Raw genomic sequence first — 72,089 nt, 5'->3', positions numbered from 1 at the left:
TTTTTTTTCTTTTATTTTTGTTCGTGAGCCTAAATAGAAGTTTTCATGTATTATCTCTTCCAATAAAGTATGTTCCCACTTGTGTAAATTTTCTTGTTATATATCTTTTGCTAGAATCTATATTGTGGTAGATAGTAATTACAAGTCGACCCTCCCTATAACACTGTTGATTTTTTCCGTTTTATATGAATTCCATGTTGTACGAGTCACTTAGATTTTACAAATAAGTGAGCCGTTCACAGCCTAGCACACGTATTTGTAAAATCTAAGTGACTCGTACAACATGGAATTCATATAAAGCGAAATAATCAACAGTGTTATAGGGGGTCGACTTGTAATGTACACGTTGTAGGCAAAACGAAATTTTACGCCCTTTCGACGTCATTTACGTTGTAAAAATAAAGGAGTGGCAATTAATTGATGTAAGTGTTCACTAGTCTAAACGAATAATGTCTTGCTGCAGGATTGTATGACGTGTTTTGAATCATACATACTTTAATTTTAAACAAGGAAACTTACCGGGAAATATTTAAACATAAATTTCTTAGTATTGAGTGAGAATAGTCGAATTTTAACAATGTGTTCTAGTTCTTGTATTAATTAAAATAATAAATTACAAAGGTAATTATTTATACGAATGCCAAAGTTTAGTATCAACGATTCGTCTATCATAATTAAATTAATTTTACATTGTTTTGGGATTGTGATAACAATAACCGATCGATTACATTATCCGTGATTACAATAACCGAACTCCACTGTATATCACAAAACCGGGCTGGTACTCGTTTAACGATAAAAAGGTACACGAGCAATAGTGTGGTGCGAGGATCCAACGTTATAGGAGAACATACCATAGTTACATTACAGTACGTTTATAGGATGATAACCGAATTGCCGATCAGTTAAGGTGTCAGACCATCGCCCTTGGGAACCAGGAAACGATTGCGGACAAGTTGAAAAACACCAAGAATTTTCTGGGTGATCCTTTAGGAATCTCGGATATGTCGAATCCCATTCCTCATCACTCGGCCACCCCATTGTGGAGTTGGCCGAACTCACTGGGCTTGATAAACAGCCCCTCTTAGCACTCGGGGAGGAAAGAGAGCAAATTACAGTAGACCCACATTATGGCTTCCAAATAGAATTTTGTGTTCACCAGTGGTCGANAAAAAATTGATTTTTTTTATCTAAATTTTAAATTATTTCTTTTATTCATAAATTCTTTTTAATGTTAGCACCCACATGCAAGATTTAAAAGACGTCACACGAGATGTCCATTACGAAAATTATAGGGCACAATACATAACAAAGATATCTCAGCAGGCAGCTCGAGAGAGAAAGTGAGTTAAAAAAGTGATGGTGAAAAATAAATATTTTTTTATTACTTTTAATACTAAATGTATTCTAATTTTTTTAAGCAAACTTAGGAGGGATTCCGGACCGAATTTTGATACAATTTCCGAAGCAGATCGACTACTTCAACAAAAGGAAGAGGAGGTATGAAAATTCTTCTTTAAAATTAGTAAAAACAATTGCCAAAAATGGGGCATGCAAGTTTCTTTTTTCGGTAAGAAGTATCTATCAATAGAGAGAGAGAGCAAGCAATAAAGTTAAAGTCACTCTCTTCAACTGTGAAAAAGGCTTTTGTTCTAATTGTTTTTTAAAAAAAGAATCTCTAGAGTTGAATGTCTGTCAGTCATTTCGAGTAAAATACAGCTCGAAGTACTCGTACTTTTGATTAAATTTGATCCTTCTAATAAGAGCCAATCTCGGCTCTTATCATAAATAAGTAGAAGAGAATGTTATTTTTAATAATTTTAGTGAGAATTTCTGTAAAAAAAATAATTTAAATTCCTTTTTTTTTTTTAGATTCGTCGAATGCAAGATATGTTGCAACAGATGCAACAGAAGCTGAGGGCAGCAGGAAAAGAACCTTTATCCGAATCCAAAATGGATGGAGATAAAAAAGATAGTGACAGTGTGGTTAATTTATAAATTTATAAAAGATTTCTACTATTAAAATTAAATTTTTTTATTATTATTACTATTATTATTATTACTCAGTACTTAATGGGCTGAAGAAACAAATAATAGAATGCCCTCATTTATAACATTCTATGTTAAAGTTGAAGATATTTTTGAGTTTTTGATATTAAAAAAAAAAAAGAAGAAAAAATCAAAAATTTGAAGCATTTTTATATTAAAAATTGATATAAATTAATTTATAATTTGTTAGTTATAAAAGAAAACAATGTTTTTTTTTTCATCTTTGTGTGTGTGTCTGTATGTGTGTGTATGTATTAGATATAATCACTGTTATAAAAATGATAAAAGGGAGCTTAATATATTCCATTCATTACAATTTTTCTTAAATTTTCCAGTACAAATTTCTATAAAAATATTGTCGAGTGTTGTTATAACGATGTTAGAATATACAGGGAATGTTATTTTAATTGTTTTTTTTTTTTTCTTTTATTTTTGTTCGTGAGCCTAAATAGAAGTTTTCATGTATTATCTCTTCCAATAAAGTATGTTCCCACTTGTGTAAATTTTCTTGTTATATATCTTTTGCTAGAATCTATATTGTGGTAGATAGTAATTACAAGTCGACCCTCCCTATAACACTGTTGATTTTTTCCGTTTTATATGAATTCCATGTTGTACGAGTCACTTAGATTTTACAAATAAGTGAGCCGTTCACAGCCTAGCACACGTATTTGTAAAATCTAAGTGACTCGTACAACATGGAATTCATATAAAGCGAAATAATCAACAGTGTTATAGGGGGTCGACTTGTAATGTACACGTTGTAGGCAAAACGAAATTTTACGCCCTTTCGACGTCATTTACGTTGTAAAAATAAAGGAGTGGCAATTAATTGATGTAAGTGTTCACTAGTCTAAACGAATAATGTCTTGCTGCAGGATTGTATGACGTGTTTTGAATCATACATACTTTAATTTTAAACAAGGAAACTTACCGGGAAATATTTAAACATAAATTTCTTAGTATTGAGTGAGAATAGTCGAATTTTAACAATGTGTTCTAGTTCTTGTATTAATTAAAATAATAAATTACAAAGGTAATTATTTATACGAATGCCAAAGTTTAGTATCAACGATTCGTCTATCATAATTAAATTAATTTTACATTGTTTTGGGATTGTGATAACAATAACCGATCGATTACATTATCCGTGATTACAATAACCGAACTCCACTGTATATCACAAAACCGGGCTGGTACTCGTTTAACGATAAAAAGGTACACGAGCAATAGTGTGGTGCGAGGATCCAACGTTATAGGAGAACATACCATAGTTACATTACAGTACGTTTATAGGATGATAACCGAATTGCCGATCAGTTAAGGTGTCAGACCATCGCCCTTGGGAACCAGGAAACGATTGCGGACAAGTTGAAAAACACCAAGAATTTTCTGGGTGATCCTTTAGGAATCTCGGATATGTCGAATCCCATTCCTCATCACTCGGCCACCCCATTGTGGAGTTGGCCGAACTCACTGGGCTTGATAAACAGCCCCTCTTAGCACTCGGGGAGGAAAGAGAGCAAATTACAGTAGACCCACATTATGGCTTCCAAATAGAATTTTGTGTTCACCAGTGGTCGAATGGATAAACCACTGATTACTGATCTTAGGTTCGTACTTTACAAACGGACTGGTAGCAAGGAGTTTTCCGGGTTTTCTTCACTAAACACAGCCAGTTTCCAATAGTAAGTCCTCCCGGGAGACACACTCCCTTGGCAGATCACCCAGTTTTGGTGTAAACAAATCGGTTACAATGTCCAGCGAACGAAATGACGTCATTCTCGTTTAACTCATTCGATTTTATGAACGCACCCACGCCATGTTTCGAGGCGATCCACCACATTGGAAAAGGAAGTTTGAAGGGCTGATTTAACAATACTTTTCAATGGTAAAGTAGCGCTATGTTTTATTCAATTGTAATTATTAATTTTTCATTGCGAATATGAGCATAAATATACTTTTTTCATCGAAATACATCAATATGAGAAAGATAAGAGAAACATAATTTATATACAGTACTTGCGACTAAACACTAATGACCATTTAAAAAAAAAGTAAATAAATATGCATAGATCTTATTTTAAAAATGATAATGTTGCAGTATAGTATAATCCCTATTACTACTTTATTTCTTCTCCAATATGGCGGTATCTTTAATTTAAATTTGAGGATCCAAATCTACGTGACTTCTCCTATTTTCTCTTTCTTCCTCATAGAAAATATCATTCAATTTTCTGATAATTTTCAGTGGAAAATCCAAAACATAGCGATTTTTTAAAGTTGAAAACGTTCTTGATAAGGTAAAAAAATTGATTTTTTTTATCTAAATTTTAAATTATTTCTTTTATTCATAAATTCTTTTTAATGTTAGCACCCACATGCAAGATTTAAAAGACGTCACACGAGATGTCCATTACGAAAATTATAGGGCACAATACATAACAAAGATATCTCAGCAGGCAGCTCGAGAGAGAAAGTGAGTTAAAAAAGTGATGGTGAAAAATAAATATTTTTTTATTACTTTTAATACTAAATGTATTCTAATTTTTTTAAGCAAACTTAGGAGGGATTCCGGACCGAATTTTGATACAATTTCCGAAGCAGATCGACTACTTCAACAAAAGGAAGAGGAGGTATGAAAATTCTTCTTTAAAATTAGTAAAAACAATTGCCAAAAATGGGGCATGCAAGTTTCTTTTTTCGGTAAGAAGTATCTATCAATAGAGAGAGAGAGCAAGCAATAAAGTTAAAGTCACTCTCTTCAACTGTGAAAAAGGCTTTTGTTCTAATTGTTTTTTAAAAAAAGAATCTCTAGAGTTGAATGTCTGTCAGTCATTTCGAGTAAAATACAGCTCGAAGTACTCGTACTTTTGATTAAATTTGATCCTTCTAATAAGAGCCAATCTCGGCTCTTATCATAAATAAGTAGAAGAGAATGTTATTTTTAATAATTTTAGTGAGAATTTCTGTAAAAAAAATAATTTAAATTCCTTTTTTTTTTTTTTTAGATTCGTCGAATGCAAGATATGTTGCAACAGATGCAACAGAAGCTGAGGGCAGCAGGAAAAGAACCTTTATCCGAATCCAAAATGGATGGAGATAAAAAAGATAGTGACAGTGTGGTTAATTTATAAATTTATAAAAGATTTCTACTATTAAAATTAAATTTTTTTATTATTATTACTATTATTATTATTACTCANCTTGACCAAAAGAAAAATGGACGTCAAAGAGGCTTATTTACTGTCTTGTTTTTCTTTTCTTTTTTTTTTTAAGCTTTTAAAATTCCATTTAATAAATTATAAATACGTATTAAATGAATAATTTGATAGTTAAATTGGAGCGAAAAATATATATATATAGACCTATATATAATAAAAGTCCGTCCCGAAGATTAAAAAGTAGAAAAGAAATGGAAGCTATCAATGGAATTGCGATCGATCTGAGTTTATAGTTCGTAGTGGCGATCGATTGTGTATGACTCAATCCCCATCATCCGGGCTCTTCACGTCGTTACAGTGGTGTACTGTTGGGTGGTTTAATTCTAAGGGTATCTTGCACTATAACGTAAAGTCGAGCATGTGCTGCTACCGATAACGATTCAACATGCACGGACAAGTGAGTAAAAATGTTTATTTATATCCGAATTTAATTATTTTCCTTCGTATATCCGCCATAGTCTATCATAAGACGGGGTTCTTGCCCTCTGGACAGTACGCGTTGATCGATACGCTTCATCAAAGATACGATTATATGACTTTACTCATTATTTAAGAAAAAAAATAAGAGAAAAGGGCGAGAATTAACCGTTGCATCTTGTATAATATTCAAATAATCGAACGAAATTTAACTCGCGACTTCCTCAAATATTGATTTTTTCCTGGCAAAACAACAATGCCGATGCAGTAAGTATGCCAACTGAATCAATTTGCTTGGCAATTTTTCTTACGTAGGTTATAAATATTGATTTTATTTTAACGTACGTCATTTTATTTGCTTTAAAATAAATAAATAATAATAAAAAAAAGCTGCATTGAAAGGTAAAGATGCCACTTTATATGCCACACACACACAAAAAAAAAAAAAAAAAATCCCTGTGTTTTAAATACATGCGACAATATGCAGATTTATGATTACGTGCATTCATCGAATGACGCAATGATCTAAACGTCACACAATATTAAAACATAATGGACTTCCGTAAGCGGGTATGATCATAACTGCGATACTTTAAATGATCGGTTACCGGGAAGGCAATGGTGCATCACGTGATATACGGTTTGTTCAATTGAAGTTGTGGGGAGAGGGTATGTGTATAGTCATTTTCATGATAGCAGTAGTGTTTTTGCTCCACCCAGCTTTCCATAAATAGACTAAAAAAGATCTTGAATGAGCGAGCTGCGAAGCTTTCGCGTTAGTTCATGAGTGAGATTAGCATGAAATTAGACAATGAAAGAAAAAGATTTAAACGTCACGTGAGTAACCTTTTACATTTTTTATAATTCTTAATATATTCTGTTTAATTTATTTACTGGAAAACATTCATTTTAAACCCCGTAATTACTATATAAGTATTGTTTGAGTCACGATTTAAGTTCTTACGTATACGAGGAGATAAAAAAAACGCGAAATATTTGAAATTCTTCATAAAAAAAACTAAACCTTTATGTTGTCTTTACTCTCCACCTGGATAATATTAAAGCAACATCCGTCAACCCCCACTAGAGACTGGGTTCATCTATCAAAACAACCCTTAAGTGGCAGGGTACCCCATAATCTAAATTAAGATTAAGTCGATAAAAACACAAGCTTAAACCACTTCAGATAAGATTATTTTCTATCGTAAATTATAATTTCTTTAATCTCTATTTAATAGAAAAAATATGTATATATTTAAATACAGTCGACCACCTTATAACACTTTTGATTATTCCGTATTATATGAATTCCATGTTGTACGAGTCACTTAGATTTTACAGTCGACCCCCCTTATAATCAACAGTGTTTATAAGGGGGGTCGACTGTACCCAATTTATCTATCTATATATATTTTTTAAACAGGGAGAAATCGGTTTCGCCACTCTTCCAGACCAAGTTCATCGAAAATCCGTCAAGAAAGGATTTGACTTTACTTTGATGGTTGTAGGTAAGTTTAATTATTATTTTTGACACTGTAACATTAAGCGTTAACGTATAAACAATTCCGAAAATTATCTCCTAAATGCTTAAATTCTTTATTTAAATGTTTAAAGTACGTTCATTGTTTCTACATCGTGTAATATTACAACTCTCTCTCTCTACTCAGATTCCAACTACCAGGATATGCAACTTTTTTTTTTTTTATTATTCTATAGTCAACAAGTGGCGACAAGTACTTTTAAATTTAAAACACTCCTAGCTAATCACTTCTTCTTTTTAAATATACAAATATTTCTTTTGTTTTTTTAATATAATTCCATCATTTTTTCTCATCCTCAGGTGAATCTGGACTGGGTAAATCAACTCTTATTAACAGCCTGTTCTTAACAGATATATATAAAGATAGAGTTGTTCCTAATGTGGAAGGTGAGTTAAAAACAAGTGTTTTTCTATGTTTTTTTTTTTTCTATACATTTAATAACAATCTATATAAAGTATATTTTTTTCTGTGTCTTGTTTTCTTTTTCTCTCTCTTTTGGGAAAGGTCAAATTGCATGTTTGTTTTTTAAAAAGTTCTGTTATGATTTAATGATGTATTCATTATAAAAAAAAGAAACATTAGCTATGAATGTAATCTTAAAACACTTTACTTTTATTATGAATAGTTGTAATTCCACTTACATTAATAAAGCTTTCCAGAACGTTGTTTATGTAAAACGTTTCTTTTTTTTTTTTTCTATTCAGAAAGGGTTGACAAGACAGTCGATATTCAAAAAACTACAATAGAAATCGAAGAGAAAGGTGTTCGATTGCGTTTGACAGTTGTAGACACTCCCGGATTTGGAGATTCTGTCAATTGTGAAGACAAGTAAGTAGCGAGTTTCTTTTTAGTTTCTTCACTACATAAGAGTTTCTTCATATATTTTTTAATGTATTTTAGCTATAAAACAATCGAAAAATATATAGACGAACAATTTAATCAGTTTTTTAAAGACGAGAGTGGCTTGAATAGGAAGAACATCGTGGATAATAGAGTTCATTGTTGTCTTTATTTTGTCCCTCCATTCGGGCACGGGTGGGTGATTTCTTTTCTTTTTTTTTTTTTTTTTTTTCTTAGCTCGATAGTGCGGTTAACCTCATTTGTATTAAATAATACGTTTAATATTTCTTCCAGTTTAAGACCCATCGATATAGAATTTATGAAACGTCTCCATCAAAAAGTCAATATCGTTCCGATAGTAGCTAAAGCAGATTCTTTAACAGCCGTAGAAATAAGAAGATTGAAGGATCGAGTAAGTAAAATATTTAAATTTTTTTTAATGTTTTTAATAAATTAAACGATATATCTTTTTTTTAGATTCTGAGAGAACTCGACGAACATCAAGTAAAAATCTATCAGTTACCCGAATGTGATAGCGATGAAGATGAGGAATTCAAGCAACAAGATCGAGAACTTAAGGTATTTTCCATTAAATTATGTTAATACAGGAGGTTGCGGCCGAAGTTTTCATCTCTCAAACGTTGAACGTCGAACGTCGAGCGGCGCTCGACGTTCGACGTTCACGTTTGAGAGATGAAAACTTCGGCCGCAACCTCCTGTATTTTTTACTTCTTTTAGTGATTAATACAGCAAGATGTTTCGCAACTCGAACATTCCAGTAACATTCTAAAAAGTAAATTAATGCACTTTTGTGACATTAATATCGTAATTACTATAGTACGTTAATTATATGTTATCTGATATGGATCATGCCTGACTGCTTCTAATCAGAAAGTATCCGTTGAATCTTTCAAACTCTCGAAGATAGTTTATATTTAGTCGGACAGGCATGAAATCTTTATTCGTTAAAAATCTCGTGGGCCAATCTTTTTTATTTTGGAATTTATGAATTAGTGATTCAATGGTTAATCCTTAACGTGGGTTTGCCATGTTTTTTTTGCATTTTTTTAAAGAAAAAAAACACTTGTTTTTTGCGTTCTGTTTAGTTGCAAGATGTTCACATTCGAATAGAATATTTTAAATAGGTATTAAATTATTTAAATTTAAAGAAAAGTATCTTTAAATACGGCAAAAATATCGTGCACAATAGTCGTAGGGGGTGTATCTGTTTGTTACTGCCTCTATCGAAATGAAATATTACAGTAGAAAAACTGCTATAAATGAAACTTTCTTATGTGGGAAAAACAGAAGTTTTGTCAATGACTTATTCTCTTTTGAAAGATTTACTACATAGGGGAGACGAAGCTTCTGTTTGTAACTTTCTTTACTGTTCTACAAAACGCCATTAGATGTATCTTTTCCTTTCTTTTCACTGTTCAATTTCGTGATTATTTCGGAATTTTTTACATTTAGTTTCTTTNGACCGGCACACGTATTTGTAAAATCTAAGTGACTCGTACAACATGGAATTCATATAAAATGGAATAATCAACAGTGTTTATAAGGGGGGTCGACTGTACCCAATTTATCTATCTATATATATTTTTTAAACAGGGAGAAATCGGTTTCGCCACTCTTCCAGACCAAGTTCATCGAAAATCCGTCAAGAAAGGATTTGACTTTACTTTGATGGTTGTAGGTAAGTTTAATTATTATTTTTGACACTGTAACATTAAGCGTTAACGTATAAACAATTCCGAAAATTATCTCCTAAATGCTTAAATTCTTTATTTAAATGTTTAAAGTACGTTCATTGTTTCTACATCGTGTAATATTACAACTCTCTCTCTCTACTCAGATTCCAACTACCAGGATATGCAACTTTTTTTTTTTTTATTATTCTATAGTCAACAAGTGGCGACAAGTACTTTTAAATTTAAAACACTCCTAGCTAATCACTTCTTCTTTTTAAATATACAAATATTTCTTTTGTTTTTTTAATATAATTCCATCATTTTTTCTCATCCTCAGGTGAATCTGGACTGGGTAAATCAACTCTTATTAACAGCCTGTTCTTAACAGATATATATAAAGATAGAGTTGTTCCTAATGTGGAAGGTGAGTTAAAAACAAGTGTTTTTCTATGTTTTTTTTTTTTCTATACATTTAATAACAATCTATATAAAGTATATTTTTTTCTGTGTCTTGTTTTCTTTTTCTCTCTCTTTTGGGAAAGGTCAAATTGCATGTTTGTTTTTTAAAAAGTTCTGTTATGATTTAATGATGTATTCATTATAAAAAAAAGAAACATTAGCTATGAATGTAATCTTAAAACACTTTACTTTTATTATGAATAGTTGTAATTCCACTTACATTAATAAAGCTTTCCAGAACGTTGTTTATGTAAAACGTTTCTTTTTTTTTTTTTCTATTCAGAAAGGGTTGACAAGACAGTCGATATTCAAAAAACTACAATAGAAATCGAAGAGAAAGGTGTTCGATTGCGTTTGACAGTTGTAGACACTCCCGGATTTGGAGATTCTGTCAATTGTGAAGACAAGTAAGTAGCGAGTTTCTTTTTAGTTTCTTCACTACATAAGAGTTTCTTCATATATTTTTTAATGTATTTTAGCTATAAAACAATCGAAAAATATATAGACGAACAATTTAATCAGTTTTTTAAAGACGAGAGTGGCTTGAATAGGAAGAACATCGTGGATAATAGAGTTCATTGTTGTCTTTATTTTGTCCCTCCATTCGGGCACGGGTGGGTGATTTCTTTTCTTTTTTTTTTTTTTTTTTTTCTTAGCTCGATAGTGCGGTTAACCTCATTTGTATTAAATAATACGTTTAATATTTCTTCCAGTTTAAGACCCATCGATATAGAATTTATGAAACGTCTCCATCAAAAAGTCAATATCGTTCCGATAGTAGCTAAAGCAGATTCTTTAACAGCCGTAGAAATAAGAAGATTGAAGGATCGAGTAAGTAAAATATTTAAATTTTTTTTAATGTTTTTAATAAATTAAACGATATATCTTTTTTTTAGATTCTGAGAGAACTCGACGAACATCAAGTAAAAATCTATCAGTTACCCGAATGTGATAGCGATGAAGATGAGGAATTCAAGCAACAAGATCGAGAACTTAAGGTATTTTCCATTAAATTATGTTAATACAGGAGGTTGCGGCCGAAGTTTTCATCTCTCAAACGTTGAACGTCGAACGTCGAGCGGCGCTCGACGTTCGACGTTCACGTTTGAGAGATGAAAACTTCGGCCGCAACCTCCTGTATTTTTTACTTCTTTTAGTGATTTAATACAGCAAGATGTTTCGCAACTCGAACATTCCAGTAACATTCTAAAAAGTAAATTAATGCACTTTTGTGACATTAATATCGTAATTACTATAGTACGTTAATTATATGTTATCTGATATGGATCATGCCTGACTGCTTCTAATCAGAAAGTATCCGTTGAATCTTTCAAACTCTCGAAGATAGTTTATATTTAGTCGGACAGGCATGAAATCTTTATTCGTTAAAAATCTCGTGGGCCAATCTTTTTTATTTTGGAATTTATGAATTAGTGATTCAATGGTTAATCCTTAACGTGGGTTTGCCATGTTTTTTTTGCATTTTTTTAAAGAAAAAAAACACTTGTTTTTTGCGTTCTGTTTAGTTGCAAGATGTTCACATTCGAATAGAATATTTTAAATAGGTATTAAATTATTTAAATTTAAAGAAAAGTATCCTTAAATAAAGCAAAAATATCGTGCACAATAGTCGTAGGGGGTGTATCTGTTTGTTACTGCCTCTATCGAAATGAAATATTACAGTAGAAAAACTGCTATAAATGAAACTTTCTTATGTGGGAAAAACAGAAGTTTTGTCAATGACTTATTCTCTTTTGAAAGATTTACTACATAGGGGAGACGAAGCTTCTGTTTGTAACTTTCTTTACTGTTCTACAAAACGCCATTAGATGTATCTTTTCCTTTCTTTTCACTGTTCAATTTCGTGATTATTTCGGAATTTTTTACATTTAGTTTCTTTTTTTTTCTTTCTTTCAGGAAAGCATTCCATTTGCAGTAATTGGGAGTAATACAGTAGTGGAAGCTAATGGAAAAAGAACACGTGGTCGACTTTATCCTTGGGGAATTGTGGAAGGTATTAACTTCGATCTTTTCATCACTGTTTAAAGTATATGTAAAATGATAAATAAGTAAACACGTGTAAGAGTTATAGAAGGGGTGGAAAAAAACGTTGACAATGTTTATTTCTTTAACAAACTTTAGCTGTTAAAGTTATGAAAATGTTTAAATATCTCCTAAAAGAAAAACAAATGTGTTATGAGTTAATATAATTGATTTCGACCTTGAGTTTGTTATGCAAAGGATAAACCTTGAAGAGCAATTTTAATAAATCTATTTATTTAAATATTTAACAAGTTTAATATAACATTTAAAAAAAAAAACAACTTCCTTAACATGTCAACAATAAAAATCCAAAAGATTGACTGACGACCTTGAAGTAGATATCTCCCATTCATTTTGCCTTAAATTCCCTCCCCCAATATGGCAAGAGTGAAATTTAATATATTTAAAAAGAAAAACTCCCAAGAGTGTGGAATTTTTTCTAAAATTTTCGGGTTCCAACCGGAAAATTAACGTCTTGCACATGTAAGGAATATACTATTAAGAGTTATTGCTATCTTTGTCTGACTCGACACTACAGTAGATAAGGTACTGTATTGCTGATGAGAGGTTCCTTTTTTGGGAACGATACGGTGAAAATTTCTATAAGTTTTGTATAAGAATGTTGTACAAACTTTAAATTTTAAACTTAATGTTGAAATTTATCTCAATTTTATCGAATAAAAATAGTTATTTTCATAATTTTTAACACTTGAAAACTTTTTAAATGGAATCATTAATACAGTCGACCCCCCTATAACACTGTTGATTATTCCGTTTTATATGAATTCCATGTTGTACGAGTCATTTAATTTTACAAACATGTGTGACGGGCTGTGAATGGCTCATTTATTTGTAAAATCTAAGTGACTCATACAACATGGAATTCATATAAAACGGAATTATCAATAGTGTTATAGGGGGTTGACTGTATTTTTTTCACGTTTTAAATAAAATTTAGAATATTATTTATATCAAATTAAACCATAAATTTTTAGATTTGGTATAGAAAATATCATTCAATTTTCTGATAATTTTCAGTGGAAAATCCAAAACATAGCGATTTTTTAAAGTTGAAAACGTTCTTGATAAGGTAAAAAAATTGATTTTTTTTTATCTAAATTTTAAATTATTTCTTTTATTCATAAATTCTTTTTAATGTTAGCACCCACATGCAAGATTTAAAAGACGTCACACGAGATGTCCATTACGAAAATTATAGGGCACAATACATAACAAAGATATCTCAGCAGGCAGCTCGAGAGAGAAAGTGAGTTAAAAAAGTGATGGTGAAAAATAAATATTTTTTTATTACTTTTAATACTAAATGTATTCTAATTTTTTTAAGCAAACTTAGGAGGGATTCCGGACCGAATTTTGATACAATTTCCGAAGCAGATCGACTACTTCAACAAAAGGAAGAGGAGGTATGAAAATTCTTCTTTAAAATTAGTAAAAACAATTGCCAAAAATGGGGCATGCAAGTTTCTTTTTTCGGTAAGAAGTATCTATCAATAGAGAGAGAGAGCAAGCAATAAAGTTAAAGTCACTCTCTTCAACTGTGAAAAAGGCTTTTGTTCTAATTGTTTTTTAAAAAAAGAATCTCTAGAGTTGAATGTCTGTCAGTCATTTCGAGTAAAATACAGCTCGAAGTACTCGTACTTTTGATTAAATTTGATCCTTCTAATAAGAGCCAATCTCGGCTCTTATCATAAATAAGTAGAAGAGAATGTTATTTTTAATAATTTTAGTGAGAATTTCTGTAAAAAAAATAATTTAAATTCCTTTTTTTTTTTTAGATTCGTCGAATGCAAGATATGTTGCAACAGATGCAACAGAAGCTGAGGGCAGCAGGAAAAGAACCTTTATCCGAATCCAAAATGGATGGAGATAAAAAAGATAGTGACAGTGTGGTTAATTTATAAATTTATAAAAGATTTCTACTATTAAAATTAAATTTTTTTATTATTATTACTATTATTATTATTACTCAGTACTTAATGGGCTGAAGAAACAAATAATAGAATGCCCTCATTTATAACATTCTATGTTATAGTTGAAGATATTTTTGAGTTTTTGATATTAAAAAAAAAAAGAAGAAAAAATCAAAAATTTGAAGCATTTTTATATTAAAAATTGATATAAATTAATTTATAATTTGTTAGTTATAAAAGAAAACAATGTTTTTTTTTTCATCTTTGTGTGTGTGTCTGTATGTGTGTGTATGTATTAGATATAATCACTGTTATAAAAATGATAAAAGGGAGCTTAATATATTCCATTCATTACAATTTTTCTTAAATTTTCCAGTACAAATTTCTATAAAAATATTGTCGAGTGTTGTTATAACGATGTTAGAATATACAGGGAATGTTATTTTAATTGTTTTTTTTTTTTTCTTTTATTTTTGTTCGTGAGCCTAAATAGAAGTTTTCATGTATTATCTCTTCCAATAAAGTATGTTCCCACTTGTGTAAATTTTCTTGTTATATATCTTTTGCTAGAATCTATATTGTGGTAGATAGTAATTACAAGTCGACCCTCCCTATAACACTGTTGATTTTTTCCGTTTTATATGAATTCCATGTTGTACGAGTCACTTAGATTTTACAAATAAGTGAGCCGTTCACAGCCTAGCACACGTATTTGTAAAATCTAAGTGACTCGTACAACATGGAATTCATATAAAGCGAAATAATCAACAGTGTTATAGGGGGTCGACTTGTAATGTACACGTTGTAGGCAAAACGAAATTTTACGCCCTTTCGACGTCATTTACGTTGTAAAAATAAAGGAGTGGCAATTAATTGATGTAAGTGTTCACTAGTCTAAACGAATAATGTCTTGCTGCAGGATTGTATGACGTGTTTTGAATCATACATACTTTAATTTTAAACAAGGAAACTTACCGGGAAATATTTAAACATAAATTTCTTAGTATTGAGTGAGAATAGTCGAATTTTAACAATGTGTTCTAGTTCTTGTATTAATTAAAATAATAAATTACAAAGGTAATTATTTATACGAATGCCAAAGTTTAGTATCAACGATTCGTCTATCATAATTAAATTAATTTTACATTGTTTTGGGATTGTGATAACAATAACCGATCGATTACATTATCCGTGATTACAATAACCGAACTCCACTGTATATCACAAAACCGGGCTGGTACTCGTTTAACGATAAAAAGGTACACGAGCAATAGTGTGGTGCGAGGATCCAACGTTATAGGAGAACATACCATAGTTACATTACAGTACGTTTATAGGATGATAACCGAATTGCCGATCAGTTAAGGTGTCAGACCATCGCCCTTGGGAACCAGGAAACGATTGCGGACAAGTTGAAAAACACCAAGAATTTTCTGGGTGATCCTTTAGGAATCTCGGATATGTCGAATCCCATTCCTCATCACTCGGCCACCCCATTGTGGAGTTGGCCGAACTCACTGGGCTTGATAAACAGCCCCTCTTAGCACTCGGGGAGGAAAGAGAGCAAATTACAGTAGACCCACATTATGGCTTCCAAATAGAATTTTGTGTTCACCAGTGGTCGAATGGATAAACCACTGATTACTGATCTTAGGTTCGTACTTTACAAACGGACTGGTAGCAAGGAGTTTTCCGGGTTTTCTTCACTAAACACAGCCAGTTTCCAATAGTAAGTCCTCCCGGGAGACACACTCCCTTGGCAGATCACCCAGTTTTGGTGTAAACAAATCGGTTACAATGTCCAGCGAACGAAATGACGTCATTCTCGTTTAACTCATTCGATTTTATGAACGCACGCACGCCATGTTTCGAGGCGATCCACCACATTGGAAAAGGAAGTTTGAAGGGCTGATTTAACAATACTTTTCAATGGTAAAGTAGCGCTATGTTTTATTCAATTGTAATTATTAATTTTTCATTGCGAATATGAGCATAAATATACTTTTTTCATCGAAATACATCAATATGAGAAAGATAAGAGAAACATAATTTATATACAGTACTTGCGACTAAACACTAATGACCATTTAAAAAAAAAGTAAATAAATATGCATAGATCTTATTTTAAAAATGATAATGTTGCAGTATAGTATAATCCCTATTACTACTTTATTTCTTCTCCAATATGGCGGTATCTTTAATTTAAATTTGAGGATCCAAATCTACGTGACTTCTCCTATTTTCTCTTTCTTCCTCTCCAGTTATTTAGTAATTGTTTCGTTCCTTCAATATTACAGGCCGTAAGGCTTTATCCATGTTTATACGTAACTTATCTTCTGTTAGACAGACTATAGTATATATTTTTAACGTCGCGCCATCTTTTTTCCGATCCTTTAACTATTGTCGAATTATAAACATTTTCACGAAAATAATCGAAAACGGCTACAAATACTACAAACGTTCTTCGTAGCGAAGAACATATAAAAACGAATTTAATAAAAATAAAAATGCGTGTCGCCCATTGCCAATTAACATCTGTGACCTGAATGGACCTTCTGGTGCAAAATTTTTTGTTCAAGATTAGCGCTTGAAAGTTGCATGCTCTATCTCCTTTATTATTGATAATATAAAGCAGAGATTATTAATTACAGTCGATCCCCCTATAACACTGTTGAATATTCCGTTTAATATGAATTTCATGTTGTACGAGTCACTTAGATTTTACAAATACGTGTGCCGGGCTGTGAACGGCTCACGTATTTGTAAAATCTAAGTGAATCGTACAACATGGAATTCATATTAAACGGAATATTCAACAGTGTTATAGGGGGATCGACTGTATTATTATTAATATCTGCCTTGTGTATCCGCAGAATATGAACCTGCATTTCTTCATATTGAAGGACATTTTGAGACATTCGCCATCTTGGTCACTTGAAACGTGGCCACTCGATCCCTCGTCACGATACGAACTAGATCGATTCTTGACTACATCGGGGCCGCGCCGAACAGTTTTGGCACCCGAGGAAAACCTCATACCTCGCGCCTCTGAATTAGAAAAAAAAAAAAGTTTTTACGGGTTCATTTTGGCGACTGGGCACATGCCCACTTTCGCTCCCGTTAGTTACGTCTCTGAATATATTAATGTCATCGTCCTTTATTCTGAAAGCTGTCGGGCATACTGAACTTCGTGATCCGTGCCCCGAGTGACTGGGTCGAACTGGTCTTAAATGGGCGCGTTCAGAATTGCATTAAAATCAAAATCCAAAATGGCCGTTAGACCAGGTTAGCTCTCATATGATCTATTTATCGAATAATTTATATACTTCTGCAGTTTAAGAGGTCGTTTGTTTTTCATCATATGTCTTCATTACGAGATTGTTGCCATAATGAATAAAAATAAGCAATAATTTTTAACTTGAATAAGAATATGCATATGTTTATATTTTACTAGATGAATAAAAAAGGAGGAACTACAACTACAGAGATTTGAAAACAAAATACTAGGGAAAATCTTCGGACCTGTGGAAGATTATGATGATAATGGTATCATGGTCAATGGAGAACCAATATGGAGGAGAAGAACAAACCAGAAACTGAAGACAACCTATGACAAGCCCATGATTACACAGGTGATTAAGGCCGGAAGATTACAGTGGCTAGGCCATGTCGTAAGGCTTTCTATAATGGCAACAGTTTCAAGAGGGCTTCACTATGAGGAAGCCGTCCCAGAAAAAGTTGGATAGATCTTCAAGACCTCGGATTGAAGATTGGCAGAAGCAGGCTATAGACCGAACGATGGAGAAGGATCGTGACTGCGGCTAAAGGCCTCCAAGGCCTATAATGCCAGACGAAGAAGGAGAAGAGGAATAAAAAAAACTAAAAAAAAAAAACATTTGGCCTAAAGGCCATCATATCAGATGAGGTGTATAAGATCAGCCTAAACATACCTCACCGAAAATAATATGCAGAAAAACTTCAGACTATACAAATTTTACAGACAATCTGTAGACATTTTGCATAAGTTATCTGAAGCAGATATTTTAGTATGCATTTCTGGAATTTGTTTAACTATCTGCAGGTAACGTCTATAATGAAATTGAGCTGTAAAAAACTTTTATATTTTTAATTACTATAAAATGGCAAAAGCTTAATTTGGACGGTAGGTGTGTATTTGGGTTGGGAAACATCCGTACACTCTTCGTGTTCTCATTTAGCTCATTTTTCACATCTTATCCATTTTTCTGCTTGAAAATAATTTGTTGCAGTAGTCTATAAACACTCATTTTAAATGCTGAAGAGTGACATGAACAGGGGTGATATGAGCGTGCTCATATCACCCCTGTTCATGTCACTCTTCTGCACACGTGGGCTATTATGAGCGTGCTCATATTAGCCCACGCATATTTCTGTCAATTAGCGTAGATAAACTTTAGCTGTGAACGTCGACAATCATCTTTAATCTAAAAGAACATTCTTTTCCAAAAATATCATACTGCAGCTAATCTAAAGCACAGTTCAAGTTTACAAATATAATTAGCAAACCACATTTTTACGTAGCCTATCTCGACAGATTTCTACAGATTATCTCTGCAAACTTTTTCTTCTGATAAATGTATGCGACTACATTGTTAAAAACGACACAGTGGAAGAGTCTTATACATGGCACTTCTCATTCACACTGTTGTTACGAAATTCCAAACGTATGCTCATATTAACCCGGTCTACCTAATTCTTTTTGCATATCCTGAAATGTCTCCATTTTAGGTAACGTTCACACTGCCGATGACGTTCACACTAGTCGGAAGAATTAACATTTTACTATGTCTATCCATTTTTAAAACAGCGAAATACGTTCTAAAAGCGCAAAAAACCCACGGAATAATACTAACAAGTAAGCTTAATGTAAATTGAGCATAGGCCTACTCTAACACTGGAACTACTGTAATGAACAATGTAAACGTTTTGGAGACAAACGAATACAACTAAAGACACGCCGCCATTATGGATCAGGATCTATGAACACAGTCTTAGATTTAGTTGCATTTGAATTGCGAAATATCTTTCTTACGTGTTGAACAGAGATACTTTAGTGGAATTTTATATAACGGATTAAATTTTTAATTTTATTTTCTCTATCTTCAAACCTAGAAAGATGACGATTTGCAACGATTTTATTTTTGTATGTAATGGCTGACACCTTGACCGCTCGGCCATCCGACTAATCTGGAAACTCTGGTAGACGATCCTTCGCCAATTGTTCCAGAAGATTTTGATGAAGCGATTGTCGAAGAGTCCTACACTAAAGAAGATAAAGATGAAGACGAACCACAATCACGAAGACAATGTCTTTCTGCAGATGAAGGCTGAGGTCTGGACAGTTGCTGTCTTTTCCTGGTTTTCGTTAATTTATTGACAATGCCATTCCAGGAGATTATTCAGGATGTTTCTTGATGATGCTCTTTTGAACACTTGTTCACGAAACAAACAGATACCAATAGACAGAGCAGGGAATCTGCGGTGGCATTTCAATCATGCGACTTGGAAACTTGTGACCGCCGATGACCCGAAAGCATTTTTTGGCATTGTACTTTATGCGACAATCTCACCTAAACAAAAACTTTAAGATTATTGGAGTATGAGTGTAAGGATCGTGTAGCAGTGGAGAACATGCTGGCCAAGTTTCAGACTTTCTATTTTCCTGGAAAGGAAGTGACAGTAGACGAAGCTATCTGCCAGTTTCGTGGCAAAGTTTACTTCCGATTGTACATCAAAGGGAAGCAAATGGATATTTACTGAATCCGGAAGTTTACACAGGAGCCAAGGATAGTGATAGAGGCTACAATTCTGAAGTAAGCATGGTCAAGCGTTTTTGTGAACCCTACAAAGACCATGGATACGCCGTATTAAAGGAAGGGTTTGTGCAATTTATGGTTGTGAATAGTTCTATTAATAAACACAAATCGCCAAAAATTCGTCAGCCACTCTAATCATTTTAATACACTATAAAGTTACATTTCATTAGTTAGTGATAATAATAATAATAGCACTCCTGAAAGTAAAACAAAGAAAGGAGCTCCACATGGCAAAGAAATTGCATTTGAAATAACTGCATGCCTAAGACTTCTGCAGAAGATCACAGGTTAGAGGTTGATTCGCATGGAAGGGACCGAAAGAAAACAAAATACAGTCGACCCCCCTATAACACTTAATTCCGTTTTATACGAATTCCATGTTGTACGAGTCACTTAGATTTTACAAATACGTGTGCCGGGCTGTGAACGGCTCACGTATTTGTAAAATCTAAGTGACTCGTACAACACGGAATTCGTATAAAACGGAATTATCAACAGTGTTATAGGGGGGTCGACTGTAATGACATTTTGGAGGTGGGCATAAAATACATCCCATTTAATTCAATGGAAACATTTTGGGTAAAGAAAACAAGATATAAATGTCCTAAATTTTGTAGTATTGTGTAAAATAAAAATACATCTGTATTAATTATTGGAATTTCATCTATTTAATCTCTTACAAGTAAAAGGAAATACTTTACACAATTAAACACCACTTGACAATAAGACTTGACAATCAACAAACAAATATGAACATTTACAATTTATAAGAGGTTAATACATATAAATCACACGCCATTTTGTCGATAACAAAGCACGAATGAATAAATAGTACTTAATAAAGCATGAATGTATGAAGCTTTTATTTAATAACAATGCATTAATAAGTGATTTTCAGTTAATAGAAGACTCGAACGGGTGTATAGTTTAGTGTAGTATTGTAATATAAAATATTCTATTACATTTTGTAATTGTGAAAAAAAAAGATTAACATAAAAATTTACATAATTAATTTCTAGTGTGTATATTACACTTTACGAGACGTAAACAAATCATCGCGACTGGAAATAAATTAAAAGGATGATGACCGGTTTGTTTAGCAAAGTCACGTGACCGTTACAAAACACTACGTATTGTTTTATAATAGTAGCGTTCGGTATAGATACATATATAATAAAAATTACAATTAAATAACGAAAATAATAATAATAATAATAATAAAAAGGTATAATTTTCATATTCCGAGAAAGGCCAACATCATTGATAAAATTAACGAATGACGTCCGGTTGATTATTATTTTCTTACGTCACACGAGAAATCCTTTCCCTTTCGTTCATTTACCAGTTGTTGACCTTGTGCGCATTGAGTATTGCGCATTGTGGTTCCATGATGGCGTTAGCTGGGTGTTACTTTACCCTGGTCATGTCGCGAGTGAAATGTCGTCGTTTCGTCGTTTGAGTAATGGCCGGCACCAACAACGTAGATAATGACGAGAAGGGTTTGTGGTTAGAATTCTGTGAGAAACAAGCAAAAGCAGCTGCCGTAGAATTTACACAAAATTATCGTATATTTATAAACGATCATCCGAATTGTAATAAAAACAATCAAGAAATATGTAAACAATTTACCGAACATTTCCTCGAATGTTTCGAAAATGAATTAAAGAAGAAACATGGATCAACAAACGGAGGAGAAATCGGAGGAGGAGGAGGAGCGGGAGGAGGAGGATCAGGAGGAGGAGGAGGAGAAGGAGTCAAAATTAGAACGAGAAATCAAGATACTTCGCAAGAAAATTTACGTTCTTTACTGACAAATAACGAAGATTACAGCGATCTCTCAGATTTAGAAAACGATTCGCCGAAAACTCATCATCGCCCTTTCTTCAGGCGTCTTTCTTTCAAAGGATTGAAGAGAGGAAAAGGTTTATTTCATAAACAACATTCTGATGAAGTGGAATTATCTCATTCTCATCATCATCATCATCATGCCGAGAGAAGGACGAGAAGTGAAAAGACCAAATTAGCTAAAATTGTTGTAGAATGTATTAAAGAAGGAGTTGTTAATTACCTGACTGGTGATAATTTGGACGGAAAACAGAAATGGGAAAAATGCCGCCTAACATTAGTTAAAACCGTCGCCGGATACATGCTCGAATTCTATTCTCCTCCTAAAGTGAGTACATTTTTGTTATTTTGTTAATAGGAAACTACCGAAATACAGTCGACTCCCCCTATAACACTGTTGATTTTTCCGTTTCGTATGAATTCCATGTTGTACGAGTCACTTAGACTATACAAATACATGAGCCGTTCAAAGCCCGGCACACGTATTTGTAAAATCTAAGTGACTCGTACAACATGGAATTCATATAAAATGGAAAAATCAACAGTGTTATAGGGGGGTCGACTTGTAATTATTTCTATTTATATTCTTTAAATTACAAATTATAAATAAAAAAGAAAAATTTTAAAACTAGTCGTGTTACTCTTAACTACTTAATATACTGTTTTGTATTTCTGGTTTGAAATGATTATTTCCAGTATTAGTCGTGGTCCCGGTGTCGACTCGATTGGTAATTATCAATACGTTTTCTCTCTCTATTAAAGTTTTATTTAAGAACGAACGAAAAATGCTTTTATGCCGACGGTATTCGTTTATTAAAGACGGTTGTATTTTGTACCGTTCCGTCGGATTATGTCGAGAATACTTCCAATATTCATACCGTGTGCATATATTTTTAAAACAATTCTATTCAAATTTATATTTAGTTCGTTAAGGTATTGATTCCAAAATAGTTTTTTAAATTTGTTTGTTCTAGTCCGTTGTGATTGTTACATTTAAATTATAAAATAACATGCTATTATTAGTTAAAAAAAAAAATTTTTGAAATTGTTTACAAATCTGACAATGGTTTTTTTTTTAATATGATAGAGAAGTTGCGGCTGATGTTTTCAACACAAAAACGTGTACGGCGGATGTTCGGTGCCGCCTTCCTGTGAGCCTAGAAGTTAGACAATGGCGTTTGGAACGTCAGTGGAATCATGCTCGATGTTCCAAACACCATTGTCAAACTTCTAGGCTCACAGGAAGACGGCGCGGAACGTTCGACGTACACATTTTTTGCATTGAAAACGTCGACCGCAACCTCTTGATGTCTACTTCCTTTACATTGTGAAATAATTATTACTCTTCATTTTCATACTTTGGACATTTTTTCTATAATTTATATACTCCATTTTTTTATGTTACTCTACAAAATCACTCTTATATAATAGAAAGGAATTAATCAAACGGGCCCTGTGGTTATCCTCGATTGTAATGGATGGCATCGTGGGCCTTTGTTCAACCGACGTTCAAAGTACGGTGTATGTAGTCGCATTCATAAAGTACTTTTTGGATATTCGCAAAAATGGATGGAAATAAGTTTTATATTAAAAGTATTGTATTCACTGAAATATTGAAAAAGTAATGTGAAAGTTTTATAAACTGTTTTAAAAACAAACCTGAATTATAAATAAATTTATTTCTGAAATTTTGAAAATAAGTCAGAAATATTTATACCTTTCACAACTGAATTTTGTAAAAATTGAGGAAGAAGAGATGAATAGCATTTAAGAAAATATTTAGAGATTTAATTCGGTACGAATGCATTCAAAAATTTTAATGACTGATGTCGAACTAATTGGTAAGTCGTATCGATTGATCAAACCAAATACCGTATTTAATAGGTTCCGGCTGAAAACAAGTCTGGATTGTTTTCCAAATGTTCTTTCAAATCCTGACAAGCTGCCGAGAGACTGCCTTTCTGATTGGCGATCAACAAGCACAGAACAAACTTTGCGGAAACTCTTCTCATGCTGAGTTATTGTGACAAAATTCAATGGTTCGATGGTGATCTTTGTTGATGAGATCACAAATTTTCTCAACATTTTTGTCAGCTTGAGCGTTGGATGAGTGCCCAGATCTAGGTTGATCTTCAAGAGACATTTTTCCTTTTTGAAAGCGGGAAAACCACTCGTAAACCTTTGTCTTACTCGTGGCATCTTGTTCGTAACCACGTTGAATCATTTCAACCATTTCCGTTCTACTTTTTCCTAACAGGAAACAAAATTTCACAGCAGTGTGTTGCTCCTTAAAATCTGACATCATGTTTTTGACAAAAACGAAAAACAGCTCTCTCAAACAAATATCGCTATGGGCCAACAAGTCTTGGCATGCTGACGCCGCTTCGCATACTGATTCCAGAGGGTTCCGTCTACTGACATCTAGTGTGGATACATGTATCACAAATCTCCCACCCTCCACAAAATTATTCCCATTATTTTTGGAATCTCCCATGTATATTTATAACTTTATCCACTCAGTAGTCTAACACCATATTACTATATCACTATAGATTTTAATTAAATTTTAGTCAAATTTTACTTGTAAAAATGAAAAAAGTATGTGAATCTGAAAATTTGAAATATGAATGAAAATGTGTATTACACTCGATGTTTCACTATATTGTACCTGTCAATCTTAGATTATAGATGTAGCTGACTTGATAGCTAGAAACTGATTTTTGGAATGCAAAGTCAGAGAAATAATAAAAAAAATTTGTAGAAAAATGCTTAAAAGTGTCAACAAAACTTGGCACTTTTGAGCATTTATTCAATATTTGTTATCTTTATCACAATAATAGGTTTATAATATTGGCTTTTTCTAGTAGAGTACTCAAACAAAAAATCCCCAAAAATACTATACTTTTTTGGGATTGTTTTATTTTTTTTATTTTCTGCCCTGTGGTCACTAAGAGGATATTTTTTCAGGCCCATTGTGGTTCGTCCAAGCTCACAATCAGGCAGTCGCGTTGTGAGGAAGAAGACCTAACACATCCAGGATAGATCAATCCTGAAAAATATTAAAGGATTTTGGACATGTCTCGATTTCCCAGAGATTTCCCAGAGCAATAGGTTGACCATTTTGCCATCCAGTTGTCATAAACACTTGGTATACTATTGTAAACACAACAATGTTGTTGAGAAAGAACTCAATTTTGCAAGACTTTCAGATTGGCTTTCTGATACCAAAGGATGTATCTATCACATTTTGAGACAAAATGTTGTACATTGCACTAGAATCAGGGACACCCAAATTGCTTACAGACACACTCCAACCACACGTAAGCTTTTACATAATGAAGCAAGACCTATCAACAGACAGGGCATCTGAGGTTTACATGATCCCACTGCAGGATGACAGATTCCAGATGAATTTGATCTATATTGGTTTTACTAAAAGATCCCTGAAACAACAGCTAACAGAGCACAAATACGATATAGATACAAGAAACGATCCACCGCCTTATTCATATATATTTATGATGTAATATTCATGCAAAGTTACATCAGGTGACTATTGTAAGACATGCTATACACACCAATCAAATAAAGGAATTGGAAGTTCTGCCATTCTTTACATCACGTGAAGTATTCCATTCCAGAAGTTTAAACCTGACGCAGTTCTTAGAAGATTGAAAATGTTCATTACATGAATTATACCTTTGTGCTAGACTGATTCAAGGTTTGAATGTGTTTTATGTTTAATTTTCGTCCACTTGTATAGAAGATTTAACTTTGTTTCATAATTTAACTAGAAATGTAAAACTTCCATTGTTCTTAAATGCATACAAGAATTTGCATATGTCTACAGTGTTGGACTCAGATAAAATGTTAATGTTGGACAATTTCTAAAGGGGAAAAACCACCATACAAGCAAACTTGAGAATTTTTAATATTAGTCATAAATCCATGTTTGTGAAGAAAATGGCAAAGAATTTCTGCTTTGGCTGATGTCTGCTTCCTAAGACAGATTCTTTATCTAAAGACAAAGGGTTGACAACTATTCTACACAAATAAAACAAGTTGTATGGTTACATAATACATAAATTGTATATTGACTGCATTTTTCATAGTTTTAATATTTTAAACAAATGGGCAGTATTGTAAGAAAACGTCCTTGCAATCAGCGGCATTTACCATATTCTACAATGAAAAATCTATGGCAGACGTTGATTGCTCAACAAAACTTTTTTAATAAACTTGTAATTTTTTCTTTTATTTGAAATTTTAAAGTATCTTAATTTTTATTGTAAGTTTCTTTATGTAACTCGATTATTTTAATTGAAAATCAAAAAATTTAATACTAAATTAATCATTTATTTCTAGTAAGATATAATGATTCATAAAATCGTTATCAAATTGCATACATTTAGAGTAAACATTTGTATCACAATCTTGATTTTTGATCTATATTTACATTTTAAATTAAAAATATCAAAAAATTGTGAAAATTATAATAAAGTAAATAATTATATTTATAAAATACTGATAAAATTTCGATTTTTATTAGTCATGTTTAATTATACAGTAAACTAAGCTTGAAATTATAAATTAATTGCGCGACATTGCTGGATTCGTTGGGCCGTAACTTGGCTATTTAAATAAATAAACATTGAGTAATTTAGATTAAAAAGTGGCGATTAAGTTGTCGGTCTGTATTAAATTTAATAATTAGAATTAATCGATTTAGAATATTCTGAAAGAAAAGATCGATCTAAAGCACGACTCAATTCGCAACTTCTGCTTATCGTATAGATGCTTTACCAATTACATTATTCAGACCTTTGATATTTGGATATGTCTTTTGGATGGACGGTTATCTTAAATTATTTATATGGTTATGTTTTCTAGTTTAATTTGTCTGGAAGATCAGAGGGAGGTTTGCCTGATGAAAGCTTTTGAAAAGGTCAAAAAATGTTTGATATTTAAACAATTGGTAGTTTTAAGGTATTTTGGTATATTGTATTTATACTACCAGTTTGTATGGGTTTTGTTTCGTAAATTATGACAAATATTTGTAGTTTCTGAATAAAGATTAAAATAAATATATTCAGTTAGTGTCTTGGATAATGAAGATTACTTCCAAGAATACATTCTACCACTAATTATGTTCTACCAGTAATATACAGTATATTGATATCACAGATTTTACAAATTTAGAACATGATTGTGTAAGAAATTTTGAGAAGTCATTTGTTTTTTTTTTCATAAAATACTAATTACTTAATGAAATAATAGGTTATCCATTAAGCAAAGTAAATGAAGAATATTTTTAAACATACAGTATTGTTTATATCAACAAATGATTTATATTTTTTTTATAATTATAAACAAACATATACAAGAATTATTCTGAAAGTTTTGCAATAGAAGAAAACCATCCATGATGAATTAGTGTTTATTTTTTTATTAATAAACTTCATGTGACACATTGATTGATGAAATCTGTTTATCCATAATCTCCCTTAATCTAAGTGAGACATGCTCTTTTTCTAATAGTAACTAGTGATGTAACGAATATTCGGTTACTATTCGGTATTCGGCCTATTTTTCACTATTCAGCCGAATACCGAATATTTAATCACTATTCGGCTGAATACCTAAAGACAGGAGTAATAAATAACAAAAACACAGTAAATTAATCATTTTGGTATTTAGATTTATTGTTATCGAGTTAGTGTTGTTTGTTTATATTTATTTATAACTTGTAACATGCACAAAATAAAAAAGAAAATAATATTAGTCACATGTATTCACAATTTATAATTACAAAGATCAGCACACGTACACGTCTATCGTTGGAGAATCCTTGCACATCTGAGGGTCTGACCCTATCTATCCTTCTTTTTAAGTGCTCGTCTTTGCTCTTCCCTTTCTCTTTCCTCTATCGCTCTAATCTACATATGCCTGTGCATACATCATAATATGCAATCACGGTACTTTCGATTCGTCACTTTTCCGTCGTAGATTTCCCATTTTACAATTACGTGACTCATAGCCTGGTGATAACGGAGAAAAGAGACAGATAGGACGTCGATATAAGTCACAGTTATGATTTCACAGATTCGAGACAGCTTGATAGCCCAAACGGCCCCAGGCTTTCGCCCGTGCACGCTAAGTGACTTTCATTACAAGCATTTAGCTTTCCGAAGTCTATGACAACAATTGTTTGGCATTGACGGCTGCAAATTTCATGCCAATAAGCTGCCTCGACTTGTTTGATTATGTTATCGACTCAATTTCATATTTATTTTCACATTTTCACTTCGCGGTCCTTCTCTGTTCTTTTTCCGTTATTTACACGTGTAGGTCATTTCATCGTTATCCACATTTGATATCATCATTTATCACATACTGCCATGACAATCTTGTCTGTCCGCTACAACTGCCAAGAATTAACGCGATTGGCAAAGCGTAGTGACAGTGGGCCAATAGAGAGCAGGGTCCTTGCCATAATGCGGTTTGCGCGCCAATTTTCGTACGTGCGTTAATCGAGCCGAATAGTTTGGCCGAATATTCGGCTATTCGGCCACGCTCTTGGCCGAATATTCGGTATTTGGCCTGAGGCCGAATATACTATTCATTACAACACTAATAGTAACAATGGGATTTTCTAGAGAAATACTTTGTGCAATGATTTTACTATCATTTTGTATTGGAATGAATGACAAAGATTGTTATGAATAATTGAAATTGGCTTTTGGAGATGATGCTCCATCCTTCACTACTGTGTTCAGGTGGTAGAAAGAATTTCAGAGGAGTCATACTTCCTTACATGACAAACCACATGAAAGGCAACCATGAGCAGCAGTGACTCCGGAAAATGTGATTCCTATCCAACATAAGATTGCAGACCAAAGATATACCATACCTATGAAATGATACAGGAAAGACTACAGATTAGAGTCTCTGCAGTTGCAGACATTCTGTATAAGGAGCTATGGTTAAAAAAAAAGTGGTGTCTCAATGGATACCCCATCAGTTGACACATTTCCAAAAGTCATAGCATGTCATGATCTCTAAGGAAACTCTGGTGATGTTGTAATAGGTGATGAGACATACATACCATTTCATAACTGTGAAAGGTTTCAAGAAAGCTGGGTATGGATTCATAAAGATGATCGAGTTCCATCAACTGTAAAAAGACAAAGAGCAATAAAAAAAATTTATGTTTTCTCTACACGGTGAGCTAATATTAAGTCATATCTTCTACAAAATTTAATGAAACAAATGTTTTTGGCTGCATTAAGTGACCTGCTTCAGGTTTTAACAGTCTGAAATCAAACTTCTAAATAGAATACAAATTTGGAACATTGCCAATGTTCTTATGACATCATTATTTTCAAAGTATATTTTCTGTATATCTTAACCTGTATAAAGAAACTGAAATTGCAAGTAAATAAAACTTTTTACAATATTTACTTTATTTCTTATTTTATATTGTATTATATTTATTTAGCTATTTAAACAGTTGTGTAAAAAATTTGATTTACTTGTGATGTCAATTTCTTTATACAGGTTAAGGTACAGTACATAAAAAAAAATCTACTTTGTAAATAATGATGTCATAAGAACATTGGCAATGTTCCAAATTTGTTTCAGACCTTATAGTATTCCTATATTGCAAAATTTTCAGTCGCCTCTGTATGCTGGACCTCACGGTAAGTAGTGTTTAAATCATACAGTTGTCAAGATGTTAGAAGAATTTACAGGCAATATTGATATATATATACCTCAGTTATTTAATTGTACTATTATGAAGAATATGTCCTAACTAATAAGCTTCTTAAACTGGAGTAAACCATAAATTTAAAGAGTTCTACCCTGTTTTTTTATCGTCAAATGTTTTCGGCTATTGTAGTATCCATCCTTGGGATCAAGCATAGTAGAATTCTTTTAAATTAAATTTTAATGTTCTTAGAAGTGTTCTAAATATGAATTGATGATAAATAAGAAAAAAAAACAAAAAAATAATAATAAAAAAAATCATAAAATACAAACAATGATGATAATACACAACAAATCTGTTAAATATACACAATAGTAATTAATGTATAGTTTTAGCCACATCTTGGTTTATAATATGTCTATACTGCAGATAAGCAAGTGGAGTCTTTATGATTAATACACAAATTCTTAACACTATGTTTGTATATAGTTATTTTTTCTAGAGTTTTTTTCTGGTGTTGGTCGCTTGTGGTTTTTAAGAGTTTAGTGTCCTTGAAGTATGGTGTATTCTCAGGAACAGTTGTTCTCATAATAGCCAGTTGTTGTGCTTTTCTCAAATGTACAAATATTCAATTAGATCAAAATTTGTTTCAAAATTAGATCAAAAATTGAAAATCATTAAGAAAGTAATCTTTTCCACTCGATGATTGCATTTGTAAAACGTTGAAAGTACTTGCGTGCCTATTCTTGTTTGAATTAAACTAAATTAACACCAAAAGACAGTGTATATTTATTAATTTGTATAAATTTGGTGTTGAATCTGTTCATCAGTTTTATATACTATGAAGTAATTTTTTAAATTGTAATATTTTGCTTGAAATTTGTGTCAGATGTGCATTATTTGTTTAATATACATTAAAAACACATTTTTCTTAAAAATTATAATTTTTTTCACACTTTCATACCAGGAAATGTCAAATTATTGTTGTTTCCCCATACACACAATTTAACCAGAGTTAGCCTGTTAATGTACAGTATGATCTCCTTAAAGTCCAAACTTAAATGTGACGTATTTAAGGCTTTAGGTGAAAAAAACCATATTAACACCTGCTACTAAGCAGTAGCAAGCATATAAACAAGTGTAATGTATTCTATTAAGTACATTAAAGGATTAAGGATATACAAGTAGATGCTTTTATGGGATTTATTGTTTACTGGAAATATCTGTACAATTATGTAACAGTGTTTAGTAAAATTAATAAATTATTATAGTGGTGGTGTTGATGGATTGGCTCTTACTAGGTTTTTATACTGATTCTATCTAATACTATGCCATACCTAGGTCCAGACATTACTACAGAATAAGCTGCTATTTTACATTTACAATAAGCTGAAAATTTACATTTATATATCAGATTTAAATATAAATACACTGACGGAAAGTGTTACACCCAGATGGAATTGATAGAAATTTACAAAACTTGGTAAACATGTACAAGAGCATACCCAAAAGAAATGAACAGAAAATGAAATGAATTACACAAAGTTTTATTGCTGTTTGTTACACGTTTCTGTAAGAGGTATGGCCACCTTGAGATTGGATACACTCTTGGATCCTTGTAGGCATTGAAACAATAAGTGCTTGAATGTCTTGTTGGGGTATATCTCTCCATGCCTGCACAACTTGTGCAATCAGTTGTTGTACAGTGTGCGCTGGATGGCTATGAGACATAATCTGTCTACTCATGGCATCCCAGACATGCTCTATAGGGGATAAATCTGGAGAATGGGTGGGCCAATCCATGATTGCAACACTTTGCAAGGCCTGTCATGTGATGGCAGCGGCATGAGGACGGGCATTATTTTGTTGGAAGATAACGTTTTGGGTGGTGTTCATGAAAGGTATGACTACTGGATGGATCACCTGTCCACATACTGGCGGCCGATCATTGCGCCTTCAATAACCACCAACTTGGTCCTGCTGTCGTAACTGATTGCCCCCCCCCAAACCATGACACCGGGAGTTGGACCTGAGTGGCATTCTGAAATCACAACAGGGTGGGCTCTTTCTCCAGCATGCCAGTGGACATGTTGCCGACTAACACATTGGCCTAAACAGAATTGGGATTCATCACTAAACATAATTGTATGCTATTCATGTGTCCAATTATGTCTAGCAGCACACCATGTTAGCTGTTGTTGGCGATGAAATCTGGTTAAGGGAACACATAGCAAGGGGGTCCGAGATCTCAGCCCAGCATCAAGCAGTCGGTTTACAATTGTCCGTAGGGTGACTCTGACAGTAACTATTGCTCGGATCTGTGCTGCCATCGCACATCTGTCAGCAACTGCCATCTGCATAATATGGCAGTCTACACGTGGCATCGTCCTTCTGTATGGACCTGTGCCAGGTCTGCGAGTACTGGACCCTTCTTGCATCCACCGTGTGACCACTCTTTGTACTGACATTGCACTACGGCCAGTCCTTCAGGCAATTTCACGATATGATGCTCCCATTTCTGACATGCCAATTATCCGACCTCTTTCAAAGTCAGACATTTGGGTGTACAGAGTTCTCACTCATCGATATGGCATAGCTGGTCACCAACAACATATGGACCAAAAACAGTCATGTTCCATAACACAGTTCACAAATTATAAATTAAAAACTATAGCAATTTTGCATAACAAATATCTCCATAATTTCCATACCACTGTATGTACTTCATTTAATTTTTGATCATTCAATACCCTTCAAAAAGAGATTCTTCTGTCCTAATTTCACATGTCTTTGGCAATATTGGGTGGGTGTAACACTTTCAATTTCCGCCAGTGTATATATAAAATGAAAAACAAAACTGATGAAATTTTTTATTTTATATATTTATATTTAAATGTGACACATGCATGTAAATTTTTAGTGTTCAAATACAGTGGAACCTTGCTTAACGAGCAAAATAAATTGTGAAAATTGACTCACTTAACAAGCGACGTTTTGCATAACAAGTGGCCAGGAGAGGAGAAGTCCTGGATTGTGCTCAGTCTGTGTTTAGCACTCGTTCAGCTTGCAACTTAGTGTCGTTTGTAATCACACATTTTTCCAAACTTGTGTTCACATATATTATGTATAAACATCAACAACCATAGCCTGTTATATAATAAACATGCCAAACAATATGCCAAATTCTTGGGCTATGTAAAGACTATAATTACATATTAGAAATTAATTAATTTCTAATATTTAATTATAGCCTTTACATAGCCCAAGAATTTGGCATATCGTTTGGCATGTTTATGAGACATATATTATCTGTAATTTTTTTTGTTTTTTTGTTTTTTGCAATTCGAATTTGCATTCCGCGCTAGAAGAAAAGATGATGATGATTCACGCTCCTTAACAATGTTTATTGTATAATTTTCTTTGAATAAACATTATACATAAAATATTTGAGTATTTTTTTTCGGCATTATTACGCATTATTGTATTTTACATTAATTTATATGGGAAAAAATTGTTTCGCATTATGAGTAAGACTCTGGAACGAATTATGCTCATTAAGTGAGGTTCCACTGTACATCATCTTTGTAGGTTTTTGGTTTTGGTTGATATATTTATATTTTATAATCTATGTAGAAGTCTATCCGACCTGGACAGTTAAATGCTCAATGTCCTAAAGAACTAATATTCAAAATGCAACTTGTTTCAGAGGACAGCTTTCATTCTTATTTTTAAATTGTAATCTGTTTTTCTATCCTGAGGTAGGTCATTTAAAACAATCAAAAATGTTAGGAAAATTAAAATCGTACTACGTTTTTAAAGATATGAGTGGTAGTACAGTAGTTTAAAGTAGATACCTACAGCACTCCACATCAAAGATATAATTAAAAGAATAGTAACTTCTGACTTTTGATATTAAACAGATTCATATTGAAATAATTTCTAAAACTCTGTATTTGAATATCTAATATAACACATTAAATATGCTGTCTTTTGATTGGAAAAACATTTCCAAACTGCATTACAGAACCTGGAGTTGAACTGTAAACAGTTTATTTAATGTGTCATTTTTGTAATTGGTGTAAAGTGTATGTATAAACTTTGTTGAAAATGAAATATTTACAAATCTACAATGGCTGAGATTGAATACAAATAGAATTCTTAGATTCAAATGCAATATAACTTAACAAAATTTAAATTTAATATATTAAGTACACTTCAATATAACATGTAATACTATAGCCTCTACCCAAAATGTACTATACTAGCATTGAAAACTGAGCTGGAATGGGGTAGATATAAATAAACTTTACTATGTATCCCCAATATTAGAACACAGAAAACCACCACACAATAAGCTTAAGGATCAATTAAGCAATCTGTAGAGGAATATCCAGTGTTTTGGAATTTCCAAAGTTGGATAATTGCAACAGTCTTGCTGAGCCAGGCTCACAAAGATTGGCCTAATGATGAGAAATGGTGTCTGACATATCCAAGTCAGACTATATAAAAAATTCTGGGATTGGGTGTCTGAATTGATCCAGTGTCCATCAGAGGAGTAGGCCGACCCTAACCGTTTCTGGCCATTTGGCTAGTTAATTTTTTGTTGTTAAGTGTACGTACTTAATTTTTAGCTACTTAGCTGGAAGATTAAAAACAGTTTTAATAAATTTATAGGCCTATTACGATAAAAACTGTAGGACTACTGTCCCTAAGAATTTTAAAACATTACATTTTTAATGTGTCATCAAGGTGTACTTTGTTGTTGTTGTATTAATCTGCATTAACTAACAGAGTAGCATTAAACATTTCTTTTTATTACATACACTAAAACCAGTTGTTAAAAAATTTCAAAAATAACTTTTACCATTTAATCACACACGAGGAGAAAGGTTCTGATTTTGCATCAGCTGAAGAATACAAGACATAGTTAATGTTATTCCTTCTGTGGAAAAGGTGCTACATGTGTTGTTATTACTATTGTCATCAGGACTGTTCTGTTGTGTATGAATAGTCTGATGTTTGCTTTGGTGTGTGTGTGGGGCATGTCTACTGATATTTTTCCCCAGTCTGCCAGTATTGCCTTACTGTCTCGTTAAATGGGTGGCCTCAGTCTGTGTAGGCATCCCTCTATTGGAAAGGGAATCCATTAATGTATACCAGATTTGAAATCTCAGTTTGCTATGATGATTGAGCAGCCTATTGGTAATGATTGCGAAGCTAGAAACTTATACTGTTTACCACGCACTGTGCAAAGAGAACTGTTGAGACTGTATACTTTCCATTGGTAATAGTGATCACGTGAGTTTTTAATATTATTATTAGTACGAGTAATTAAATTTGAATTAACATAATTTTTAAATATAAGATACAGACATGTTAGAGCTATCAAAGAAAGATAAAGGCTTGTTATAGACAGGGCTGACAGGAATGTTTTGGGGGACCTCAGAAAAAGTTATTAGTGGGGTACTAAAATAATTTCAAAAAAGAATTTTATCAAAAAATCATATAATTTTATTAAATACCATTTGAAATCATAAAAAGACAAGAATCAATATAAGCTTAATTAAAATATTTCCCATATCAATATATCTCTGAAACATCAAATTCTTTTTCAAATTTCTATGAAAATTTGAGTTTGGAACCTCTCTGAGCTTGGGTCCTTGGTCTGAGGCACTAAAAACTGATGTCTGAGCCAGTCTTGGTTATAGAACAGTAATAATTCAATTATTAGTCCTGTTTTGATTCAGAGAATCAAAAACATCTAGCAGAATAATGATGGACAAGGGATTAATGAAATGAGAAATGAATATTGATTTTCTCAATGGAAATATATGCATACCAGTGTTCAGTGGCCCATGACCGACATGCAAACCCATGACTGACTACCAGTGGCCGAGTGGAGTTTTCTGGATCTCTTTCACATTAGTAATATCTAAATACATGCCAGTTTACCATAGAAAATCCTCTTCATCCCCTTCAATAGATTGTCCACATGTTGTGTAGCAGTAAATAAATAAATCAAACCAAACTAAATGGAAACGTGATAGTTCTAGTACCTATTTGTACTACCAGATATGCTGTAAACAGAACCGAAGATGGATATAATACCCGAAATGCATTTTCTGTTTGAATAAAGCCTATTTTACCCCATTCGCCTTTTTTCCTGTATGATAAGTTTGTTATGGTAATTTTATGCTCACATAGAAGACATGATAGTTCTATGCTACTACTGCGGCAATAACTAAGATGCATTTAAAACTAAACATACATTTATTAAACAAAGTTTCGTAAAATTCTTCATTATTCATGTTGTTGTTTGTTGATCTATAACTTTACAACATGTATTGTTCTATAATTGTTTTAGTGATTTTATTATATTTTACTAATGCAGAAAAATGTATAACAAGAAGTTTGACTAAATTATAATCAATTTATTTTGTTCAAGGTGTTCACGCTATCAGTAACAGAGACCATGTTTTCATCACATAATTGCAATCGTTAACTGAAATCTTTTAATTTTTGCATCCAAAAATAGCTTCAAGACTTTGATCGTTTTTATCAATTCAACAAAACATAATTTACAGTTTATGAAAATAATTTAATATAACAAAATATATAGATTCTTAATTACCAAAATACAAGGAATTTATATTGACGGCTACGTTAAAAAGAAAATTAAAAGTAATGATAACTTTCTTTCTTTGTATATCCATAAAGAAAGTTCCAGTAGACTTTTTGATACTGTGTTAATTCGTTTTCTATGCGGATTCTTTTTTCGTCGAGTGGATTTTCGTCCTTTTTCTGGTTATTCAACGAATCTTATAATCTTTTTCGTAAATTTAATGTGGTTGTCTTGCTATATTCTAACTTGAAGTTGTTTGAAATAGTCTTTATATTACCAGTTTTGTATTATATTATAGTTTTTTACTGTATTATCATCAATTGACTTGATAATATACAATAAAAGTCACTTTTTGTTACTAAAAATTAAAAATAAATTACTTTGATCGATGGCTACGAGAGATCATTTATATTAATGTTCGAAGTTCAAATTTCATCAAAAGACTTTGTAGACGGAAAATTTGCCGAATCGATATTTTTCTATACGTAATTAGATTGTAATTTTAATAAAAATTTCAGTTTTAGATATAACTTGTGTACTATAAAGCCAGCTTCCGACAGGTAAGAGAAGGTTTATATGATGATAAGTGATATAATTTTTGAAATAAAATATATTTATTCTAACTTTTAATAAAATTGAAATACTGTTTTATGCCGAAAGTATTTGTATTTTGTATCTCGCTCACTATTATTTTCATTATTACATGATTTATGTAATTAATAGTTATCATTTATGTTAAATTTGTTCCTTTTACTTCGCGGAATATCTATTCTTTATTAAAGTTATTAAAATATGGGTTTAGTTATTGTACCTGCGAGTAAATGTAAGTCAATAACATCTAGATAGTGGATTTATATAATTTTCATCAAGAATAAATTCAAAGTAATAAAGCAAATTAACTTTCATTATTATTTATTTACTATTTTTACAGTCTGTGAAAGCCAGAAATGGTGTCTTTTGTTTTCTTATAAACGAAGCGAGAGAAACAACAGCTCTAGAAATGCCTGATCACGAGAATACATTTGTGTTAAAGGTATTTAGTTTTTAACTGTATTATTATTTATTTATATGCAATAAGTTGTTAAAATCTAAATTTTATTATATTAAATATTTATATTAAAAAAATGTTTTTATCAATTTTGAAATAGACTATTGGTCATCCTTTTTTGCTTTTTAATTTTTTTTGTTTGATTTGTTCATTTGATAAGAATAAATGATAAAGATTTCAATTGCTTCTATTCAATCTTTGCGAATAATTGAATTTGTGTGATTTAGTGTCTCGGATAAAGAATAGAAACACAAGCAAAAGTTTGACAATTACTTAGACGCAATGTAGCTATTGATTCTAGTGATATCAGTTGCTATTACTTTTGTTTATTTGTAAAGATATTAGTTATTACTTTGTTTGTTTTCTGATTTTTACTAGAAATTTAAAATTACCGTAGAAGAACATCAGAAGTGATATAGCATTGTTTAAAGTCGTCATCATTTTGTGTGATCATCAGATACAGATATTAGATAAAAGGTTTTTGTTTTTAAAAGTTTATTTTCTGTTGTAGTTTTTCTGCATGTGAACTACAGAATGTACTTTTAAAGTACATTATATTAATCTTGACCTGCCTGCTATGATGTACAGTAGCAAGGATGAGTCTGTTACTATGTGAAGGATACCTTATTACAATTTGTTAGAAAGTTGCTAATTTTTCTCTTTTTTTTAAGAAATACTTCTATTTTATAAATTACAAAGCTTTGGAATTTATTTAACGAATAAGATTCTCTATATCTTACAGCAGTTCGGAAAAACATAATTAAATAATTGTTTCTCTGAACTGCTGTTATCAACAAACAATAAAGTCAATATATCCCTGGTATTGCATTGTATATGAAGATAAATTTAATTACTTTGCATTTATTTATTTTAAACACTTTAACATTACATTTGTTATTAAATGAATTAATAAATACAGTAGATCATCGATTATCCGAATACCGATCGACCGAAAGTGTTCCAGTCGGCAAATTCAAATTTCCGCCACTGAAATATTTGGCTGTCTTGGGCTACTCCAATATTATTTTTGTTGGTGTGCGTGTTTTAGCCGGCAGCATGGTGCGACCGTGAGAGGGTATGAATCGGAATGTTTTTGATACTAGATTAACTTCCGAAATATAATTTTTTTTTGTTTTTTTATATTTTTCAATATATTTATATTGTTTGTGCAAAATAAAGAAATAATTTTTACTGATACAATAGCCATGATTATTATTTTAAAAAATTTTTGTTAGACTTAACATCGACAAAAATTCAACACGAAACGACACGCAAAGGAGACAAATTTCAATGTGGGATAGGTTAATATATTTTTTCGTACAAAATCAGTTATCCGAACAACCCCAGTCCCGAATTGTTTCGGATAATTGATTAATCATGTGTTTTTTAAATATTACATAATATTTAACAACACAACTTAAGTTTTATTAATGACAAATTAACAAAGCAACGAAAGAAGAGAGAAAGGAATGATAGCTTATAGCTTCCACATTTTTTGTATTTTAATATTTTTTTACATAAAAATACATCACAATACATTACAAGTTAAATTTTTATATATGTATACATATTAAATTTCTTATGCAATAAAACAATAATTTATAAAAATACAAAACTAATACAGTAGAGCATCAATTATCCTACCGCCAATTAACCGTCACATCGGTTAACCGACCGTTCTAGTCGGCAAATTTCAAATGTCCGCTAGTGATGTGGCGCTACAATATTTGGCTATGTCTTGGATACTTTAATATTATTTTTGTTAAATTTTTGCATGCTTTAGCTGGCAACACGGCTCGACCATTGAAGGGAGGCCAGTATTTAAACGAGACTTAATTTTCTAATTACGAGTGGTTGTTTGTTTTGTGAGCAATAAAATAATTTTTAACAATACAATAGCAACGATTATTATTTTTAAAAAATTTGTTAGGTTAAACATCGATGAAAATTCAACGTGAAGTTGGTTAATAGCAATATACTAATTACATGGGATATCCTAATATACCCAGGGTGGCCAAGCTCCTTGATAGTCCGAGCCATTTTTCAAAATTTGAAATTTTTCGCGAGCAGCAATTAAATACGTATTAAAAAGGTATGCAAAAAATTCCAGATTACAAATTATATCCATAGCAAGAGTGATACAAATTGTTTCTTCCAGAGCACAATGTCAACTGTCCATTGCAATGGCATTTTACAAATTCAAAATCGGTCTGGAGTCGGTCGATAACAGACGATTACGCCACTGTTTATGTTCGTTTGCGCAGTTTTCGATGAGTCATATCATTCTTAACTTGGACGGAAATAAAATTTGTTACAACGTTGTACTTAGCCTTTTATATTTGTTGTTAGTAATTTAAAAGACATTTTGAAACACATACGGAACGATAATAATTTTTAAAAATATAACAACACAAAAATGAAAAGGGAACTCGGGTACGTTTATCGAGATCAACAAATAATCGTTCAAAGAGCCGCATGTGGCTCGCGAGCTGCAGGTTGGCCACCCCTGTAATATACTATACTAGTAATGTATTTTTTTCATTATTTTCGGTTATCCGACCAACCCGAGTCCCCAATTGAGTCAGATAATCGATGCTCTACTGTACTTCTTCTGAAGTATTAACAATATGGAAAATAAAACAAACACTGATGAAGCAAATTTTGCCATTTCCCTGGCAAAATACCATTATCATACTGTTAACTTTCACACAATAAAGAAAATAAAAATTTTACTGGAAATTTATTAAACCAAACTGTAAATTATCTTCACAATCCCCAAGAAATAACCCAATTTCCAATAATGATTTTATTATTCACACCAAACAATTGCCTAAATAATTGGGCTATAACTTCACTAATTTTAATAATTTATTAAATAATTTAGAAGCATCTGGAAGAAAAGAATTGACCTGGGTTGGGGCTTGAACCTGCAACCTCTGCTTGTCAGTTGCATCATCTGGACCCCGAGCAAGACTTCGCTTCCAGATGTATTTAAATTTAAATATAACCTTATGCTGTTAACCTTAGTGTTGTCTGGGGACAACTCCTATGCCCACGGTCTAAATACAACTCCACGAAGGCACTCAGCTAGCTAACATTTTACCTGGTGAAGTGTATATATGTATAAGTATAACAAACATCGCAAAGCCTGATATGTATACAGTATAGAAACAGAATTAGAGCCTGATTATGTAGGCAATTGTTTGGTGGTACATATCAGGCTTTGCGATGTTTGTTATACTTCTTTATTATTGGAAATAGGGTTATTCCTTGGGAGTTATTCTATATTAAGAGTAGAATAGATTTTCTACTTTTAGTAAGTAGAGACTGGTTTGACCTCCAACTTTAGAGCAATTCAAACATCTGGTTTTAGCAATCCATTCTACTGTACTCGGAAAATAGGTGTTAAAGTTCAAGGACATTTAAAGGACCATTTCCCTTTAAATGGATGCGGCCCCAGACGAACGTGCTAATTTGCATATTGGGGTGCATACAATAATACCAGGTTTGGCTCCTTTTTTACTCTTTTGGCACCAAAAAATATTTTCTTCAAACAATCTTCAACAGAAAAAAATCAAGAATTTCTTTTAGCTTTGTTTTGTTTAACCATTCTGAGATACTGCTCCACACTTAAACAGCAAATCCATCTTCTCATTTTGGTTGATTTGAAAATCATTTAGATCATTAATTTATTTTTGCAAGTAAATTTAATTTTATTGAATTAATTTACTAAATAATTATAATTCAGAGATTTCAATTATCTATTAATTCTTAATTCTGTAAATTATACGACTTTGGCCCTGAAAATCATTAATACAGATTTTTGATAAAGCAAACTAACTACTATTTCCTCACAATTCACATTAATATAAGTCGACTGTAATTAACAGTTTTCATATTATACAACTCAAACATTTCTCATGCTATTAGTTTTTTGTAGTTACATCTTACAGAATTATAACTGTTTACATTAATTTTCATTAAAAGAATGAACTTCTATTTTATGAAGCAATTAGTGAAAAGTGACCAAGTCATTTTTTTCAGATTTTATAGATTTGTATAAAGTTTTCTGCTTAAAATTAACAATTTATAATAGTAAAACACAATTTGGCAAGTCACAATTAATATTAAAGTCATTTACAAACTAGTATAGTGAAAATCTGTTTCTCAAATTTACAATTATTTTTAATCATAAGCGTGCACAATTCCAAGTAGACCTTTATCTGTATGCAACCACCAGACCTTGCTCTTTAGTCTTCCTTTAATAGGTAAGATTGCAGACCAAAGCATACATACAAAAGCAACCATTCATTGTCTGCTGTGTTAAAAAATTTATAAGAAAAGTTACGCAGATTGTCAAGATTATTATTCAATAGAAAATTTTATTGGAATTCTGTGGAAGTAATTTGTAAGTAGTGAAAAATTAAAATAAAATCTTTCATTTATTTCCACATAGATATAAGAGAAACAATTATGTATGATTTATTAGTATTCTTAGTATACTTCTTGTAGGTTGAATGAGCAAGACCTTGACATTTCTACTGCTTTTGTCACACTATTCCATGATAAAGAAATTTAATTTTATTGTTTTTTATTATTAAATTAATTTTTTCATTAAATATGTGATATTAATAAAATAATAATGTACAAAGCTAAGAAATTTTAGGGATTTAACAGAATTAATAGATAAGACTAAGGGTCTGTTTGAAAATGCTTACCGGTTCAACCGCCAAGACTTGGTGTCATTCAAAAACATTATGTTGCCTATAAAGTTTTCGATAATTTACCGGTTGCTACCAGACTCGCTGATCTTTAAGAGTGGATTAGAGAGTGACCAACCAAATACCAACAATGTCATTCATTGCTACAATCAACTAATCAGTAAGCATTTCTGAATGGGCCCTAATAGTAGTAGTATTTAGTAAGTAACAGTAATACATATTAAATCACAAAGTTGAATTTCTTATATTATTTTAATCCTAATATAACCCGAGTCCAGTTCACCAATTTATTAGCATCATAGATCTAAAACCCAATCTATAGCAAAAAGAAAAAGATGTGTGCACTTTAGTTTATTTTGTGTATGTATGTAGTTTAAAGGAAATGTTGCTTGGATCCTCAAATTTTTTGTGAATGGTTTGGTTTTGTCCTTCACTACTTGCCCTTTTGGTCTGTGGCCAAATCTAAAATGGATACAAAATAAAAGGCCATTTTGCTCTTATGGAAATAGCAGAAAATAAATGAAATAATATCTATTACACTGATTTTAAATAATAATAAAAATAAAAGACTAAAAAGGCAGTGGCTATTGCGAAAGCAAAGGCTTTAGAAGAGGCTTATAAAGCTTTCGAAAGGAAAGGTGAGGAAAGGCAGTTGATGAGAATTGCCAAAGCAAGAGATAAGCCATCAAAAGATTTTTCCTCTATTAAACTGATGAAAGATGATAAAAGAGTGGCATTACAAGATTACAAAAGGGTCAAGGAAAGATGGAAAGTATATTTTGGGAATTTATTGAATGAGGAAAACTCCAGAACTTTATTCAAAGATGGAACGGAAAATGAAGGAGTGGTGCAAGATATTAGCAGAGAAGAAGTGGAAAGGGTGCTTAGGGAAATTAAGCAAAAAAGCAGTAAGAACCGATTGGATTCTGGTGGCGACTTGGAGAGGTTTGGGTAAGGAGAGGATTGATATCCTCTGGGACCTTATGAAGAAATTGGCAGCAGGATAAGATCCCAGATGAATGGAGGAAGAGTATTCTTGTGCCAATCTTTAAAGGTAAAGGGGATGTACAGGATTGTGGAAACTACAGATGTATAAAGTTGTTGTCCATACTATAAAAATTTGGGCGAAAATTGTCAAAAGAAGGATTAGACAGGAATCTGAGATTGGAGAGGAACTGTTTGGCTTTATGCCAGGAAGGGGTATGACTGATGCTATCTTTGCTTTGAAACAGCTGATGGAAAGGCATATGATAGATACCAAGGCAAGAGATATGGAGATGTTTGAGGGAAAAGAATGTTCCAGAAAAATGTTAGGCTTGTCAAGGAAATGTATGAGAGAGTGGAGACTCAAGTTAAGAGTAGCGTGGGTCGTACAGAAGGGTTCTCCACGAATGTTGGTTTACATTGGGGATCGGCCCTTAGCTCTTATCTGTTTTGCCTGATAATGGACATGTTGGTTTGTGACATAAAATGTGGTGCTCCATGGAGTATGCTGTTTGCAGATGATATTGTGCTGTGTGAACCTTCCCAAACCAAGGCTGAGAAGAAACTGGAAGAATGGAGAAAAGTTTTGGAAAAAAGGGGCACGAGAATTAGCAGAACTAAAACAGCTTATATGACTGAATGGCAGGGACGAGTGCAATATTAAAATCCAAAATGTGCCGCTTCCTATGTTTCTGAGTTTTAAGTATCTAGGGACCTTTGTCGAGACAGGAGGATTGAAGTCGGAAGTGCAACATAGAATTCGTTGTGGATGGTTGAACTGGAAGAAATTGAGTGGTGTGTTATGTGACAAGAAAGTTAGCTGCAAACTGAAAGGTAAATTGTACAAATCGGTTGTTAGACCTGCAATGTTGTATGGGGCTGAGACATGGGCAATCACAAGAGCCCAAGAAAGAAAGATGGAGGTGGCAAAGATGAGAATATTGAGATGAATGTGTGGAGTGTGAAGGAAGGATAGAATAAGGAACAAGTTTATTAGAGGTTCTGTTAAGGTTGGACCCTTGAGCAGGAAGATGCAAGAATGCAGATTGAGGTGGTTTGGTCACATAGAGTGAAGTAGTGAAGATTATGTTGGAAAGAGGATCGGAAAACTGATAGTGAAAGGGAGGAAGACCAAGGCTTCATTGGAAAGACAAGATGGAGGAAGACTTGAATCAGAGGGGATTTAAGAGAGAAGATGCCCTAGATAGGAAGAAATGGAGGAAACATAATAGAAAAAGAAATGCCGATCCCATATAAACATGGGAAAAGGCAAAGATAAATAATAAATAATATTACATTGACATTCGGCCAAACTTGTATACAAGTCAAACTTTTACAGTTTAATTAAATTTTAATTGAATAAAATAACAAGATTGGAATTCGAAGGGCATTATAAGGTATTCCTGCCTAAATCTGCAATCAGGCCAAAACTTTTTTGGTGGATTGGTCATGATCTCAAACTGTTTTATATGAAATTTCAGCTTCAAAATCATATATGCTGCAATATTATTTTCTAATTATTCTGAGTGAGTATGCATACATATATGTATATATATTTCTATAAAACTGTAACAAAGGTTTTTGTAAAAATATGTTAACCCAAAAACAAGAAACATGTTAAAAATTTTGCTATTAGTTTAGTTTGGTCATAGATATTACTATTAGTATTTGGCAGTTTTTAATGGGGATTATTGCTTGAAGGTGAGTTTATAGCCAAGATGATGCTTGTCATTATTCTTATACAGCTAAGTACATTAAAACTTTGGGAATAAAAAAAGATTTCATCTCACTTTTACACAATTTGAGAAATATGTATTTGTTATAATATATTTGCATAACTTCTCAACAGTAAAAAGTTAAAAGTTGTATTCTTTGAAATTTTTTTTCTGAAATTCATTTAAACAATTTTCAAAAAAATTAATTTGATGATAAATTACTCAATATTTATCACTTCTGTTAATTGACGAGACTATGTCTTGTCTAAAATCACACTGCTGTCAATGGCTTCACACCTTAGAGGTATGAAGGAGTACAGTACATGTCAGGAGTTGCAATTTGGCACAGAGTATTTGGTGCCCAAATCATGCGCACATAAAATAAACCAGACTTATAGGTAGTCAGGGGAAAATACAAAATGCTGAGACCGTTTCTACAAACAGGCGCAAGTGCGAGATTTGCACATGCGTTGCTCACGCTTCCGAGAGATGGTCTTGTCCCAAGAACGGCTTTGCCATTTTACTTGTTTAGAAATAATACTTGCATTTATTGGCATTTTTATCAATAAATTTTTGGCTGATTGATCATCGCATTTGGCTTTAAAAGAAAATTTTTAAAAAGTTTTTTTTTTTTTAAATTCTATAACAAATGAATGAATGAATTATTTGTTTTTTATATCTTTCCTTTGTTATTTATGATCTACTAGTTTTTTCTTTTTATTTATTTCAATAAACTTGATTTATCATCTGCATATAATAAAAAAAAATATTAGATCAATTTTATAGATATTATCAGATAATAAGTCATAAAGATTTGCCATTGTGTACATAAATAAAACAATAAAAAATCAACCTGAAGTTTTGTGTGAGAGTTGAAGTATTGACCAAATATTTACATTAAGGTGTATTAAACTATAATATTCTATTCTGAATTTTTCAATATTAACATTTTCAGAAATGGAAAATGTTAAAATGCTTCAGTCAAAATTCAAAATATATTTTAATTATAGTGTAATATTTGATAGTTTATTACTATAAGTAAATTTTAATAAAAGATAAATGAAATTTGCAGGCGGAAAATCACATGGAGTACGTCATCGAAGCTCACGATTCGGAAGACATGAAATCTTGGTTAGCGACCGTGAAATATTGCATGAGACATTTAGGAGATACTAGTACTGAAAATTCGTAAGTATGTTTCCAGAAATTAGAATCCAGTATTTAAAACTGTATAAAATTAACCAGGATAGAAGAGATCTACAAACCGATTAGTCTCTGTATATTTACACAGAAATATTCACACTATCGACATCATTCGGTAGATAGTTCGAAAGTTAAAAGTAATTCTAGTTTATATTTTACACATGCATTACAATTTATATATTGACATCCTGTATGTAGTAGTATAAATACAATGCTTCTAAACTGGATGGTTGCAGATTTAAACAGGGAAAAGTTTTTTACAAAATAAATTTTATATAAATTAATCCAATGCAAGGTAAAACGTAGTATGATAAAGCATTCTAATCATTTGTATTGCATAAATTCTTGATAGAAATGCAACCAAGGAGTGAATTACCCATTGATAATGACATGAGGTATGGTTAATCTGTAAATTACCTTTCCAAAACAAAATGGGATTTATCTTATCATTAATATGTACACAGTTAACTTTTATAAAACAGCATAAATAAAAAAACAAAATGTTAACTTTTACTACATATATAAAATTAATTTATATAATTTAAAACTTAAATCGTCAACTAGGACATATCTATTATTAGGACTTATTATACTGGATAGTTGGTTCTGCAAAGTCAGAAAAACAGTTTTTATTAAGACTGTTTTTCTGACTTTGTTTACTTAATTTACTTAATACATCAAATAATTATTAATTTTTCATCTACTAAATATTAAATTTTTTATGAATAATACCTAAAATCGATTGTTAAATTTTCCCCCAGTAGACCACGTCTGCCTACCGTACCAACTGACAGTCTCACAAGATTACGAGAAAAACAAAATGCTACAAACATTAAAAGTAAGTTATATTTATTATATGTAACTTTTTAAAACTAAATTTAAAGTGGTAAGATCCATAAAGTTTTTCTTTCTTTCAGTAGCAATTTCAGATGATTTTGTTTCTTATCATTTGTCATAAATGTGCCAAAATTATATTTATTTATCTAGAACAATTATAAAATAATAACCAAAATACTTTGGGTTATTAAAATATATATACGAGGACAGCTTTTTTTTTTTCAAGCTCCAATGGTCCATAAAACAAAGACAAGTGTAAATAACAAAATGAATTTATTACTAAAAGTTAGGTACAAACATGGTTACTTTTTGACGTAATCACCGTGAAGATTGAGGAATTTGTCATATTTGTGGACAATCTTTTCCATCCCCTTGTCATAGAATGTTGCCGCCAGTGAATTGATATGGCCTTAATGTTTTGAAGATCATCATTAGTCTCAAACCTCTGCCCTGTTAGCCATGTTTTCAGTTCAGGAAAGAGATGGAAGTCTTCACACATTAAAAAGTTCCAAGCTGGATGGAAGTCTTCACCGTCTTTAAACACCCAGCGTATAGCCCCGATTTAGTGCCACGTGACTTCCACCTCTTTCCTGAACAGAAAAAGTGGCTAAGAAAGCAGAGGTTTGAGACTAATGACGATCTTAAAAACAACATTAGGGCCCATCTCAAGTCATTGGCGGCAACATTCTATGACAAGGGAATTGAAAAGCTCGTCCACAGATATGACAAATTCCTCAATCTTCACAGTGATTATGTCAAAAAGTAACCATGTTTGTACCTAACTTTTGGTAATAAATTCATTTTGTTATTTACCCTTTTCTTTGTTTTATGGACCATTGGAGCTTGAAAAAACGGTCTACGTATTTCTCAATGTTTTTAACATTTGAATTACTTATGTAGTGTGCTCTCCAATGTAAGCATTAAGTAAAATTTTGTTTTATAAATTAATTTGTTTTTACTAGGGATGATTTTTTTCACCAGTTGTCTTTTAATTTTTCATATAATTAAATACTTAACTAAAAATAATAGTAGCGATTATTTGGTTTTTCTTCAGTTTGAAAGAAAATTAGACAAGAAACCAAAATGGCAATGTTCTTAAACTGAGCCAAATCACTTTATTAGCATGCCATTATTGTCAAATTTAATAAAATCTCTTTGTGAGCTACTTCGATATTCAAGCGATATTACAATCAATAATTTATCCAAAAATTTTCTGTCTTAGTTTAATTAATTTATTCATAGCTGTAACCAAACTACTATTTATCTGATTACAAAAAATTTCTAATTACCTTTTTAGTGCAAGATGGAAAAACTTATTTTATTAAAAATTATATAATAAAGGATAAAATTAAATACCTATAAAATATAATAGTTTGTTCCATCTTGCTACTTTCTTCTCAGAAAGAGAAGACATTTTATGTAGCATTATTCTATGCCCACAAGACATAGGATAATGCTACATTGTGATTAATAAACATTGGCTAATTGCAAATTTATATGGTGAATGTCAAATTTACATTAATTAATTTCTTTGTTGGTCATCTGTATTCAAAAATGTAAATGGCATAATTCTTGATCAAACACAAAAGAATGATGAGGTGGAAAAATTAAAAACTCTCTTCCTCCTTAATTATAAAAGTTGGAAACAATTAATTATTTTAAAATTTTTTGTGTAAAAAACTATGAACTTATTCTGTTATGAAATAGAGAGTGATGATGCAACACCCGATGCCAGTCCCGATCCAGTTCCCGAACTACCTCCCCGTGGCGTCGCAATAAGCGGACCTGCAAACAGTGCCCATCCTTCGTCGGCGTCTGGTGGAAATGGAAGCAGCGAACTAGTCGTCTCACCAAATGAAAGAGAAACAGGTATAAAATATTTTATAATTGCTAAAACATTACACCTTTTTGTTGTTAGTGTTCTAATTACAATTAAAAAGAACCAAAAAATACACACAGACAGACAGAAACCAGAACATTTTTTAATGAACTTTTGAAATAGTTTTGCACAATGATATATTTTTTATATATATATTAGATACGGGGCCCGATATTTATCAGACTCTCCAAGAATATCCTTGGTTTCACGGGATGCTATCTCGCAGCGACGCGGCCCAACTCGTGCTGCGAGAGGGACCGATCGGCCACGGAGTTTTTCTGGTGCGTCAGAGTGAAACTAGAAAGGGAGAATACGTGTTAACTTTCAATTTTCAAGGCCGTGCAAAGGTAAATTTTTTTATCTATACACTGATAAAATATAACTGTTACATATATGGTTCAAAATTTTCATAAATTTGCATTAATCTTGTAGAAATAATTAAACACAAATTGTAATATTTTGATATAATACAAAATGAAATGTCTTCTTCTGCGAAGGTATTTGATGGAACAGAAATGATTTCCTATTTCATATCATCAAAATCAATCAACAAATTGTAAAGTGTTATAATCCATAAAACACTAATTTTATTGAGTTCTCCCATAAACAGTGTTTTACGGCAATTATCATATTCGTTCTTAAATTTTCCCATATAAAAGAATGGTGTCATAGCCATTGCTGTGCAAAATCAAAACTTCAAACATATCTGAATGTTTTCTTACACACATCGATACTTGTTTAACTTATGGTGGATGCCTGTATTTGGATAGATTAGAACACAAAGTATTAGAGTATGTTGTTTTTTGCAATGCTGGAATTCTGAAATGATGCTATCAAGAGTAGCATTATTTCAGTATAGTTTTTACAAAGTTTTTTAAGCAATTACATTTTGCATCAAACTCTGAAAATTATTTTTCATTTCTTGCTGAAGCTGGCTGGCTATTCTGTTGATTCACATCCCTTTTTAAAATGTTTACAACATTCATACATTTGTATATGTAACACATTGTCATCTGTCATTGTCATTTACAAAGAGACTAGCAATCAATAGACTGGATAGCCATATGAAATTCTTAAAATGTTATCATGATATATGGCAATGTACACGTGCGTAACTTGAAAATGCATGGTTTATTCTCACATTGTTCTGAGGACGTTAACAGATGAGAAAATAAACTGATCGACACAGTTGACAAAGACCCGGAAAATCTAAATATTGCTTATTGGCAATTAAATCTGGATTTTTATGATCCACTGGACAAATGCACCTCATCAACATTGAAATCTGCCTCTTCAAAAAGACACATTCATGGATCTGTGAAGAAAAGAATTTTTTGTAACAAAAGTTTTTTCCTATCAAGAAAAATCAGTGTCTTACAAGTTTGTCCCGAGAGTAGACCCATTAAAAAAGTGTATTATATTGACATTATCGGTAACCTCGGTGATACAGTAACATGAATGGTTTCATCTGTTGCAAGCAAAAGCTGGATTCTTCGACACAACAATGCCTCATCACATGTACTTCTACAGTCTCATCTCTCCTGCAGACTTTGACATCTTTATCAAAATGAAAGGGTCACAGATTGCAAGAATTTTAATAAATGGTATGAATATTGCTTGAAGTGCGTAGCTGAAGAAGTAAATATTTTTGACATAATCAAAGTTTGGTTTATTTGACTCAAGACTTTTGCATTTTAATTATGAGAAAATGATCCATAATATAAAAATTTCTACTAGAATAAAAATTCATTATTTGTGAAACTTTGCAATGAAGCATTACAGGAGACGATAATCAATACTTTTCTTTATTTTATTTGAATAGCTGAACATTTTAATTTTTGTTTTGGTTAGAAATATTTTAGTTAATTTTAAAAAAATTATAAAAATTGATAAAATTATATTACATACATTATATTTTCTTCTTTTCTGAAGTATACATCATTTATTAAATGGGTAAAATATGTCAAAACTTTTAATGTTTTTCTTTGTGGATGATGATGATTTTTTTTTTTAAATAATAATAGAAAGTAAAAATTTCACAGTATATCAATGTAAATAATGCTGCAAATCCAAATCTGCATAGAAATGTTTTGTCAGATTTAAATTTTATTTCATTTAGTCTGTATTTTAATACTTTATTCAAATTAACAAAATAATCTTAAATTTTATTCTGCAGCATCTTCGTATGACAATTAATCCCGAAGGTCAGTGTAGAGTTCAACACCTATGGTTTCAGACGATATTTGACATGCTTGAACATTTCCGTGTGCATCCCATTCCCTTGGAATCGGGTGGTGCCTCCGACGTCACGCTGACCGAGTTCGTGGTCAACCTAGAGGGTACGCAGCTTTCGAGCACTGCGCACGCTGCCAGGGCGTCGCCTTCTCACACGCCCGCGGCAAACAACTCCAACGGCAACCATGCACACCGTGTTCCTAGCGTTCCGGAGCTGCGAGACGTCGTGACCTATGGAGGTTCGGTCCGGGTACGGAGTCAGTCTCTGGAGAACCTGCAGTCCCATCACCATCATCCCCAGAACGTGCACGGCAGAGCTGTGGAAAACACCTACTCGTTTGTCTGAGGTCCGTCCTCGATCTCTCGAACGGATTCCGAGACACCGCTCATCTCGTCTGTTAGTCTTTGGTAGACAACGAAACATTGAAAAACGACAATTTAGCTTTTATGGCAAATGCGGTCGATAGGCAGCCGAATAGAGAGTGCATTTCTGTTTCCCGATTGTTCGTCTGACGGAACAACAACAGAACCGTTTACGTTTTTGTGAAATAGTAATAGATTTTGTCGATTTTCATTTTAGCAACTTAATTCTGCTCGAAGTCTGAAGAAACTTAGGAATACGGTTCTTTGTGAATAGTGTTGCATGTGAGTGATTATATGGAAATATCCGAAGGACCGAAGTTTTCATCATAATTTACTCAGTGACTTGAATATCGAAGACTTGCATGCATCGGAATTTAATTTTATCATTCAGTGCAATTATTTTGCACAATCATGAGTGTTTTTCCTGTATTAAAAGTATACACAGAATTTGCATTTTGAAATGTGAAAATCTTCCAATGCTGCTGTCGTGGCAAATAAATTATAATTATGCATGAAATTTGGATTTTATTATTTACAAAATAATGCTAGTCTATTTGACAAATTAGTTGTAATCTACTTAATATGATAAATAAAAATAAAATTGGCATTTTGAAATCTTTTGATGTTGTGTTGACAAGATGTAATTGGCCACATACGTCTTAAAATATCAATCCAATAAGTTGTTATTAGACTTCTTCATGTTAACTGATTGGTTTATAAGTAGATTCTTCTCATAATACAAAGCATTATCACAAAATTTTCATGGCGTGTATGACAATTATACAAAACATAAACAAAAGCTTTTTGTTCACTTCTATAACAATAAAATGAACAATATTAAATCATGTTTGCATTGGCTTTTTGCACTGGTAACGGTATTTATAAAGTCTTAAGAGGTGGTGTGATCACGTTTCTACAAATTTGTATTCCATGGCTGTTCTAGGTTTGAATCTCAAATCTTTTACAAAATTTATTTAATCTTTAGTAAAAAAAGAAATGTAACCCACCTTTCTTCAAAAATAATTTAGTTGTGTACTGTTGTTCCATTCCTGTCCTATACTGCTGGCCATTAAAAATGTTACACCAGAAAGGAAAGCAAATAGCAGAATCATATTTATTGTACTGTACATATACAGTATAATGGGAGGAAGACATGCTTAAATTGACAGGTCATTTTGAGGTACAGAGCATGCAGGAATCAGTACCCAGAGCGGCTGCCTCTGGCAGAAATAACAGCTGTAATCTGACTGGGCATCAAGTTGAACAGTTTGGATGGCAGTTATGAGTATAGTTGCCCATGTGGTTTCAACTCTATGCCAGAGTTCATCTATTGTACTGGCTGGCGAGTGGTAGCATGCCAGTTTCTTGGCAACCATTGACCAGACATTCTCAATTGGTGACAGATCTGGAGAACATGCTAGCCAGGGCAACAGTTGAACACACTATATTCAGGAAGATCAGGAAAGCATGGGCAACATGCAGTCATGCATTGTCCTGTTCAAAGGTAATATTATGAAGGCTTTCAAGACAGGGCATAGCTACAAGCCTTAACACATCAGAAATCTAACCACAGCTGTCCAAATTACTGGACTATATGAACAAGAGGTGACCAAGATGTGTACCCAATGGCACCTCATACCATCACTCCAGATGATGGACCTGCATGATGAATGCAAACTGGCAATGATTGTTCCTCAGTGGATCCACACATGGATATGGATATGGCCATAATGATGCTGTATGCAGAACCAGGCTTTGTCTAAAAAGACATTGTGATGCCACTCCTGTGTCTGCATTTGTCATTGACTGCACCATTGTAGGCAGACCTCATTGCACTGGCACCATCTGTACAGATGCTTGTTCTGAAAATGACCCAAGTTCACAGTTCAGTCACATCAAATACCCTTATTCAGGGTACTTGATGTGACTGTACGATTCCACAAGACCATGTGGAGAGATGTCTGTCCTCACAGGCATTACTGACCAGAGGCTGCTGAGATACCATACAGCATTGTGTATGGCCTTCCTGGACCCATCAAATCCATATTCTTGTGACAGTCATGGAATCAGGACCAACGTGAGCAGCAATAGCGTGAAACAATAAACTGCAGTTCCCGTAAGCCAGGGGTCGGCAACCTTTTATTTTCGTAAAGAGCCATTTACTGAAATAATACTTATGGAGCCACCTCAATTTTTAAAAATATACATTTTTAAAAATTGAGCATAAAATGTTTTTTTTTTTCTTTTGTTAAAATGGGTTTATTTGTGCTTTACTTAAAGGTGCTGTAATAAAACACAATGCAATTCAATTATTTATTATCCATGTTACAATAGTCGTGATTTTTGTTATTAAAAAACTTTTCTTGACATATTAAACACTGGGAATCCTGTTAAATTTGAAACTGCTGCATAGAATTCAGTCCATTCACTTCTCAATTTTCTTCTACTTTTCTCTTTTTTCCAGCCATATTAATTATAAAAAGTAGAACAGTGATTTTCTACCAATGTAACAAATAAGAAAAATTATCTAAAAACCTGTTTTTTTATATCTTAAGCGCAAGAAAACAAATAGATAATAATCTCCGGAAATATTATGATTATAATAAACTTACTTGATAAAACAGTAGATTAACTTCTATATAAAAGATACCCAATAGAACACAAAACTAAAAACAGAAAATTTACAGACCACTTACCAACACAAGAGCAACACTGTAAGTGAGAAATTCTAGAATCATTATAAAAACAGTCATAAATTCTAGAGACAAATAACATTGTGTTTTCAGTCATAAAAGTAAGGAAACTTTCCTATTTACAGTACAATAAACATTTCTCACAACCATACTCTAATTTTTACACTTTGTGCCATCTAAGACTTGATAAATACAACTAGATGTTGTGTTCTTTATAAATGCTTTTATAGGTAAAATGACAAGTGATTAGTGAAATTAGAAAGTCTCTTAAAAAATATTAGTGGAGTTTATGAGTTATCTTTTCCTTTTATTTATAACAAAATAAAAATTTTAATTTATGTATATTATTAACTAATTTAAAAAGAGCCTCAATTATGCATTAAAAGAGCCGCAGGTTGCTGACCCCTGCCGTAGGCCATGCTTCTATCACGATCAAACTCTGGCACATATTGGTAGGCATTCCTCCTCCTCACACGAGGCATAACAAAACCTTTACACAAGCAACCAACATGCAAATGTAATTTCTGTACGAGAAACCAGTTTTACAATCTTCCCTTTTATACAGACTGTAGGTGGTGGCTTTACTTCTACCTGCTTTTCAAGCATGTGTTGAAATGCTAATAGTTTGCTTTCATCAAATTTCATGTTTATTGCATACCACCGTGGTGCAGCAATTTTAATGGCNTATGAGTTATCTTTTCCTTTTATTTATAACAAAATAAAAATTTTAATTTATGTATATTATTAACTAATTTAAAAAGAGCCTCAATTATGCATTAAAAGGGCCGTATGCAGCTCCGTAGCCGCAGGTTGCCGACTCCTGCCGTAGGCCGTGCTTCTATCACGATCAAACTCTGGCACGTATTGGTAGGCATTCTTCCTCCTTCCTCCTTACACGAGGCATAACAAAACCTTTACACAAACAACCAACATGCGAATGTAATATCTGTATGAGAAACCAGTTTTACAATCTTCCCTTTTATACAGACTGTAGGTGGCTTTACTCCTACCTGCTTTGCAAGCATGTGTTGAAATGCTAATAGTTTGCTTTCATCAAATTTCATGTTTATTGCATACCATCATGGTGCAGCGATTTTAATGGCTAGCAGTATACATACAGATTTCATTTTACAAAACTTTAAATATTTCATGTTCAAAATAAAAGTTTGTAAGATCTGTATAAATAAATATGATTATCTACTTTTTAATATATGTACTACAAATTTCTGGTATATATTNATCGTGGTGCAGCAATTTTAATGGCTAGCAGTATACATACAGATTTCATTTTACAAAACTTTAAATATTTCATGTTCAAAATAAAAGTTTGTAAGATCTGTATAAATAAATATGATTATCTACTTTTTAATATATGTACTACAAATTTCTGGTATATATTCCATAGAAAATAGTTAGATTGGAAATTAAACCTTTGCATAACATGCACATCCAAATTTGACTGGTATTTTTTCTTTTCCAACCAGCACTAGGCCTATTAACTATAGTCTGAGTGTAAAAAACATAAGTTTGAAAATTAAATCTATGACCATACAAATAATTTGGGTCCTTACAAAATATCCCTTTTTAATAATCCAACTAGAGACAGACGGCAAACAACTTAAAAACCGATGAAATGACATTAAAAAATACAATACAATACAATTGATGCCAACCTTTTTTTAGAGGATCCAATGCCAAAAATACAGCATTAAAATTCTTCACAATATCACTCAGGTAAAAATCAATTTGCATTTATCTGCAGACCTCTGGTGGAAAACTGGAACAGCTTCATAATGCCGTGTTTAATGCCGTGTTTTTGGCATCGGATACTCTAAGAAAAGGTCGGCGTCAGTTGTATTGTATGTATTTTTTAATGTCATTTCGTCGGTTTTTAAGTTGTTAGCCATCTGTCTTTAGTTGGATTATTAAAAAGGAATATTTTGTAAGGACCCAAATTATTTGTATGGTCATAGATTTAATTTAATCAACAAATTTATCCTTGGAACTATGTAACTAATAAGTTTGAAAAGTTTGAAAGCAAAAGCATATATTATATATACTGCATATGGGCACTGCTGACTAAGCTGAAGGGGAATAACTACCTCATAGTTCCTCTGTAACTACAGCTCTGACTCACTAGGTCCCCCACTTTAGTTGTGTTGACAGCTTGGATTTATCGGACATTGACTCCACAAGAGTCTGAAGGTGTTATGCAAGAATTCTTAGCCATGATGGCACTGTGTAACTGTTGCATATTGGCAGGTTCTCCTCTAATGAAAACAGCTCTCTTTTATACTATTTGCATGGGAATCTGGTCACATGATCATCAGTTGTTTAGAATACAAAGGTTACTTTTGCAGGAGTGAGCTAGGCGATGACTTTTGTTGATGTAATAGAGTCGCTTTCTGCTCTCCATTCACAATAGAATGTTATCATTTCACAACTGACTGTTAAAATTCCCATCTGTTTGTTGATAATAAAGCTGTCATTCAATCCATATCTGGTGCAATGTTTTTATCTAACTATTGCAACGGATGTTTACTAAAAAATTCTCTTAAAAATGGATTTTAATACCCCTAAAATCATCGATCTTACATTAGCAAGGTATGCCTGTATCGTCAAAAGTAAATTCAGTCAGATTCGATACTCTCAAATTATGATCACAAACAGTCGGATTCTAAGCATGCATGACAAATAAATAAATGGCATTATACAACAATTAGGTTAGAAAAATATATTATTGAAGAAAATTATTTATTAAAACTCCATTTAAGAAAATTGGTTGCCTGCAAATCAAAATGGCAGCAGCCATCTTACTTGTTCCTTGAAAGGACAATTCAAATAAATAGCATTTTAAATTAAAAAAATTACTCAAATATTAATATTGATGTAATTATTGGAAAAGATTGATTTTTAGCAATATTTTTCCTGCAAACATGAAGCATAGTCAGGTCTAACATTACATCTAATAACAAATGATCTTATTTTTCATAATCATTTACGTGTTATTTTTCAAAAACTAACAATCAGATCCGACAATGGATAATCAGCCATCTATCAGTAATTTTATATATTTTAAATCAACTATTTAAAATTATTGAGTAATGTAAATGGAACAAAAATAATAATAAATAATTGCTCATTTTTTAATATAATATACAGTGGGTGATCGATTTAATGAACATAATCCGTTCCAAGACTTTGTTCGCTATCCGAATTGTTTGTTAACCGATTATCGATTTACCATAGGTTTTTATGAGAATTTGATTCATTCATTCTGGTGACCCCAAAAAATAAAAAAATATAAATGCAGTAAGAAAGTACAGCTGTCCCTTGATAATCTGACATTTTGTAATCCGACATGCTCAGTCGTCGGCCACACCTCCCGTCAAGGTCCCCGTTACGTGTCTGCTTGCACAGAAGCATGTCGCGACGTGAATCTCCCCACCCAATTCTTACACGATGACACACATTTCATGTGTTTTCCGTGAGCAGTTCTGTTTGAACAGTTGGAGTAGGGAATATTGTAGGCTACTGCTAGCAAAACAATGCCAAATATGTAATGACTTTCGGTAATCCGACACCCTTTGGTCCCATACCTGTCGGATTATCAAGGGACAGCTGTATATATGTAATAATAAAAATTCAAGACTGTGTATATGTCATGTTTTTTCCGTTTGTTTGGGGTTAAAGAACCTGTCTAATGTCGATTGCTTTTCCCTCTTCAGGATTTATCAGAAGAAATTAATAATAGCATTGAAATTGTAGAGATCCCCAAGCCTATTAACGTCAATCTGGTTTGGATGCCATTCTAAGACCATTGTTCTGACATCCTCCCACTTCTTAAAGATCTTTTGAATAGCAGATATCAGCATTAGTCCTCTTTTTCAGAAGAAAACATAAATTGCCGAGATTCTTCGTGTTCTTCACTCAAGAGTTCTTGGCGTTCTTCTGTCGTTAGATCCGTTTCAGGTTCCATTATGAACTCTTCAATGTTCTTTATTTCTCAGATGTGATTTTTGTTACTCCTTTAGCTGCTTGAGTCTTCTTGATTATACTTTTTACTATCTTTCTTAGATAAGATTAAACTGCGGCCTATTGTAGACCTGTTCAAGCCATACTGCCCAGCAACATCAGACATCTTCTGCCACTTTCTACTTTTGCTATTATACTCTAACCTTTCGAAAATAAAAACCAATGGAAAACTTAACAAGTGCTGGCCTGACAGTCTCACGAATACTATAAAAGAATTGTTTCTGTCAAAAAAATAAAAGGCTGGAATTACAAGGGAGAGTTTCAAAGTTAGTAGGAATACTATCCGATCAGTATATACCTGGTTGAGTGTTGATGTCAATGTCTCCCGTGCTCTGAAAAGTTCGAATTGTTCCCTAAAGACAAGGGAAGATCATTCGGTGTGCATTATTTTATGCCATTGCTTCTTGTATTTGTTCTCGGAGGTGTTTGTTGTCTGAACATAAAAATCTTTCGCGAAAGTGTTCGTTAACCGAACTGTTTATTAACCGATCACCCACTGTATTAAAAAACAAGCAATTATTGATGATTAAATATGATTAAAAATTGCAGTCTGAAATTAAATAAATTAAAAATATGATTATGACAATTTAAAATATATGCTCTTCACTTCAAATTAGTAGTGGCTTGCCCCTGTACAGGTACAGTACATTTTACTTTTCCTTTAACAAGAGTTGTGCTGGTCATCTAACACCTTTCAGAGGAAAATTTTTGATTTGAAATAATATAACTTCCAGTTTGCATCAAAAGCTTTTACATAGTTAATCGGGGCCTCCTCCTCCTAAAGTTTCCATATCTGGTCTCGTCTTTCATCTATCTAACTTTGTTCTCAAGATTATGGAAAGATAGACAGACAGATGACAGTGGGAATTTATAGGTCTACAATTTTTTCAAATTGCAGCCCAATGATGATTTTCCACTGGAATTTGCCTAAAATGCAGATGGCAGTTTATATTTGAATTATGCTTATCTAAGCAATCATGTCTTTTTAGAAATTTTTATAAATTTTCTAAGAGTATACTTATTGTTCTGGCCATTTTACCATAATTATTATATAAATTAATAATAAAAAGTAAGTACGAAAATAACTTTGAAAAAATTAAACAGAAAAAGATCTATTATACTAGAGATGATCAACATTGAGGTTTTAAACCTAGATGATATAATGAAGGCTTTTCAAACAAGTCCAGTATAGCACACTGCCAAAGTCATTTTGGCAGGAATGATTTCCCTATTAGATAATGTTATTGTTAATTTTAATATCAATTTTCATTATTATTATTTTATTTACCACTTATTCATGCTAAAGTTGCATATAACCTTTACAATTTCCAATGACATGAATAAGAGCTAAATAACTTCTGAACCCACTAGAGAAAACTAATATACAGTAATAATCAGCTTCTATTTTAGAAATGGAAAATTCAAAGTATATGTTTAAATAAATGTCTAAAATCGAACTGAGGGCGAGTGAGATCCGTGTACACACGCCTTGTTTATACACCTTTTCATGTCTTTGGTGGTTTCTAGAAAAATTATTATGGCAGATGTGTGGGATAAAAAGTTTTTGCATTTTTAAACACACACTTGATAAGTTTAGGCAAAAGAAAGGCTATTGGATTATTTTCTAACTAAATTTTGCACTGCTTTCAAATTGACTTTTAAACACAGATAGCCCACAGATTAGTCACAAGATATTACAGTAATTCTGCCGTCAAATTAACATCTGTAGATAATTAAAAATGAAATTGTTATTTAATAGGTGTAATTAAATATTTTGATTAATATGAAACATCAAACTTATAAAATAGGTATGAATCTAAAAAATAATTTTATTGTGCATAAATCTTTACAGTATTAGTTATAACAGTCGTAGCTTTTTAATTTTTTTAAAATATGTAAAAGTAACATTGTTAAAATCAACACACAAAATAGAATTAAAAATCTATATACATACATACATATATATATATATTACCAATTTACTTGGATAAGACATTTATGTTAGTGTTGAACTTTTGAATTTGTAGTGATGTGAAATGCTTCCTGGCAATGACCTGCAATATTAAATTATTGTAGATTATATATATAAATTGAAATAAAAGAAATATTTTTGTTGGAATTTTACAAATGTAATTCCAAATATTTCTGGTACCCTATAACACTCAATTTATAAAAATAATTCTCCAATAAAATGAATAAAAAGTCCAATCTCAAACTCATAATTTGTTTATGCAATAATCAAAATATCTTTGATAAATGACTAATTTATGTGGATTCCAAAAAATTGAATGCCTTTGTGACATAAAACACATTCTTCATCCTACAGGTTAATACAAGATTTTTTACATCTTAGTCTTTCTATAAGTTAAATTTATTTCAAGTATTAAGAATTAATAATGAAAAATTTAATTTCAATCATGTTATTTAAAAATATTGCATCTGTATGTTTTTGAAAACAATTTACAAGTAATCTAAATTACGACTATTACTTTCATTTTTTAATTTAAAGCAAATATTTAGCTGACAGATTTTACTCAAAAACCTAATTATGTGCCATAAATGGCAAATTCAATTTTTCAAGACAAACCAATTTAATTATTTATCGGTTAATTTTAATGATCATAAAATAAGAAAAATTTTAGATTTTATATAGCACAATATCTGAAATACTGTAATAATAATGAAATGAATTTACATATTGGTTTTATTTCAGTTTATAATTTCCAAATTTTATTCTCTATAAAATAATAAAAAAAATTGTTATTCACTATTCTAAAACTAATTTGCTCAATGAGAACTTCAGTTTTGTAAGTTAAGAAATTTTTTTTCTTAAATTAAAAATAATTTATGCCACAATATAAGAAATTATTTAAAGAAGAAAATCAAAAAAAGAACCTTATTCTAGATGTGATCAGATGCCATATTTTCTACTAACAAAAATTATGAAATAGTTTGGATAATTACAGTAGAACCCCTCTAATCCGTCACCTTTGGGACTGGGGATATGGTCGGAACGCATAAAAGGTCAGATTATCAGAAAAAAGTAAAATGAACAATCTTCCCTTTGTCCAGTCTTTATAGCACTGTTAATTTTTCATTTAATGAAAGAGTAATGTGTTTACGTTTCACTCCTGACATGTTGAAAACACACACAAAACTGTACACGTACTGTACACACAATGTAAAACATATACTGTAACGAACACAAGAACGCCACGGACAGTGAGTCACTGACGAGTCGGGACAAGTTTCTCGACTCCAACCACGGTTGGATTAACCGGAGTGACGGACTAGCCGAGGGCGGACTAGAGAGGTTCTACTGTATAGGACATCTCATTAAAACATACAATCTTGTTAAACATATCTCTAATTCCAATTGACTGTTTCTAGGATAAAGTTATACATTTACGATCTGAGTGACTGATGATTCATTTTACTGTATTAGTAAACTTAATGGCATAAGCCAAAATTTTCTATTTTGGCAGGTTTTCATTCTATAGAGAACTTGCATGAACATCATTTCATGTGACCAAATGACCATTGCTCCTCCTGTGCCCATATTTGTGGAGGTGTATATAGTTTGGCTTGCATCTGAATGTTTACCATCGCTTCTGCCAGTAAATAGCTCGTGTTTTGATCAGTAAGAGTTATTTAACAACTCTTACTGATCAAGATGCCAAGTGGTAAAAAAGTAAAATTGTAATGTGTCGTGGAGTGTTTGTACAAAGATGACTCAAATTCATTTGTAGAGGATTGTACTTCGTGGCGAGAGATTGGTTATTAAGACAAGATGTCACCATATTCTCAATTTTTAACTCTTCCACATGAAAGCATATAAATCACTTGAAGCTCACAATTTTGTAAAAAGTGGATGGGTTGATCCAAATATTTCAATAAAGAGTTCTTCGGAACATACCTCTTCTAGTAAAAGAACTTTAAGTACATTAACAGAAACTATGACATAGTTTTATTGACCATTGCATAGCATCATTTCTATCATAAATGTACTGTACATTTTTAGTCAGTACAATGATACAATATAAGTGCTGTGTAATAATTTTTTCTTTGTAATTGTCTAATTTGTTTCAATCTGTTTTAAAGTTTACTTACACCTTACTCTTCATTAGATAAACCACTCAAAGTTTACACCTTTCCCCATTAAAGTTTGGTTACTGTCATATATCAGGTAGTGATGGCAATCAAACATTTATAATTGACAAATCATGGTTAAAATAACTGCATTAATTGATTATGTTCCTTTTGAAATAACATTACGATTATGACATAATGTCGCTTCATCTATGAGTCATACAGATATCCATAATCATATGTACTACTGTGTTACAACTATGGGTGCATCTATATACTTCATACACAAAGCATCATACACTCAACATAGTTTTACAATCTACAGCTCAATGTAGCTGTTTTCAATAATTGTAATTTAAAAAACTAATATTTGATTGCAATTTTATTCTTTTTGTTACTGGGTATATTTATAAACACAAACTTGAACAGATTGTGAATTTTATTTATTATTCTAAGCTGCAAAAAATGAAACAAAAACTATTACTTTGACAAATTACACACACACACACACACACACACACAATGCAATAATTGTAAAAATCATTAAGTTTGACATTGACTTTTTTTCTTAGAAGGAGAACAGAAATACCAAAAAAATCACAGAGTTCTTAGAAGTGTTATCAATATGCATTTGCTCAGTTATTCTCCTAAATTAGTTGCTTACTGTTGCTTTGTTTATCACAGATTTTTTGTTTTCCAATATGAGGTTGTACTAGTGATTCTGCAACTTGTTAAAAAAAATCTTTTTATGGCATGAAAAGTTAAGTGGGTTCTATATGGTAAATAACGGATGTTATATAAGCATGTGCTTTTTTTTTTTTTTTTTTTTCATTTTTGTGTATTATGTTTAGTACTATTGCACTATCAATTAAATTATAATCGATACTGAATCCCAATTAATTGGTGTCAATTATAGAATATAAAGTTATCAATTAATCAAAAAATGAATTGTCAGAAGAAAAATTGTCATCATTAGTATTAGTATCAGGTGACATTACAACAATAGAAACGTCACAAATATGGAACTGAGCAAAATGCACATGCGCAATCACGTACATCCAGGACTCCAATATGTGACATGCAAGTTGTCTATAGAGGGTTACATTGTTGTTACAGTAATTCAGAAAAAGATTATCAGTTCTAAATATGAATTGTAACATTTACATAAGTTTAACATAAAAATAAATTAGTATATATACAACTTTAACTTATAAAATAAACTTTTTAATCAATACTTACTTAATCTAGGTAAGGGAGTATAAAATTATCAAAAATAGTCTGATTTTTGTGCCATTGATAGTGATCAATTCCAGCCATGGTTAAAATTTTCATTGCATTTCTTTCACTTAATGTCCTAAGCCCAAATGCATCAATTTTATACACCTAATAATATAAAATACCAATTACTTTTTAATATATTATACATTTATTTATATTCTTTGTTCAAAATTTATTTTTTTTTCATCTTAAAATTCAATAATTAATTCTATTGCTTTTTATTAATAATTAATTCTATTGCTATTATATGCAATTAATAGAATTAATTATATGCAATAATTAATTCTATTGCTATTTTATTCTATTGCTTTACAATAGAGTCAAATTAAAATTTGACTCTATTGTAAAGAATCAGTTATTTATCAATAGAAAAGTGTCATATATATAAAAAATTTTAAAGATTATTCATGCCCCAAGCTTTCAGAAAGACTTCAGCAGTATTGCTAATGTCTCTATAAACAATTTTACAAAAAATATCTATTTACAATAGAGAAATAAGAAATTTAAGTCAAAATCAACTATTAAATTAAATACTTCTCACAAAAGATTGTTTTAATTTTGCATAATCATTGCTAAAGTATATATCAGTTCCTGTCTCATGTCAATCCTAATAGCTGCAGTCACTATCACAGATAGAAACCTTGCTACAGAACTATCTCTTCTCTTATCATTAGCAAGCGGCTAACAGAAGCAAATTTCCTTGCACACCAACCACTAAGTCCTGCCATTAGTGCTTCCAATATTGGTGCCTTTGTTTGCAATGGCACCACGACAGAGAAGCGTGGACTACTACAGACTGGTATATCATCTTTAGGGATGAATCCTAGTTCTGTTTGGGAATGAATGACCATTATGTTGAACTATGGAGGAACACTGGTGAATGCTTTGATCCCACATTTACTGTTAAGTGGCACATAGCCCTCACTGCTAGTGTGCTAATCTGGAAAGCCATCTCATATGACAGTTAATCATCCTTAGTAGTGGTACAAAGGACATTGATGACACAGCAGTATGGTCAGGAAATCCTGTGTTCTCATGTTAGCTATTTGCAGCCCTGCTATGACATTTTCAGCAAGATAATGCTCAGTTGCACACTTCTTTGACATGCTTCTTTTTGTCATTGCATTTATCAGACAGGATGCCACAAATCAAAGTGTCAGGGATCTGGAGAAGCAGTTGCAATGTTTATGGACAAATCTGTTGCATAATTGTCCCTTCATGTTCAACCTTATAATAGCATATATCCAGGCCTAAAAGATACTACAGGTTCCTTTAAATTGTGCTGTTGTTCCACAGATTCTTCCTTGTAATTACTTACTACCATCATTATGTTTACTAAAAATTTCACTGATGTGTAACTCTTTTGATCAACGAGTTTATTTAACACTTCTGGGTGATTTAAGGAGTATTAGGTGTTCAAGATATGCAAGTCATTTTTCTATATTTCTGATTAAATACAGCATATGAATATATGATGATAAATGATATTAATGTTTGTTTACAGGAAATGTGTTTTTTTGTTCAACACAGGTGTAGCAATGATATATCGCAAAGACAAAATTTTGTCACTCCTTATGAAAGTATTAAATATGATTTTGTACAATATTTTGACACTTATTTCTTAATTATTTTATGCAATATTTTTCATTATCGTTATTTTTTGATACGTTGTCTGATTTTTGTTCAGTGATAATCAGGTTTCTGCGATTTCTTATTCAGAATACAATATAATTGAAGCAATCTTTTATGTTTTATCACCAGAAACTAATTGAGAAGCCAATCTACACACTAAAGATGTTGGCATTAGTTTTGTTCAGTCACAGAGTGTGCAGCTCCAGTATGAAAAAGACTCTCATATCAGGAAAGACCCAATCTTGAACAACACTTGTCTTATAAATTATTGGCTTTTTGGTCCACAATCACTTCATCCTGAGTAGAATTATCCCTCCATCTATTAGAAAAGCTGTTGCCAGTATGAAGGAGAGAGCACATGTGAACTCTGAGTCAAGGCATCCACTGTTTGGCACAACAGCAGCAGGACAAAGATTAAAATCCAGAAAACTCATTTTAACTGCAATATCTATTTGAATGAATGGAATTAATGGAAAAAAATCTGGTTTTTTCCCCTTCTCATCAAGATATATAAGAAGTCTAGGTTCAAACTGCAACTGGTTATACTGTTCAAACTGTTAGCAACTGGTATACTCAACTTGACAATATTTTTCATTTGGCAGGTTTTTTTTTAAAGACTGCTGGAATCTTATCTGGAAGACATTGTTGACATACTTGTATAACTTTAAAGAATATTTACTCAGAAATGATTCAGCTAAAATAAGTTTAGCATCTTATTATCTCTGGTACTCAGTTTTTCTGTCTATTTCTGATTCACCTACAATTTATAAGTGAAACATCAGTTTTAATCTGAAAAAAAGCTTTATTCAACTTCAGCTAAATAAGTCTTTTTTTGTATGGAAAAACATTGGTATTCCTTTAATCAATTCAGATTTGTGTCAGTTTTGTAAAACTAAATGTTATAATGAATATTAAATTTTCACACAGATCAGAATTTAATAACCTTACTTTTATTATTTATAAAAATGATTAATGAAATAATTTTGCACAATAAGGTATTTCATCAACTCACATGTTTTCATTTTATAATATGTATCCCCCTCCATTCCAGGGGTTCTAACTCTTAAAGGAATTTATAAATTGAACTGATTGGCTGCATATAAGATAGCTACTTGGGATAATGTAAAAATATTAATTAAAAAGTTACTTTTTACTTTTCATAGACACAATGTAGTGACACTTTTTAAACACTTGGCAGATTATTCATCTTTTATTAGGTTGGGACGCTAATTACAAGCCGAGAAAAACCGAACTACGTTGCTGTGATTGGTCGTGTGTGAGACCTGTCTGTATGTAACAGTAGCAACAGTCATTGTATCTTGGCATATCACTTAAATTTATAAAAACTACAGGCATAATGGATGTTGTTATACTTTTCTGTAAATTTGATTTATTTAGATGAATGTTATAAAAAAACTGTTGGTCTGTTCGTTCTACGATCCATTACGTATGCTGTCTATATAAATGTAATTGTCGCATATCAAACTTTTAGATTGGCTGAGGAGGGGCTAGAGCGAAACGCGCCTTGTAATTAGCATCCCAACCTAATAAAAGATGAATAATCTGCCAAGTGTTTAAAAAGTGTCAGTACATTGTGTCTATGAAAAGTAAAAAGAAATAAAAACCACGGTTTCATTGGAATGAAAAGTTACCTCAAAAACTTATAAAACTAAAATAGAACCACACTGTAACAAAATGAAGTGCCCATCATTATGATCATCCAAAATAGGAATAATTTTCATCTCAAACAACTATGAGTATGAAAGTATTTAATAAATATACAACTACTATAATTCACATATATTTTGATAGTAAACTTTTAAATAAAATGCATAGTAAGTACTTGAAATCAATTAAATCTTTGAAGGGAGAGAGAAACAATGGAAAGACTTTCAGTTTGCTGGAGTGTGAGGTAAGACTAAGTGGCAGTTTACAGACCATATACCATAGATGAAATCTCGATTCTGATTGGCTGTGTGACATTTTTTGATGCTTATTCATATATATAGTCCTAAGTAAACCAATTAGAAATTGAATGTGTTAAATCATGGTTGGCATTATATAGCCTGTTCAGATTTGTACACAAAATACTGTTTTTTTCATACATGTACTGTATGTTTGTTATTACCGCATGATATTCAATTCATTGTATTTACTTTGTGCTAAGTTAGACATAAATAAATAAACTATCCTGACTTGACTTCACGCAGAATGTGAACAAAATCATTCCATGTCCTGCCCCTCAGCTTGCCACGACAACAATGTCAAGTAACTCTACAGACTTTTCATACTACACACTACAATGCATGCAGTATTAATATACAAAAGTATTGAATTCATATGTATCTAATTTAAGTAATGCCTTCAGGTAAAGAAGAAAATCTCCTTAAATCCGAAAGTAACTCTGACAGATCTGTACTAAACAATATAATTATAAATGGTAAGCGGATTATCTCAGATAATCCATTTCTCAAATTTTGTTTTCTTCCTAATGTGACCAAATCTGGCAAAAAACTCTCCAACTCTTGGCAAAGCCACACTTAATGTGCATACAACATGCAACTTAAATGTAGCAAGGCACATAATTACCATATACCCTTTACTTTGACTCCAAATAAACCCTATGGGATGTAACATCCAATAAAAAGATGGCAGTCTAAGAACTTCATAACCTCAGTTCTGGCTATTTTGTCTATCATATACCTTTCATAGTCATTCATATACTTTTCTACTACACCAATAATTCAACTATAATGAGTGATTCATCAATGATTTCATTTTTTGAAGTTAGCCAGTCAATACTATTCTGCTTCCTCCATGATTTATTTGGTTTTTTTCTCTCTAATTTCACACTTTGGTATGAGGTATTAACAATCATAATGACATATTCAGATAAAATTTTGGCATCACACTTTCAAACCATTGCAGAAATAGTTATCCATTCACATCTTCATGATAATCATCAATTTTCCTTCATTTGAGGAGAAAGACTATTACCCACATAGATATAGGAATAGTGCTTTTGTCAAAGATAATCAGGATAATAATCAATCAATCAAACAAAAAACCTTTTAAAAAAACTTGTTTGATTTTCACAATAGTGTCACTATGTCTTATTTGTGGTATGTCTCCTGATCACCATGTCTTATGAAAATAAAATACAGTAACTGAAAAATTTGTTATATTACTGCCCACCCCTCAAGTAATCTCCTTCACAATGCCATATCATCCCAATCTAATAAGGTAACTATGTATTGTCAATGCAAAGGAAAACTGCAGAGCAGTAAAAAGCATGTTTAAGGCAAGATATAATAGCAACTGATTCTACAGTATACCACAGTTACTATGTAATCATTCAAAAGCCATAATACACTCTACAATATTAAAAAAAAAATTCCAAAATATAGCAATACTCACATTTAAACCATAAATATCCAAAATGAAGCAACTTTTATACTATAGGTAATAGTTAAAACAAGACATAACCACATTATTTTGATTGACTCATTCCTCTACTTACTTGCTATGTGCAGCAGAAAATTTCTGGACTCATATTTCTTATATATCTTAAAGCAATATTTAAATATTAAGAATTTATAATACGTAAGTATTGCTTTGTGTTTGAGAGAAAGTAACCATCTCAAGTAAACAAATTTTGCAATCAAATACTGCAGAAACTGTATGTACACCTTTAACCAATGAGCAAGAATTTCAATCCCATGAATCTGTTTTTGAATAGAATGGAATAAATATAGAAAAATCATGATGCATAATACTTTCACTGCCTGCCAACTTATTAAGTGTTTTATTACTTTAATGATAACATTAAAATCTGTGAAATTTGTTATTTAACTGTTTTCTCTCAACAGACCATATTTGAACAAAACTAGACATTTTTATAGAATTAATTCAAATAGAATTTAATTTTATTTATATTATTTTATTTTACTTGTGTAATATAAAAATAAAATTTCTAATAAATATATCCTGTTCTCTTTTTTAAAATATTTGTAATAAATATTTTACATAATCACAAATTTTGCATTTGAAATGAGCAATTATTTATTGTGCATTGTCACAATGACAGGCTGCAATTTTTAATCATACTTTTAATTTATTTAATTTAAAATATATGCTCTTCACCTCAAATTAGTAGTGGCTTGCCCCTGTACTTTTCCTTTAACAACAGAGTCATGCCAGTTGTCTATCTAACACCTTTCAGGGGAAAATTTTTGAATTGAAAAAAACATGACTTTTCTGGTATGCATTGGAAGTTTGTGGTCTTGTCGTTCATCTGTCTAACTCCATTCTCAAGATTATAGAAAGAGACAGATGGACAGACAGATGACAGTGGGAATTTATAAGTCTACAATTTTTTCAAATTGCAATTAGTTTCCAGTAATTACTAAAATTTAACTTACCCATTGTTTTTCCATTGGTAAAATATCTTCATTTTTTGTATAAAAACCAAATTGACTGTAAAAAGAAATGAAAAATATAAAATGTTACATGTTTTGTAACATCGCATTTTAGCAAGTTTTTCAAAAGTATCATATTTTGCATTAACTATACAGTAGAGCATCGATTATCTGACCCCCGATTAACCGTCACATTGGTTAACCGACCGTTCTAGTTGGAAAATTTCAAATGTCCGCTAGTGATGTGGCGCTACAATATTTGGCTATGTCTTGGATACTTTAATATTATTTTTGTTAAATTTTTGCGTGTTTTAGCTGGCAACACGGCTCGACCATAGAAGGGAGGCCAGTATTTAAACGAAACTTAATTTTCTAATTATGAGTGGTTGTTTGTTTTGTGAGCAATAAAGTAATTTAAAAATAATTTTTAACAATACAATAGCGACGATTATTATTTTAAAAAAAAAAGTTTGTTAGGCTTACCTTCGATGAAAATTTAACGCAAAGTTGGTTAATAGCGATATACTAATCACATGGGATATACTAATATACTATACTAATAATGTATTTTTTTCATTCTTTTCGGCTATCCGATTTTTTCAGTTATCCAACCAACCTGAGTTCCTAATTGAGTCAGATAATCGATGCTCTACTGTACTAATATATAAAGCAAGAATGTTTTTGTTTGTTTGTTGGCAGTAATGTTGGCATCTACTGAACAAATTTCTAAAATTCTTTCCCTATTGAAAAGCTTATTCCGTCCAGGTGAACATTTTCATATTAAAAAAGGAAAATGTATGAGGAAAATGTTTTATCGTGGCATTTGTCTGCTCTGTTCAAGGTCAATCGCCTTCACCATCTAGTATGCTTTTTTATATTTATTATCTTATCTTATTCAGTTTGATTTGTGCAGTTCAGATAGTTGCTTTGTTTGTATTATCTTAGTCATTCATTCACAATAACACTCTTATGTTATCAAATACTGACAACATCACATAGTTACTCTCTGGTACCCTATGGGAAACATGGACTACATTCCTTAGATTACTACTAGCGGTGATCAACAGAGAAGGTACCAAGACCATCACACCAACTGTGAGGCAGTGTGCTGCTCCAAAGGGTAGGTAGGACTGAGGTGGTCACTACAAAGCCTCCAGACATGAACATGACAGTCATCAGTGCCCAAATTGAATCTGGATTTGTTGCTGTAAATGACCCAGTTACATTCTGTTGCAGTCAAATCCCATTAGGAGCAACACCACTCCAAACAGAGGTAACAATGGACGGTGTCAATGACAGCACATGTAATGGTTGCTGCAATATTAAATGTTCCTCATCCAGGTATCTTGAAGTGATATAGAGAGATACAGGCCTGTAATGATGATGTCACCTGTGTCTGGATGGCAGACAACGATGCGGTTGGTTGCATGCATGCTTGATGGAGGACCAGGCAGTCCTCTTGACTAGTACAATGGGTGGTCTGCTGAGGACATCTTGAGCCTGAGCATCATGTGTGCAAGTTCTCTATGAATAGAAGAGTGACTATGTGAAGTTGTCAGTATTTGATAACATAAGGATGTTATCCACATGCCAAGTTTTGCAGTGATATGACAACTTTCTCTTTGATGTGCTAATTTTTATGGCAATGAGTGTATATAACAGAAACAATATACTTGTGATGCAATCTATGAAAAGTTACCTAACTTAGAAAAGTAAATTTGATCATGTTTTTTCTGCAGAGCAAACAAACACATTCAAAGTCAAAATTATTGATTTTTAAGTTAAGTTTCAATGCTAATTGCTTTAAGTAACATTAGACAAAATTTTAAGCTATAAATATTCTCTGTTAGTTATCACCTTGCTATTCTAACAAGGGAAGCTATCCAAGTGATACAAGGGTGAGTCTAAAAGTAAGTTGTACTCACACCAAAAATAAAAGTATGAAACATATGAGTCAAAAATTTTTATTTGTGTGAATGTACAATCTAAATGCTACTTTTTGACATGAATACTTAAATAAACTTGATGATTATCATAATGTGGTATGAATTTTTTATTCCTTCTTGGAGTTTTTCTATTTCCATCCAACATGCGATAACTATTTGTATGTTGTTTGTGATGTCTTCATTGGAGTCATAACAGCAATTCAAAAAGTTCTTTTTTATGGGGCCAAACACATGGAAATCACAAGGCACAAGGTCGACTGTAGGATTGTCCCATACAGTCCATTTGAATTTTTCCAGTAGGGCCTTTGTGATACCTGCTGAACAAGGTGTGGCATTATCATGCAAAGCTTTCTCATTGTACACGTCCCTCAACTGGCATTGAATTTCAGTGGAGTTACACCTTTTTGCCCATAGGAAACGAATTTCTGTACAAACTTCCAACTTGGACACTACATCCAAATGACGCAGCATCTTTCATGACTTATTAACCTTTGTAATCACTTTAACAAATCTGCTATGCCAGAAGCCAGAAGTATTACTAGTGCTGCCACCAGATTTCATCTAGATATCATCTATCAACAAAAAGTTCTTGTCAATTGCAACTTACTTTTTCACGCTCCTCATATAAACCAAATGTATTAAAATGTTGAAGATTTACTTGACAATGTTAGTAGTGATTTTTAATGGTATTTGTATTGTTTGACATATTGTTTTAATGTCTAAACTTGACATTAAACATTATAGAAAAGGGTTTATTTTAATCAATCCACTGCAATAACTTGAAA

The 72,089-nt window shown here is 32.0% G+C and overlaps 7 protein-coding genes across 8 annotated transcripts in view; 6 read left to right on the top strand and 1 right to left on the bottom strand.

Annotated features, from left to right (window-relative positions):
- Positions 1–88, top strand: part of LOC111618222 (septin-1-like) — a 35,925-nt gene extending 35,837 nt beyond the window's left edge. Inside the window, exon 11 of the mRNA XM_023359705.1 lies at positions 1–88. This exon is cut by the window's left edge and continues 591 nt beyond it. The gene's annotated coding sequence lies outside the window, so the exon portion shown is untranslated.
- Positions 89–1,242: 1,154 nt separating this feature from the next.
- Positions 1,243–2,153, top strand: LOC111618223 (septin-4-like). The gene is made up of 3 exons (XM_023359706.1): positions 1,243–1,343; positions 1,422–1,500; positions 1,873–2,153. Exons 1-3 carry the CDS (start codon positions 1,246–1,248, stop codon positions 1,996–1,998), a joined length of 303 nt encoding a protein of 100 aa, XP_023215474.1. The 5' UTR covers positions 1,243–1,245; the 3' UTR covers positions 1,999–2,153.
- A 2,115-nt stretch (positions 2,154–4,268) lies between these two features.
- LOC111618199 (septin-4-like) lies at positions 4,269–5,247 on the top strand. Its single transcript, XM_023359682.1, has 4 exons — positions 4,269–4,352; positions 4,424–4,528; positions 4,607–4,685; positions 5,061–5,247. Exons 2-4 carry the CDS (start codon positions 4,431–4,433, stop codon positions 5,184–5,186), a joined length of 303 nt encoding a protein of 100 aa, XP_023215450.1. The 5' UTR covers positions 4,269–4,352; positions 4,424–4,430; the 3' UTR covers positions 5,187–5,247.
- A 274-nt stretch (positions 5,248–5,521) lies between these two features.
- LOC111618207 (septin-5-like) lies at positions 5,522–8,948 on the top strand. The gene is made up of 8 exons (XM_023359690.1): positions 5,522–5,670; positions 7,114–7,198; positions 7,531–7,617; positions 7,936–8,059; positions 8,132–8,266; positions 8,366–8,483; positions 8,549–8,650; positions 8,910–8,948. Exons 1-8 carry the CDS (start codon positions 5,659–5,661, stop codon positions 8,946–8,948), a joined length of 702 nt encoding a protein of 233 aa, XP_023215458.1. The 5' UTR covers positions 5,522–5,658.
- A 677-nt stretch (positions 8,949–9,625) lies between these two features.
- On the top strand, positions 9,626–14,742 carry LOC111618221 (septin-4-like). Its single transcript, XM_023359703.1, has 11 exons — positions 9,626–9,770; positions 10,103–10,189; positions 10,508–10,631; positions 10,704–10,838; positions 10,938–11,055; positions 11,121–11,222; positions 12,142–12,238; positions 13,306–13,357; positions 13,430–13,534; positions 13,613–13,691; positions 14,064–14,742. The coding sequence occupies exons 1-11, from the start codon at positions 9,761–9,763 to the stop codon at positions 14,187–14,189; spliced, it is 1,035 nt and encodes a 344-aa protein (XP_023215471.1). The 5' UTR covers positions 9,626–9,760; the 3' UTR covers positions 14,190–14,742.
- A 6,644-nt stretch (positions 14,743–21,386) lies between these two features.
- LOC111618220 (SH2B adapter protein 1-like) lies at positions 21,387–54,442 on the top strand. 2 transcript variants are annotated; one of them, XM_023359701.1, is made up of 7 exons: positions 21,387–22,226; positions 37,160–37,261; positions 45,769–45,884; positions 46,661–46,737; positions 48,444–48,605; positions 48,775–48,962; positions 50,792–54,442. In XM_023359701.1, exons 1-7 carry the CDS (start codon positions 21,516–21,518, stop codon positions 51,194–51,196), a joined length of 1,761 nt encoding a protein of 586 aa, XP_023215469.1. In that variant the 5' UTR covers positions 21,387–21,515; the 3' UTR covers positions 51,197–54,442. The 2 variants fall into 2 exon arrangements, with proteins under 2 accessions (XP_023215469.1, XP_023215470.1); XM_023359702.1 differs by having other exon boundaries at positions 21,388–22,226; positions 46,664–46,737; positions 50,792–54,441.
- A 5,304-nt stretch (positions 54,443–59,746) lies between these two features.
- The window catches only part of LOC111618206 (lysosomal thioesterase PPT2-A-like), a 46,490-nt gene continuing 34,147 nt past the window's right edge, over positions 59,747–72,089 (bottom strand). Inside the window, exons 8-10 of the mRNA XM_023359689.1 lie at positions 69,362–69,416; positions 63,270–63,413; positions 59,747–59,995 (exon numbers count right to left, since the gene is read on the bottom strand). Of these exons, the coding sequence (XP_023215457.1) occupies positions 63,270–63,413; positions 69,362–69,416 (199 nt within the window). The 3' untranslated portion in view covers positions 59,747–59,995. The remainder of the gene's footprint in view (positions 59,996–63,269; positions 63,414–69,361; positions 69,417–72,089) is intronic.

The sequence above is a fragment of the Centruroides sculpturatus genome, unplaced genomic scaffold (assembly GCF_000671375.1).
Source record: "Centruroides sculpturatus isolate CEXI.00-Female unplaced genomic scaffold, Cexi_2.0 scaffold124, whole genome shotgun sequence".
Taxonomy (NCBI): Eukaryota; Metazoa; Arthropoda; class Arachnida; order Scorpiones; family Buthidae; genus Centruroides; species Centruroides sculpturatus.
This window is presented reverse-complemented; position numbering and strand designations above follow the sequence as displayed.

Coding starts and splice junctions, on each gene's coding strand:
- LOC111618207 (XM_023359690.1), top strand. Junction 7,618..7,935: donor AGTTGTTCCTAATGTGGAAG/GTGAGTTAAAAA, acceptor TTTTCTATTCAG/AAAGGGTTGACAAGACAGTC. Junction 8,060..8,131: donor TCTGTCAATTGTGAAGACAA/GTAAGTAGCGAG, acceptor AATGTATTTTAG/CTATAAAACAATCGAAAAAT.
- LOC111618221 (XM_023359703.1), top strand. Junction 10,839..10,937: donor GTCCCTCCATTCGGGCACGG/GTGGGTGATTTC, acceptor TATTTCTTCCAG/TTTAAGACCCATCGATATAG. Junction 13,535..13,612: donor CAGGCAGCTCGAGAGAGAAA/GTGAGTTAAAAA, acceptor AATTTTTTTAAG/CAAACTTAGGAGGGATTCCG.
- LOC111618220 (XM_023359701.1), top strand. CDS start 21,516: ATGGCCGGCACCAACAACGTAGATAATGACGAGAAGGGTTTGTGGTTA. Junction 45,885..46,660: donor GATACTAGTACTGAAAATTC/GTAAGTATGTTT, acceptor ATTTTCCCCCAG/TAGACCACGTCTGCCTACCG. Junction 46,738..48,443: donor AAATGCTACAAACATTAAAA/GTAAGTTATATT, acceptor GTTATGAAATAG/AGAGTGATGATGCAACACCC.
- LOC111618223 (XM_023359706.1), top strand. CDS start 1,246: ATGCAAGATTTAAAAGACGTCACACGAGATGTCCATTACGAAAATTAT. Junction 1,344..1,421: donor CAGGCAGCTCGAGAGAGAAA/GTGAGTTAAAAA, acceptor AATTTTTTTAAG/CAAACTTAGGAGGGATTCCG. Junction 1,501..1,872: donor TTCAACAAAAGGAAGAGGAG/GTATGAAAATTC, acceptor TTTTTTTTTTAG/ATTCGTCGAATGCAAGATAT.
- LOC111618199 (XM_023359682.1), top strand. CDS start 4,431: ATGCAAGATTTAAAAGACGTCACACGAGATGTCCATTACGAAAATTAT. Junction 4,529..4,606: donor CAGGCAGCTCGAGAGAGAAA/GTGAGTTAAAAA, acceptor AATTTTTTTAAG/CAAACTTAGGAGGGATTCCG. Junction 4,686..5,060: donor TTCAACAAAAGGAAGAGGAG/GTATGAAAATTC, acceptor TTTTTTTTTTAG/ATTCGTCGAATGCAAGATAT.